Source organism: Seriola dumerili, unplaced genomic scaffold (genome assembly GCF_002260705.1).
Source record: "Seriola dumerili isolate Sdu_G_001 unplaced genomic scaffold, Sdu_1.0 BDQW01000068.1, whole genome shotgun sequence".
In the NCBI taxonomy this organism is placed as follows: Eukaryota; Metazoa; Chordata; class Actinopteri; order Carangiformes; family Carangidae; genus Seriola; species Seriola dumerili.
In genome coordinates, this window is record NW_019174323.1 from 14,325,100 (window position 1) to 14,387,248 (window position 62,149).

The 62,149-nt window shown below is 42.2% G+C and overlaps 1 protein-coding gene across 2 annotated transcripts; it reads left to right on the top strand.

The window, feature by feature from the left end:
* Positions 1-5,805: 5,805 nt before the first annotated feature.
* LOC111220430 (extracellular serine/threonine protein kinase FAM20C-like) lies at positions 5,806-54,568 on the top strand. Of its 2 annotated transcripts, XM_022743513.1 has the most exons (12): positions 5,806-5,953; positions 6,097-7,114; positions 7,418-7,593; positions 11,708-11,786; positions 45,731-45,823; positions 49,372-49,487; positions 50,164-50,344; positions 50,690-50,799; positions 50,954-51,035; positions 51,632-51,691; positions 51,938-52,088; positions 52,757-54,568. In XM_022743513.1, exons 2-12 carry the CDS (start codon positions 6,603-6,605, stop codon positions 52,871-52,873), a joined length of 1,677 nt encoding a protein of 558 aa, XP_022599234.1. In that variant the 5' UTR covers positions 5,806-5,953; positions 6,097-6,602; the 3' UTR covers positions 52,874-54,568. The 2 variants fall into 2 exon arrangements, with proteins under 2 accessions (XP_022599234.1, XP_022599233.1); XM_022743512.1 differs by lacking the exon at positions 5,806-5,953 and having other exon boundaries at positions 6,012-7,114.
* The last annotated feature ends 7,581 nt before the right edge of the window (positions 54,569-62,149 follow it).

The window sequence follows — 62,149 nt, forward strand, 5'->3', positions numbered from 1 at the left end:
ATCTCCCCCTCGACGGGACGCTGTACACACTTCTCAGGGCTTAAACAAACACAGTGACACACACACACACACACACACACACACACTCACACACACAAGCCAAACAAGACATATACCTGGGTAAGTATAGTGCAGACCGTGTGCCTCCCAAACAGACTTAAAAATAACTCCAAGGTGGAGCAGCAAGGAGAGTCAGTCCCACAGTCTGATAGCAGAAGGAGGCAGACAGGGTCAGGAGAACTTTTCTCAATAACATCTTATTATAGCTACAGACAGTCTGGGCTTTTAAGATGTTTTAAGAGATGACCCCGGGGAACCTGTATCACCACTTAAGAGTCCTGATACGAGGAGTAACATGTTTCCTTTCCTCCCTTTTCTTCTCTCTAGCTATCTGGTATACCGCAGGCAGCATCAGCGCACACAACCTCCTTCTCATTTAGTTCCTTCATTCTTTATAGTCCTTCATTCATTACCTCTGGGGTTAGATCAGTGGTTCACTAAAGGTCTGCAGAGCTGGAAGTCCAACTCTGAGGAACTGCTTCCTTCATTTGAATTGTGTGTGTTTTCAGCTGCACTAGCAGCAGAAATTTTCCACCAACTATTGAATGTCATTTTGTAGATATTTGTGGTCCCCAGAGGATAAATCCTACCCACTTTGGTGATCCCTGCACTTTTAACAAAATCCAATAGAAATGACTGTATCACACCTGTTATAGCCTGCGTGCGCTGGCTCCCTGTATGTTTTGGGTTCATTTTAAGATCTTACTGATACTCTTACTGACTTTTATGGGTTTTCATGATCTCTCTCAGTGATATACTGTATGTCTGACCTGTTATGTCGGTAACACTCTGCCTGCTTTCTGAGTGTGTGGTGGCTGCGTCGCTGAACTGCTGCATCTCGCACGCGAGACATCGGCTTCTTGTCTGCTGCGTCGTTGCTGGTCCGTCTGCTGCTCTTGGTCCCTGTGGGTTCTGCAACACTGGTACTTTGTTGGACCTTTCCTCTCCTTCGCAGCAGGGAAGAAGCTTGATGGCCTTCTTCAGCAGAGTGACGTCTTCCTTCTGCAGTTTTACACTGAAATCTATGATGCCCTTTTTCAAAGCCTGGACCTTCTCGTGCTGCTCTTGTTCACCGTCCTCATTGTTGTTCACGCTGGTCTGGAGTTTGGTCATTCATGAGTCCTCTGCAGCTGCAGAGTCAGTGCAGAGATATCCCTCTCTGTAGTCTGAGAAGTCTTTGTGTTGGCGTTTTTTGCTCTTTTGCCTTTCCCAATTGGGTCGTCAGTTCAGTGATGGTTCTCTGAGCAGCTGCCAGTCTGCAGTGAAACAGGCGCTGCTTTAACTGAGAGTCCATCATTTTCTTTCATCAACTCTCTTATTTTGTCCTCCTGCGTGGGCTCCACCTGACGACTGAAGTCTTCAGCGTTACTCATCGTGGCCTCCGGTCGTTTCTCCCGCTGGGCGTCCATATTTGTTCTCTTCCTCGGTTCGAGCGTCCTCTTCAGAATTCAGATCAAATTCGCTTTATTGGAAGTTTTTCAGCAAAGTCACAGTTTTACATCTTTGATATTAAATATTGATTTAAGATCAAAGTCAGTTCAAGATTTTTGGGTATTGATTTTCTGCAATCAAATAGCAAATTGTCTTCACCTTCAAAGTGGTGACCCAGAAGTTAATATTTTTCATGTGAAGAGTAGACTTGTGCTGCATGTTGAAATTTAAGTGTTAAATCCTCTGCATATGCTCCATCCAGAGAGAGGTCACTGTAACGATGGATGAATCTCTGCAGAGTTACCTGTCATATATAATATACATTATATGCCATTTACATTATCATAAAATTAGCATACTAGCATAAAATCTGGTTACAGGTAGCTGCAGTCATCAACCTACTGATTGCAGTTACACTAATGAGGACAAAACAACACACTTTAATTTTCAGTTTTGTCTTAATTATTCATGAAGGAATACATCGCATATTTTGTAGATACACTAATACTGGTGTAGAGCCACTAATCTGTAAAGAGCTGCCAAGATGTTGTTTAAGCCTTCAGGCATCCTCAAAGAAACAATGAATTCTCTATGAATATTGGATTTTGTCTAATCGAGTTGCCAGTTATTATTTTTTTATAAACAACTTGCATCCCTGTGTAAGTAAAAACAAAGTGATGATCACAAAGAGAACACACATCTCTCTTACACGTCCCCTAATATGCAATCAAGCAGAATGTCAACCTTGCTTTGTGCTGACATCCACAAGTGATAATTGTGTAAACAAAAGGCGCATCATTCATTCAAACATTATAAGGAAATAGATGAAAAGGGATGACAAAAGAATACAAACGGCACCGAGAACGATGGTGCATTCAAAAATAAAAGGAGAGCAGCTTTTTCAGAAACAAGTCTGATGATTTCAAAAATGTCACTGGGTCTCCTGTGACTGTGGGTGTTTTTACAGAAGTGATTTTTATGACAGTTTAAATGTGTTTGGCTCCTGAACTGAGCAACTGTAAACGGAGGTGAGGAGGAGAAGGAGGAGGAGGAGGAGGAGGAGGAGGAGGAGGAAGAGGAGGGGGAGGGTCAAGGAGATGGAGGAGCAGCGTGAGGCTTATTGGGGCCAACAGAGGGCATTGTTATCTGTAATATCCATTCAAATGCGCCGTATCAGATGCAGTGAGTGTGGCGCTGCTCAGGGATGGAAATTAGTGTTGTTCCGCACTCAGCCCTGGTCACACCAAGGGCAAATTCAGACAAATGAATTTACTCAGACGATGCACGTGGAGCGCTGGCCATGCAGGGGCATGTGTGAATGGCAGAAGGATGTGAAGCGGAGGCGTCCATGCCTCGGTTCGACTTCCAACCTGCTCTCGCTTCTATTTATTTATTTATTTATTTATTTATTCATTCATTCATTTCGTGGAATGTTAAACAACTGTCAGCATTTTATTTCCACGCAGCTTCAGGGTGACTTCCACATTTTATTTTAACATGGTAGATTTGTAAAGCCTTATGCGATTTACCCAGTGCTGCCATGGTTACACCTGCTGCTGAAATCGTACAATAAGTAATCCTTATACCAGCTGCATCTCGCATAAGAAATCAGATGAGCTGTGTATTGTTACTGTCACACAGTTACATGAAAAACAAAAAACAAAAAACAGAAAACATTTCCTTCTATATTTGATACACTCCTACCTGAGACAGGAAGTTAGTGAGAGATAAAACCCAACGAGGGGATTTTTTTTCAAAAGAATTTGCAACTTTTAAAATGCATCGCGCTGTCATAACTTCCTCATCCTTCATAATGAATAAACTAAGCCACTGGAATGCAACCAATCCTGTGTGTGTTCTTTGTGATTGTCTGGTGCGTCACAAAGCCATTCAGAGTAGAAATTCTTGGTGAAAATAATCGCTACGAGACAAAATAATGATATTGTGATGTAGGAATATGATTTTCTTTTATTTTTTTTTCCACATGGAATAGAGGTGTGTTTATGATGTGGAATATCAGCCAACAGAATGAAAATGTCATTTTTCATTTCAGCTTGGATCACCTCTGGCCTGAATGTGTTCGGAAGACTTTGTACAGTAGCGAACCTCACCCTTCACAGCGAGAGTGCAGATAGGAACACGGATAGTGCTATCTTGCCACCCCCCCACCCCCCCTGTGCTATCTCACTGAGAGACACTGTGAAGTGTAGAGGACATAAATCTTGTGTATTTACGACCTGTGCTGTAGTCAGCTATCTGTTAGGGTGCCCTGCCCTCCTCCTCCTCCTCCTCCTCCTCCTCTTCTTCTTCCTGATCCTGTCTGTGCAAGGTCTAGGTGTTTTAACACTGTTGTCATACAGGATATCGGAGGATGTGTTTCTCAATCAGTTGCTTATGTCACAGATTGTAATCAAAAGGAAATCTGTCAGAAAGGCTTGCAGGCAAAAGGGGGAAATGTCACACAGGAAGTGTCAGAGTTTGGATCTTTGCGTCTGTGGGTTTGTTGTTTTCTTGCGCCGCGCCTTTGTCATGATAGCTTGTATTTCTGCCCAGCAACAGAATGAGATTATTAATTTGGGGTTGCAAATTGTCATCTCACAACAGTCCGCTCCTATTACCACATCTAAAGTGCTAATGTCATTTGACAGCAGATAAAATGAGAGTAAAAAAAAAATAAAAAATGTGTTGACATAACAGCCCAACGGCAAGAACGAGCGCAGGGGAATCGAGCAGTCCTCTTGATTCTTCCTGAAACGCTCAGCTACAATTGCACAAGACAGGCCTTGTGAGGAACCATTGACCCATCGACTGCTGAGATCCATGTCTGACTGACATCAATACACATTCATCTCTGCTTGTTTCACCTCAGGCTAGCAGGCCACAGGCTACAGCGGGCTGGTGTGAGATCTGGGTAGGCAACAAGCATCACTTTGTCTTCCACACTTGCGTTATCACTGACATCAAACACTAGAGGAGGCAATCTGATGGACCTTTTTTTGCTTTGTTGGGAATCAGTCACTGTTAAAAGGCCCCTGAAATGTCAATGGTCAGTGTGTCTTATGTTTGTAAACCCTCCATTACGCCGTAATTTAGGGGAAAAGATGAGTACATCCCTAGCAGAACAACCTCTCCTGTATGTCTGACACAAGGGACACAAGTTTGACACCTGACACTGGCTGTATCACCACACACACACACACACACACACACACACACACACTTGAAAACGCACAATTTAGAACCTGAGATTAGCAAAGTTCTCTACGCTGCTGTTGTTTATATCAACTTCATTGAGACCATCTTAAACCATCTCCACTTCTCTCTTGTGGATGTGTTCTGTTTAACACAACAGCAACCGCCATCTCCCTCCCTCCCTCTCCCTCCCTCTCCCTCCCTCTCTCTCTCTCTCTCTCTCTCTCTCTCTCTCTCTGGGCTCTTTTTAATTATAAACTAATCTAGGGAGGTAATCACGGACAGAGTGATCAGTTACTCATGTATATATGCCATACTAAGAAATGCAAGCAGTTTATTACCCTGCCCCTCCTGCCTATTTACAGCCACTGGGAAGCATGGATGCAGCCACAACGCTGCTGCCAATTAGCCGTAAAAAAGAAACATTAGTCCACTGACTGCATATTGGAGAGAGCTGCTCTCCTGGTAATTTATCTGCTATATGTGCTTGATGTGGTTTATAGGTTAGAGGTCACAGAGCGGCAGAAAAGCATGGAGTCTGTTTAATTCCCTACAAGCATGAGTCCCCCCCCCCCCTTTAGTGCTGAAAGGTGCTGAAAGGTGCTGTGTGGTTTTCATTTCATGCAGCCTTTAAACATTATTGAAGATGTGATTGCTGCTGAGTGGCAGCAGTGCAGGATGGAACTGGATCCTCAGACTGATGAGCGGTCTAATAGGCCTGTCTAATGTATCATCGATGGATTGACTCGTCCCGGAGGAGACATTTCAGAGGGATTCCAGCAGATGAATCCCCCCCCCCACCCCCCACCCCAAAAAAAGGAGCTTTGCTGCTGCGTGTGAGCCACACTGAATATTGGCCAGTGGAAAGACGCCCTCTTCTTGCGCAGCCGGGATGTGCAGGGAGGATTTATTCCAAGAGGAATACAGACAAGCAGTTATATGCTTCACATGGTCGCAGTGACTCTCTCTCTCTCTCTCTCTCTCTCTCTCTCTCTCTCTCTCTCCTCTCAGCCAATCTGCGCACGGTGACGCTGCGCAAAGGCAGGATCTAGTCCTGGCTTCACCATCATATTTAACACACCCACCCAGATTCACACATGCTACAAGAGGTGCATTCTCTTATCCCGCTGCACTCCCAGAGGCTGCCCGGCCCTGCGGGAGGATTCCTGTCTCCTGTTACCTGTGCAATTTATTCCGTTGGCTCGCCTCGGGTGGTTTAGTCGGGACCAGATGTGACAGAATTACGCATCGCTGGATCGCTGAGGTGGATGTGAGCACACACGTCGACTACTTTTCGGGGACTTTCCCTTAAAAAAAAAAAAAAAAAACATTTAAATGTGAAGAGCTTTTTTTTCCGCTCCGACGTCCCAGCTGATCCCCGGCTGCTCTCTCTCTCTCTCCCCCCTCTCACAGGATCGAGGCTGGACGGTTAAGACCGATGCGCGCACTCGGACCTCTTTGGACACACTCGTTTAATGGATCAGTTTTCCCGCGTGTCACAGCCGCTTTTGGATCCTACTCACTTACCCGCTGTTCTGTAATCCTTCTGAAATATTTGGTGGTCGACGGGAGAGGGGGGGAAGCGGCAGCGTGAAGAGGATGTGGCTTGCGCAAATCGACCGCTGGTCTGAACCGACTCGACCTGTTTTACCTGGACACTTGCGGATGATTTTGCGCTTGTGAAATCTCGCCTGGACACCCCCGACACGAATAAAGCAGAACTCTGATGTTGAAAATACAAAGGCTGAACACTGAATCCTTTACTCAAGACGGCAAGTGAAGATGGGTCATACGTGTTTAATGTATATTTCATTAGATTGGCGTCCAGTCTAATAAACATCATCAGCGATGTAGTCAGCTTGTTTATCTGCGTGCTGATCATTTGCAGTAAATACTCACATCTGCTCAAAAGGGAGACCATGAAGATGATCCTCCTGCGCAAATTCCGGGTTTTGATCCTCATGGTGTTCCTCATTGCATGTTCTATGCACATAATGATAGACTTGTTACCAAAGCTGGAGAGGCACGGCAACAGCGGCTGCTCCTGCTCCCACACGCCGAGCGAGGAGCCTCAGAGCTGGGGGAAGCAGGGCTGGCCTAACAAGCACACCCTGCGGATCCTCCAGGACTTCAGCAACGAGCCCAGCTCTAATGTTTCCTCGCACTCCCTGGAGAGGATCCCGGCTGCAGGCGACAAAACGCAGGCTGTCAGGAGGCTGGAGCACCACGGGCTGCGCGGTGACAGGAAGAGACAGTTCCTCCAGGACGCCGCGGTGACCAAACACATGCCGGTGAAGGGTTCAAGGTTGTTGGCTCTCTATGACCACCCCTTATATAAAAGATCCCCGCCACCTCTGACAGACGAGGACACGCTGTTCAACGTCAACACGGACATCAGATTTGACCCCAAAGCTGCAGAGGATCAGGCATGGTAAAGTGTTTTTTGCTCATACAGTCAGTTTTGAAAGCAAGCCTGAAGCGTTTCACAGTCAGCTCTAATGCAACAAAAGCCATGATTAAACATTTTATAATTTCTCTAAAGATCAAAACATCACATGAAAGGGCTTACAGTTTAATTCTGTGCAATCACATTAGTCTAATTCTGCATCTGTGCTCATGGGCTGTTGCACAACACGTCGCTGTACACAAAACCCCTTAATCCTCTCTTTCTCTCTCTCTCTCTCTCTCTCTCACATTATCTCTCCCCTTTCTTCCTCTTCTTCCTCTCACCCAGGAATGCTGAAGGCAACATAGATGAGTTCAGCCCCACAGGGGAGCTGACGGCCGACTCCTACCCCAACTGGCTCCGCTTCCACATTGGGATTAATCGATACGAGCTGTACTCCAGACACAACCCGGTCATCGATGCTCTGCTGAAGGACCTGGTCACCCAGAGGATCACCAGTGTGGGTGAGTCATAAAAAGCAGCAGAGGGGGTGACTCAGTGGCAGCAGCAGCAGCAGCAGCAGCCAACAGGAGGGCTTCAGTGCACAGATGCAGGGTCAATATTACACTCTAACACACTTAGCACTTCTTTTCATCCTGCCACAAGTCAGGATGACAAATGTTTTTTGAGGTATGCGAAGGGTATAAAGTTGATCACATTTGTGGTTGTTTGACGTATGACACTCTCCGGACGTCAATGTTTATTACGGGTCACCAACATCATTGGTGACCCGTAATAAACAAGCCGCTAGGGAGTCCGGTGTCTTGATCAAGGGCACTTTGACGGGCCACTTGCCTGCAGATGGGTGCAGACTTTGGTCGCGCTCATGGATTGAACCTGCGCCAGTTTGGCTGTCTAATCGCTGTGTGTCTGTGTGTGCTGTGGAGAGGTCAAAGTTCAGATTAAAGGGACTCCTTGTATGAGAAACTGCAGCAGCAGGGTTTGCCAGTTTTGACAGATGCCAAAAAGACCAATCAGAGCTTCAAAAAACTCACCCAAACGTCATAAAAGTAGCTTGATTTTTTATGTCTATATGGAAAAACACTTTCAGTTTTATGTTTGTTTTAAGTCTGAAGTTGGTCGCAAACATCAGCCTTTAGACATCAGTAAACATTTTACCTTAATAACAATGTATCATACTGATAATAGACATGATTAGGTTTGTCCTGCAGTGCTGAGAAGGAGTTAGTTCTTCAGATCCTCCCTGATACAGTACGTTTTGTGGCTGAAAAGAGGACTGGACTTCTGTTTTTATAGTTTAATAAGGAAATCCCAAAACCCCTGTTAAGGAAATAAAAAAAAAAATCTTTTTTTAACGTAAGAAGTCATCACTTGTAAGAAGAGACATAAGCTTTTACAAGGTTTCTATCACAGACTTTGTAGTGTAATAACTATTTAAATTGGGGGAAAAAAAATAAAAAATCTGCCGTGTTGTAACCGAAAGGACATTTGGTTTTATTGGTTTTCAGTTACTGCGTATTGAGCTATTGAACTAGGTGCCAGTCTCACTCATAATAACTGGAGAGGAGGAGGTGCTGATTCTCTGGACTGGATCTGCAGGTTTTTGTTAGGCAGTCTAAACGGTTCAAAAGTTATCACAAGCTGCTCAATACTGATGTCACCTGCTCAAACGCACAAGAAGTTGCCCAGTTGGGTGGAAAACAGCCCAATCTGGCAACACTGAGTGTCAGTCTAACAGTCAGCCAGGAGGGAACGTGCTCCTCTAACATGCAGGGACTGGGTATAGCGGTGAAGAGTGAGGGGAGGGGAGGGGAGGGGAGGGGGCGGCTGCAAAGTGATAGACAAGTGTGCTCCTCGCCGCCACAGACACTGACGACATGAGCACACTCTCTGAAACACACACGCAAGTATGCATGAAGATGGAAGTCAGCTGCGGGCTGTAGGTACGACGGCGCTGAATCTGCACACAAGGAATAATCAAACACCGAAGTCTTCTCATCGTGCGTCCCCACAAAGCGTCACAGCAGAGTACGTCGAGCCTGAGAGAACACCTGGTCTCGATGTGGATCACACAGCTACTGTACGCTGCGGTTTGATTCAAATCAAACGCTGTGGCTTTTTTTATTTTTTTATTTTTTTTATTTTTTTTATTTGATTGACAAGCGCACGGTAAATCTAGCTTCCCACAGAAAGCCGCAAAGCCTTTGCTGCAAGTGCAGGTGGATGCCTGACAGAGGCGATAATCCATCCTGGGGCAGTTATATGGAATCTATTTCTGCTTCTTTTTTCCCCTTTTTTTTGGGGGGGGGGGTTGTTGTCTTCCTTTTTGGCTCAGTTCAGCTCCCACATTCCAAGAGTGCTTGTCGACTCAAGGTCTCCCATCTCGCACTCGCTGTAAAAAGTGATTGCAGATTTCAGGTTTATCTGCCAAATGACAAAACTGTAACTGGCCTGTAGCAAAGATTAAATACTTATCTGGCAGTGGGATTAACTGTTTATAAAACTCACTCCCGTGCTGCCTGGTCACTGGAGTAAAAACAAAATTGTTTCTTCCTTTTCTGTCTTTCTGCTCAAGATGTTCTCTAATTTTCCCAGATTTTCTCCCTCTTGCTTTCTTGTCTTTCAGCCTGGGTGGATAGAGGAAGCAGTTCTCAGCGTCTCTAGCCAGCTAAATACATGGTGGCTCAATAATTACAGAGCCTTAACACAGGCCCGGGGCAGAATACCAATAGAAGCCAACAGCAGTCGGTTATTATCTAAACTTAAGGGTAGGATTGCTTGGATGTATTATGCACTGCAACCTCTTTTGGGCAATGTTAATCAATCAGACACGGTGTACAAAAGCAGCAGATATGATAAGTGTTATTACAGATGATAGTAAAAGTCCTTAACGTTGATGGTTGATGGTTGCAGTGCAGGAGAGGCAAGAAAAGAGGTAAACATTTTTGCAGCATGTCTTGAGGAATACGGTTTGCTTACTGTGAGTGGAGCTTGAAATGAAACGTTATTTTCATGGTCCTTGTAGAGTCGCTCAGCATGCACGAGTTGCTAGCAATTACAGTGAGATTTGCCTTTATTTAAAGTGTCTCCAAACTTCCACATGAACACACACAACTTCACAGAGTAGCAGGTGAGGTCAGACAGGCATTGATCCTTCCACTTGTAATTTTTTTTTTTCTTCCTCTGTAAACATTTCGCTTGTCCGCATGATTCCCATATGTAGAAATAAATGAGAAAATTGATTGAGAAGGCTGTACTTTGGCAAAAGGCCACCAAAACACCATTTCCAATCGATCAGTGGAAGAAATAACAGACACAGTAGCAGCTCTGCTCTTTTCTTTTTTCTTTTTTCTTTTTTTTTTGTTGTTGTTGTGGATTTCGGATTGTTTTAGCTCTGTGTAGTCCTCACCCCAGCACTGAGCTCAGTCCCACGAGGGCCTTTAGACTGCATTACAATGTTCAAAAAGGGAGAAAACACGAAGGACAGAAGGATGAATAGAAACACAAAAAGACAGAGAGAGAAAGAGAGAGAGGGAGAGAGAGAGAGAGACACAGAGCCTCCAGAGAATACACAGAGAGAGTAAACAACGGAGGAACAGAGAGCGTCGGGCGAGCACTGGCTGTCCTTCACCCTCTCTGTCTCTCTTCCCATCAAACAAACACTGTGACATCAGCGACTCGGTCTTTTTAGAGCGCAGGCACAAATACATATAGACACACAAACACACATCCACGCACATGTGCAGGCTTACATATGCAACAGTGCACTGCACTAACATGGCAGAGGAAATCGACGTGTCAGGCTTCAGGTGTGTCATGTGTCTAAAATAAAAAAATCAAGTCAAAATTACAGTAACATGAATATTAGTATAATGGCATTTAAACCCATCGTCAGTCTCTTACATCTTACAGGCTACGACACTCAGATCAATCGATTTCAGTGTGAAATAATTAGACACTTAAATTGATTAGTTCCACACAAAATTAATTGACAACATTAATGTTCGATTAGTCCGATAGTTTAATTGCAGAATACTTGATAACTAACGTTAGGTTAATATGCAGAATAAGTTGTCTGTGTGTGACGTCGTTAGCGTGCTCATGTGTTTATTGTGTTTTGTCACCGTGTCTCAGTTTCGTATTTTTGTTGGGGAAAGTTTCGAGTGAACAGATGAGCGAAAAGAATTTGGATTACACTTTGATTCCAGCTGAAAAAGGGCGTCACAACAAATAGATGGAGCCACACTCACAATTAATCAATCGAGTCTTTAACCAGCGAGACGAAATGTCAAACGTGGTTTGTTCCAGTCAGATAAGATTTTGGAGGTTTTCTTTGTTTTAAATTATTGCACTGCTGGTTAGATAAAAATTATGAATTTCAAACGTCAGCTAAGCTAACTAGCTAATACCACTAGCTAATAACTAGCAAGTTAAACTGCCCAGATTTTTGTGAGACTAAAACTAAACTCCAGTGGGTGAATTTTTATCAGAGCACAGAAGACTGTAAGCCTACATTACCACGCCTCATTTCTTTGGTACAGCAGTGAAATATCTGAAGTTTTGTGCTAACAGTGAATGTATTGTTAATAACAGTGTTGTCTGTTTGACTCCCAACAGCAATGAAGTCTGGAGGCACTCAGCTGAAGCTCATCATGACCTTCCAGAACTACGGCCAGGCTCTGTTCAAACCTATGAAGTAAGTTATCTCGCTTTTCAGCAAAAACGCATTTTCATGCATCAAATGCGTTAAAGAATAGTTTCCTCCAGGCCTGCTGTTCCTCTGGTTAAACTGCCCTCTCATCTGGCCTGCTGTATCCGGCGGGGTGCTCTGTCTCGGGTCCACCCTCTCTTATGAAAAAGCAATCTCTTTCGTATCGTGTTAAACCTTGAGTGCCATTTCAGCATAAAACACCAACCATGCAGCTTTGTACCTCGACTGACTTCCTTTTCACATCCCACCACCTACTCATTCTCCTCACAGCATCAATCTCATTTCCTCATTCTCCTCTCTGGCTATATCAAATTGCTTTCATTTCAGCACAACCTTGATATTCGATTGAAGGCCGACATCATTCTGCTGTGTCAGAGCCAAATGTTGAATAGACATTTCACCTCACACGGCTTTCAGGTGACACATCACATCATTTAGCGGCCACGTTGGAGGTCCTCAGCCCTCGGGCAACATTGGCTGCGTCATTTTATGACTGATTCTTCTGATCAATTTTCGGTATTTTGATAACGTTAAACCTTCCAGTCGGCTAAATGTCACCATCTTCTTGTCACCGCTTGATTTGCGTGCTCGCTAAAAGAAGCAGACTCGTGGTGGTCATAACCCAATGTGAGCCGAAGAACATTTGGTAACTTTAACCTTTTCAGACTATAAACTTCTGCTTGTATTGTTGCTGATGATTGCTGATGAATTTTTAAAGTGAATTGGTTAATTGTTTGTCACTGTGAGGGTTGACGTTTGTGGCTCTGAGTTAAATGCCTCAACATTTATTGGCTGGATTAACATGAAGTTTGATATTACATTCATGTCCCTTTCAGGGTGACGCGGGGCTCATCCAGCTCTCTATCGGTGTCACATATCTACTTCTGAATCCTATAACTGTGAGTTGTGATATGAGAACATCCAACCGGTGAATTAAAGCATATCATTAATGTCCCTCATAAAAAGGCTAGGAGTCACGATAAGCAACACTTTCTGTTCCTTTTCTGCCTAAGTAAGCTTACCTCTGCAAACCCCGTAACACACCTTGGCTTAATTTGTAGAGGAGATAAGTCTACCCAGTGGAAAAAAAGGACCCCACTGGAAGATACTGTGAAATATTTGATTAACTCACATTTTCTTTATCCACACTGTCATATTTAGAAGATAACGCATCCCTAATCCCTTCTCGATTGGTGGATTTAAATGTCATCCATCCTTTGTTATGGTGATTGTAATTTAATTGTGGGTTAATGGTTTTCTACACAGGCTGTTGTCTGGCCCCTGCATGTCAGCATGGAGAGCGGGGTTAAGCCTGTGGATGATAGGTAGCGAGGTTTTTCCGTGGGAAGGAAAAGCTATTCAGAGACTGTTGTAATTACTGTTTCAATCCTACCATACTAAGTCAGGCCAGATGCAACAAGCCTGAAATCATCCTGACAGTCCGGGAAGAGGAGAGATGAGAGCGAGGTGAGAGGGATGGGATGGGATGGGAGAGAGGAGAGGTGTGGAGCGCGAGGGAGGAGGGAAGAGAGGTAAGGGGGCAAGGACTGGAGAAGATAGAGGGAGGAGGGGGGGGGGGCGGCGGGGGTAAGGAAGAGAGACAGACGAAGAGATGTGGGCAGAGAGTGTTGTCAATACACGCACAGAGTCAAAATCCACAGATTATCTCGGTGCACTGTCTCGAATTTGAACCCAGACGGAAATGTGAAATGACATTTTCCAAGAAAAGCATGGGGTGATGGGGTTGGATGTAAATCTGTTGCTTGACAGTTGTGGTTGTCAGAGCCGCCGTGATGTTTGATAATCCTGAAAAACGGCAAGTGCGAAAGGGGTGGGGGTTGGGTGGAGGGGGCTTTTTCATTCCCTCTTGCTTGAATGCACTTGACTTTAACAAAGTAGGGCAACCCATGCTGGCATGTGTGTGTGTGTGTGTGTGTGTGTGCTCATTTGGACTGCAATCAAGGTCTTGACAGATTTGCACAGTCATTCCTGCTATATAGATCATTTCCCGCGCAGAGATCACACATGCACACACACCAGCATCCACACACACACACATGCACGCACACATCCACTTAACACCCAACATCATCTCTCCGTTCCCAAATCTGCTGGTGTGTTTCCACATGGTGCATCAAAGAGACAGAGGCTGAGAGATCAAAGCTTTCTCCGGCTGTGCTCTTCTGCTCGGCTCCTCTCAACTCTAATGCAAATGTGTGCCAGGCAATCAGGCAGCGAAGGCAGGCAGGCATGCGGTGTCTGGGTAACGATCGACCCTCCAACCATCCATATCTGCGGAAACCTGCACTCTCGTTCATCTGCTCTATCTGGTTATTGGCCCCTCTGTCTCTTTCTCATTCTTAGTATTCTCCATCATTCAACCTCCCTCTCTGCAACTCTGTTCGCTGTTTGTTTTTCTCTCCCACACGTTTTTTACTGAACGGCACAAATGCAGAAATCCATTAACAGGCTTGCCATATCGATTCTTTAGGTATTTTCTCTTCTTTTTTCTTTTCTTTTTTCCTCAGAGAGAGAGAGAGAGAGAGAGAAGGCCAGTTGATACTGTGATCAGTGCCTGTGTTTTGTGGTGGCAGGGTTGCTCCTTATGTGTCTGTAAAGCAACACACAGCTTGGGATGATATCCCTGTTTATGTGACAGAGATTTAATCAGCCTCTGCTGTATTTAAACACCACAAAATGGCGTACAGTACCTGTCCACTATGGTGTAACACAGATGAATCAGCCCGTTGAACTGCCGTCTGCGGTACAGTTTTCCAGACATGGAATAAACCCAGTCTTAACTAGTCTAATCTAACTCAAGGATTGTTGTGCAATGTTTAAGACTACAGGCCTTGTGAGATCATGGGGTGCCGCTAAAAATCCCAGTTGAAGCCCAGCCCTGTGTTGCATAAGGAGACACATTGAAAACATTGTAACCTGAATAACAATAACATAGTTTGACACTCAATTTGGTGACTAAGCTCAATTATCATCTTTGTCATCCTCTGCATCCTGTTATGCCTGTTATCTTTTGTTCCCATAAACAAACGCTTTACGCCGTCAAGTTCGGAGTAAGTGGTTGGCTGAAATACTTTACTGAGCCCTGTTCAGTAGTATGGAGAGGGAACCTGCTTTTATTTGTCACAGAGTACCAAAAGTAAAAAGTTCTAACAATTTGAAAATGGCAAAATACAAAAACATTGGTAAGTGCATGTGCAGCATAAGTCTGAAATACAAGTGTGTAGCCCTGTAATCGTATCTGTGTGTGAGTGACTGACTGAGTGATCACATTTCCACCATTGGTCAGCACAATGCCACGTGACTGAGTCTGACAACAATAACAGATAAAGGGCTGAAACTGTCTGACACTTGGCAGAATTAAAGATGAGACATGATGAGGTCACTTGTTTACAGCAGGTTCCACGACTGTTTTCAACGATGTCCTCAATATTCCACATTGACCGTACGCGTTCCAGCCATAAAATAGGTTTTGACCTTGGCTTGCTTCTTCTTCTGCAAAACTTACTCACAGTTTTGTATGTCTTCAGCTTCCGCAAGTGAAGATGCAGCTTTCAGTTTAGAAACATAAGTGACCGTGTCATCTGCATACATTTGGATATTAACATCTGGACAGATATATGGTAGATTATTAGTATAGATACTAAAAAAAATAGAGGGCCTGAAATACAAACTTGAGGCACACCGATAGAGTCGTCACAAAACGCTTTTCCTTTTAATTTGTGCCAAGTGTGTGTCAAGTAGTGCTCCCAGCAGTTTCTGTCAGGTTGTGTGTGCCCCCAGCAACCTCCACCAATCACAGGGATGGGGAAACTACAATGTCGCCTGACAGGTGAAACTCTAGGGGGAAAAAAAGTCCCTCAAGGATTTGCTTGCTGCTAATGAAACTTAACATCGCTGTGAGTGCACAATGATTCCTTTTTTATCTTTAGTCATGACTGAATGATTGGTTAACCAATTATGACCATTGTGGCCATCATCACTTGAGTCTGGTGTGGTTGCCCGTAGCCACACTCTGTAGCCCTGTAGAAAACAAGCTGTTCTCTTTGAAAAGGCACAGTCCCTTTGGGAGGAACCCTCCAGTAACAAAGCATTTTGTACCTTCAAAAGCTTACTTTCAAGTTCAAATAATACATACACAATAATACAATACATGTAATGTGCCTTTTGCTGTCAGGGATGTCCATGTACCTTTTAGTGCAAATAAAAAGGTGTGCACGTAATACCTTAAGGACCACCAAGGACCTTCGTTACAAGTACCTTACAGAAAAAGACCTGCTGCTCGATATGTTTGAGTCCCGGCTGTAGCATTGTACAAGTGTCTTGGTAGTAAAAACAATTTTATTTTCTGTTTGTCTTTGTCTCTTCCTGCCTTTCCCTCCTTCTTTTTGTCTTTCTGCCACTGTGGCTTTGTACTGGTGTGAAGTGGGGAATCATGATTCTAATATTTGTAGTGAAATTAGTGTCAGAGCAAACAAAGCCCCCCCCAGTTGACGAGTGCATATGACTGACGAAGGAAGGCGGGGGAAGGACTGATGATTGATATAATGATGGTCTTCCGTTTCTTCTTGCTTCCACTTAATTGTATCGCTTGTCAATCAGACGACTGTTGGCTCAGTCACACGCAAGTCAATCTGCGTATTCCCAAAGGAGATATCCGCTCTTTCCGCTGCCCCTTCCCCACTGAGCGATCTATATCGGTGCTGCGTCGGGTCCATGAGTAATTTCTGATTGACAGATTGGGGAGACAAGAGACTGGAGCCACATAATGTCACCTCGTTTGTGTCAATAACATATTGACAGAAGCACAAATAACAGCCTGGAGGAAATGTCTGTATTAAATGTGAAATATTAGCGGGGAATTGGCTGCACATAAGAGCTGATGTTGTATCATTAAGCTGCATCAGCCGTGGGAGGCAAAAGAATAAGATTGAGGGAGCTTTGTCTGAAGACAGGGTGGGCATGTCTTAACAAAAACCCTTATTATCCATGCTTAAAGCTGCCCAGATTTGGCTTTGAATGAGGCAAACACTAAACACTGCGAGACTGATAAAAAACTGGACAATCCAGCAATTGTTCCTGTATGGAGCCGAACAAAAGGGATGTCAAACAAACTAACTCCTCTGTGGACTCGCCTCTGTTTCCCCCATCATTTCTTGTATATATATTATTCCGGTTTTGTTGGTTGTATGTCAGCGCGTGTGCATGTGCGCTTGTTTACTGTGCGATATTGTATTCACAAGGTCTTCTGTGCCTGTGCTTTGACTTTGAGTCAGGAAATAAAGGGATGAACCGCCTCAGGACAAGTCATTCAGAGCACAGATGATGAGTGCAGCACTGTTTGGAAATAGAGGAAATTCACCGCGGCACAGTGGCAGAGCTGGGGGGTAGAAAAGCACCATGTTAACCCTCAAACTGCCGGCCCCACATGTCTGGAAATGGTGTAACACACACTTTGGCAGCTGAAATTAACCGTGGCGTAAATGATTTAAACACTATCACAAGAACAACTGGATAACTATGTGGTACATATAGTAATTATACCTTATAGTGTAAACGCTTGTGGCATACAATAGGTAGCACATCACTGAAATCCACACAGAATGTATTTGCATGCATTACATGCTTTTAATTCAAGTGAAGGTTATATCTGATATAAGCAGTTTCGATACATGCTCTCATTACAATGACATGACATCCCTGTGTGCACAAATAAACATAATATTCGGGATGTAATAAAAAAAATAAATAAATAAAAAATTAGAACACATTAACTTCTATGTATGTCAGCGTTTGCAGACATCTCCCAACTATCGCATTCAAGTTTCTCATAATCAGAATACGCATCTACCTGGACTGTAAATGCAATACGTTGTGCACATGCTCCACACACAGGGATCGTGAATAATAGATTGAGAATATTATAATTGCTTCTAAAAGCACTGGCTGACCTCAGGAAATATCTCTGTTCTATTCACTTCTGCAGTAGCCCCAATAATTAATCTAAAATTACAACCGCTGTGAGATGTGCGATTTAGCAGCACTGCTGTCTGCTTAATGATTTGACTGTTTCCCCTGTGCTGTAATTGTTTCACCAGGGTATTATTGTCGGCCGTACAGTTTGTGCTGAAGCAGAAATTAAAGTGTTTACAGCAAAGGAAAATTTGTGCTCAAGTGCTCAGCTTAAGAGAAATACTCACACAAGCACACACACACACACTCACTTATATCGGTTATCATATATACTGTAGATGAAATTTTATACTAGCTGAACATACATTTCAGTGAGCAGCGGAGAGATACATATGGAGCCCTCAGGCTTAGTAATCTGACCCGCTTACTGTCTTCTCTGCAGAGCCCGTGACACACTGCAGGCCACTGGTGCACGTGGATCATGTAGAGCACAGCTGCACTGTTTTCCCTTGTATGTGTTAGCCTGCCTGTTCGTAGCACGTAGCGAGAGTTAAAGACAAAAAAAATTGGTGAAATCATCAGGTTTGGTATCACCCAAATGATACCAAACCTTTAATACTATTGGTGACGCCGGATACCAAGCTCATACACCTGTATTCATTCCTGGTGAATCGACGCCAAGAGGAAAAGAGTGCACTAGCAGAGTAATGATGCTGGAATGACTTCCTTGTCAGAAACATGTTACAAAAATAGATCTCAAAAAATAATCTACGAGGCGTGGTTGAGTTTTACAAAGCTTCACTTTAGCCAGATTCACCTTGTGTGAAATTGTTGTTATTAACACGGTTAAATCTGCTCATTTTTTTATTCTCTTCAGTTTAAGCAGAAAGTAGTGAAACTGAAATGATCGATTCTAGACAAGGTCGTCTGGCATCCAAAAAATGATTGCCTTTTAGTCAAACAGAGGGTCAAAGCCCAAAACAAGGCTGTTTATGTTTTCTATGGAGACAGAAAGGTGTTACATGAATAACTTGTATGATTTTATGCGCATTGGTTAAAAAATGGCCAACATGGAAAAGCTTTGTAGCTTACATCATTAGTTATTAAGACTTTTAAATTAAGACCTTGTGTGTACATGAGAAACAACAGAAAACGGCTGTAATCAAGAATAAAGGGTAAACTGGTTCACTCTGATAATAATCTCTTAATATGGGACAAAGGTTGTATGGACAATAAGCAGTGCAGACCAATAGCCCAACATACTATAGAAAAACATGCTATGAACAGAAGCTTATACAACTAATCTATAGTCTAGTGGGGATAGAAGGAAAAAGCTGCACATGAGCAAGAAGCTCTCTGTAATAATCTGTTAATGTACTGTTGGCATTCTGCCATCAACAGTAATCAGCCATCATGATTTATGTAGAATGTAGATATTAGTAAGCCAGTGATGTTTTCCCCACTAATATATTCTAACACACTGTGCCACTTTTAATCAATGTAGCTGATTAGCATAATCGGTAAGTTTGACATGTTTGTCTGCTGCTGCTTTTTCTCCAACACTTTTTTTCTGCACTTTATAAAAACTCAACATCAGCATCCATTCATCTCACTACGTCCTCACTCTGCACCGCTGTCGCTGCAATTGAGATCTCAGTGTGTGCGAGTGTGTGTGTGTGTGTGTGTGTCTCAGTCTTACTGCTACCTCTGACGACTTGCGACATGCGGCGCTCCAAACTGTCACAGTATTCATACTGTAGTTGCCTAGGAGACAGAAAGTGGTCATATTTCTTGTCTTTGTGAGCTGATCTGTGTGTATTCGTATGTGTGCGTGCCAGTGCATATGAGCGCCGCTCTGCAGTGATACTGTTACGGCAAATTCCGCGCAGCCCATGCCCAGTTCCTTCCAGGAGCAGGAATGTCTTGACGATGTTATCAGTCAACTGCCCCCTTCAGGTAAATATTATTAGCTCTAATGTTGTGCTGAAGGAACGATAACACCATGTCGCAGCCAGCAGAAATGACAAGCCAGCATCCAATCTGCATATCAAAGCCTCGGCTAAATTCTTCTGCCATCTGTGTGTGTGCGTGCGTGTGTGTGTGTGTGTGTGTGTGTGTGTGTGTGTGTGTGTGCACGTTTGTGTGTATGAGCCTGAGCAATTGCCAGAGCTGCACACACACACACACACACACAAAGACACACACTTGCACACACATGCATGCATTTTAAATGTGTGCTGTGCTGCCATTTCTCTGCAGTCTCAGAGGCAAGTTGTTCCTGGGCTGTCACAATCGCAGCTCATCCCAGATAAACTCATTCATTGTATCTTAGAAATGATAATAATAAAAAAAGAAGCTTAATTACTCGCCCATAAACATTTCAGAAAATCTGATCCAGCTCCATGTTTCTGTGGAAATGTGGGCTTTGATACCATCTGTCATCTTGTCTCTTTGCTTTGAAGGAGCTGTCACTCAGAGGCACGCTTCACTCTCTGTCTCGACACAGTCCACCTCAACAGCTGATGTGACAATCGCAGCAGACATTGATTCATCTGGGCTGGGCCTGGCCCGCTGCTCTGCCATTCTTATTGAGGACCAGATGCTGGAAGCGGAGGCACAGAGGGTGTTTCATGACTGGAAATGAGCCTTTTATGTCTTCCCAGAGTCGATGAAGAAAGGCAGAGTAGGACAGTGTCATGTGTCCTGTATTTGGTTTTACATACCGGAGCTAAGTGGAATCACCAGCACTTTTACACCCTCAGATTTCACTATGAATATTCATGGGGCTAAAAACGAGCGTCACAAAAAATATATGAAGCTTTTCGCGCTTGTAATTGTGTGATCACACCCTTCGCTGCCTTTTTTTGGGGCCAATCCATGTTAACACTTTTTTTATATGTGGTTCATTTACTCTCAGGATGCATAATACAAGCAAAGCAGGTCTTGTAAACAAAATTCACACTGACTCACAAGTTTAGTTTACTGGACAGAGTTTTGGAAACCTGTCATTTTATGAGGTTAGAGATTTTGGCAGCAGGGTGAGTCAGAGTAAATCTAACTGCAGTCCCTTTAACTTTAGCCAAGAATCGTGGACTCATTTACTTTTTGTGCTGTTTATACCACTTTTAGAGCATGTGAAGAAATAACCGAGTCTTGACTGCAGTTTGTTTTGCTCGGCTGCCAGCTAGCAGATGTCAACATCTGTCTTCGTGTACCATTCAAACCTTGTGTTTTTGGGTTGTTTCCTGTAGTTGGCCTAGATGCATTCTTTCTCCTCTAAGAGACAGCACCATAATCCTCTTGGAAGAAGCATTTTCACCTGTCTTGGTTCGGTTATTTGATCCTGAATGTTCTGTCCATACGAACTTGTGTTTGATGAAACTGCTCCAAACAGATTTGGGGTGATTATAGGAAGGGAGGAGGTGCTTTGATTCAGCAATGAAGGAGAGATGTACGGCATGGGGCTAACGCACCTACAAAAAAACGTGAACCTAACGCTCTGTGCTTCAACGTTTTTTGATGTGCGAGCTGCGATGGCCTGGAGAAACAGCCGTGCTCTGTGGCTCATATAAAACTCACAGTATCTGTTATCCTGCCACAAGGAGACGTAGCTTTAGTTTTACAGAGGCATCAAGTGTTTTATAGTGCGGTGGAGCTTCAGTCTGGTCTGCAGAGCTTAAGGTTTCTCCTGTGATCTTCCTCCTTTCTTTCTGTCTTCACCTTCACTCACCATTAAAGCTTCCCGTGTCTTCTTACTGTCCCGGCGGCAGAAACTGATCCCTTTTTATAAGCTGTAGTTAGTGTCAGGGAAAACACCTTAGGGGGATCATTAGCCTGTAATGAAGCAGGAGGTAAAACACCATGTTCACCCATCGCTCTCCAACATTCCTGATTGTCAGGTTTAATTATAGCACTGCAAGGTTATGGGCGTTTTTTTTTTTTTTTTACTGCATTTATCTCATTTCTTCAACTCGCCCTCCACCTCTCCCTTTCAGCAGATGGACACTTGGTCTAATTAGGCTTTCTCTTCCCCGCTGAAGAGTCGCCCTCTCAGGGAGGCATTCAGGAACGTGGCATTATGAGGGCATGTTGTGATACGTAATTAGCAAACAGCAGAGCGGCGACTAAGGTTACGATGGGAAAGCGGTTGTGTGAACCACAGCTGTCAGCACTCTGGTTATGGTATAGATGCAGATTAAACAACATCTGCTCCACACTGCTGCGTACTGTATGAGCTTGATTAAAGTAGCTCTTACAATTCAATGCTGGCGCTGTGCTATCCCTCAAGCCTCACCAGTGACGTCCTCTTCACAAATAAAGGAGGAGGTTGGATAGTCAAAACAAGTGATGCAACCAACCTCAGATGGGAAGATTTAAAAAGTGGCACAAGTCTCAACATGAATTACTGCCTCGCGTGAAAAACAGGACGGAAAAATGTTGGATGTGCTGTACCAGAGTCGGTCTTTCCACTCAAACAGTGGCGGTTGTCTTAGAAATTAACATAATTTAAAAGTAGCGTCGGCATGTAATTTGTTTCACCTGGGATGTGCTGCTTAAGTGGCACAATAATATACCCAGACTGAGTTACCTATATTTTATTGGCGTACTTTAATTTTAACTGTGCATAACAATTCGGTTTTCATTACAGTTTATAGTTGCTTTATTGGCACCAAATGCACATGTACACGCGGCTGAAACAAAAACATTACATAACAGATTATACATTGACTCAAATAGCACCATTATGGAATGTGACGAAAATGGCAATAAATGCAGTGATTATGGCCTATTGTTGGTGCCAGTTATTAAATAAATTGACTCCTGAGGAAGATAAAAATGTGCATATTTCTTCTTAATGAATGCCTTGTTTGTTCGACATAGTATCGGGTGCCAGGAAAGATTATTACTAAGATACTTTATATTTGCTCAGACAGTTATTAAAGTGGTTTAAACTGATGTTTGGCCAGCACAACAAGCTGTAAACACAACATACATGTACTGTATATATGTATACAGCGGGTAGGGCTTACATGTGGCTTATTTAAATATCTGATGAATCTAAGTCCCAACTCCTGAGAGAATTATCTGCCTCTTTAGCTGCTAAATGTTCCACTATGTTCACCAGCCAGTTGCTAATTTTGTGTTTCTACTTCTTAGTATACAGTGGCTTTTTAGAGCTTTTTGCTGAAATCAGCTGCTGCTGGAAATTAGGCTGATGAGAGCTATAAAAGAGAATCACAACAGTAAATCTGCCACAAAACCAAAACAATGAGCTCAGAGACACTAAAAAGCTCAGTGGAGTTAAAGAGGACCTGCACAGATAATTCTTGGTTTGTTAAAATAAGCGACATTATTATTCATTTATTTCACATTATTTAACCTATTGTTATTACAAAAAAAATGGATTAGTGCAGCTTTAAATGTTCCTCAATTAATCCTGCAGTGTAATTATAATTTCCTCATCATTTATACTAAAATATTGTCACATAAATGACATTTAAAATATTCCATTTCAACAGGAATGCCAGTCGCGTCTTTCAAAAAAAAAACAGCAACACAAAATGACAGTAAGATTATTTGAATGTTTTTTTTTAAGTGTTTTGGCCCTATACCATCTCCCCACTCCTACAGATTATTAATGTCAGTGGGGTGTGGATAAAGAAAGGATAAAGAAAAGACCATACGGTCGGGCTCACCAAGGGATTATGATTTTACGTTGTTTGCAAAAATAAAAAAAAGAGAGAGAGAGAGGGAGGAAAAGTGACTTCAGCATTGTTGGGCCCGGCGAGGAGAAAGCAGCTTGGCAAAATGGCACGGATTAGTGTGCAGGGAGGGAGAGCACTTTCCTACCAACTGTGATGCTGTGGTGTGTGTTCAGTTAACTCAGTGCAGGGTAGGAGAGGGAGAGGGAGAGGGAGGGAGAGAGGGAGAGGGAGGGGGAGAGGGAGCATTTATGGTGTTTGTCCAGGGCTTATTCAAATATGAGCTTTGGAGTCTCAGTTCTTGTCCAAGCACGAGCTAACTTCAGAGGGGGCGTGGCTGTCTCATCATTCAAAGTAATGATCCGGTAAAATCATAGCCTAGAGTCTAATACACCTCTAATTCCACATGTCCTCCCCTAATTCAGTGTTCATGAACAACTCAAGCAGGCAGACCGCTTAAACATGCAGCACTCACTACCCAAAACACTCCCTCTCCTAAATATAAGAGTACAACTCATAATTTATTAGACAGACTGAAGAGGGGCTTTCACATCTGTCATACCATGTAAGGAAACATTTGAAGCAGTTTGTTTGAGCTCTCAGCGAATATTCACTGTGTTATTCAGCAGCGCCGTAATGGAGGAGCTACAGCTAAGTGCAACAGACTTAAGAAAACGCTGCGTATTAAATATGCAAATTTACACAGATCACCCCCCCCCCCTCTCCCATGTTTTATTTTTACTTCTTGATTTAAATCTGTGTGCATCTGTTATGGCGTGTGCATCATTAGTAACTGTTGCTAGATGCATTTTAAGCCAGTTTTTCTCTCAAGGCAGAAGAGAAACTGGCATGTAGCAGTAGGATTTAATGCTTAGTTCTCTTGTTGGAAAACACATGACAACACACGAGCAACTAGGCGACAGTTTGTGCCTCGCTGGCCAGTTGGCCGCTGCACTTTTCTCCCTCTTTACTTGCACAGTGTCTTTGCTAATGTAGTAGATACATTTAACAGCATGCCACTGATACTTTCTGCTTGCAGACCTGACAGAAAAAAAGAAAGAAGAAAAAACGATGAGCAGGGATAGATTTTACAATCTGTGTTCCTCGAACACCGATTTCCCCTCCATTATGTTTAAAGGATAGCTTCGTATTTTTTCGATTCTGTCTTTGAAAGAAACAACACTCACATGCCCTCATGTACACTGAGACAGGTTTTTGGTCACTGTAATCATTCCTCCTGTCCATGCAGATCATGAAGAGATCTCTTGATATCTTTGGTGTGGTGTATCTGCGGGTAGGATCCTGTATATCCCACAGTCAAACGCCACCATCAGCTCATTCACTCAGCACCTTTTCCATCACCCTTTGCTTCTCACCCTTACTTTTTTTTTTATCTTGCTTTTTACTGTTTCATTTCCTCATTCACCTCTCAGCTTCTTTTCTGACCCTCTCTAGGCCATTTCCTGTTTTTCTCTGTCCCTTTTCTTCTCCCCCGTCACTCCTTTTCACCGTCACTCCTTTTTTCCTCCAGCCACACCTCTCAATCTCTGGTCTTGGGAGAATAGAAAGCGAGAGGAGAGCGCTGCTCTCGCTCGCTCCAACAACACCTTCATCCTCTCATTTTCTCTTGATATGATGTGAGGGATTCAGCTGGGAGAAACAGGGTCACGGTACAGGACACTCCCCCCTCTCTCCAGTGAGTTTCTCTCCTCCACTTACTCCCGCAGATCTCACATCTCTGGAAAATCTGAATCTGTCATTTATTGTTCCTCCTCTGGCAAAACTTGTTTTTCCCTGCTCATAAAGCCTCCCAGACAGTCCTTATAAATACTTAACAAGGTCAGTTTTGTATTGTTCTTTCCTGCAGCGTCCATCCATTCGGCTTCCGCCCGTATTTGAGAAGTTATAATGGTGGTGCAATAAAAAATAGGTTTGGTTCCTCTGAGGTCGGAGGAGTAAGATGCGCCCTTTCGCTTTATTTACTGGTCTTACATAACAGAAGAACTGACTCACGGTGTTAGTGAGACCTGATCAAGTATGCTGCTTGTATATTTTCTAGTTAGATTTCCTGGATACCTTCTGCATTCCATCTGATTTGTTTGTTTCTGTGTGTCATTCCTCTTTCTCTCTTTCCAGCTTATTTCTACCTCTCTCCATCTCGCTCTCTTGTTTTTCACGGAGTATTTTTGCAGCAGCTCCAGTGAGGAGCTTTGCCTTCCTCCCTCTGTGTCCTTGCACTACTAGTTCCATGGCTACAGGGTTTCCCTATGTGTATTTATAGTGTATTTATAGGCGCTGAGCCCTGTTTTCTATCTGCTTATCAACAGCCACTGTGTACCCCACCCACCAATTTACCAGACACAGCCCTGGGATTTCAGGACACCACAGGCCCCGGCTGCAGTCACTCACAGCTCACCAGACCTTGATGCCTGTCCGCCCCCTCTCTCATCTGCTGCTTTTTACAAAGGGTTTACCAAGTCCCTTGATTTGTGTCCTGCTGATTCATGTTTTTTTTTTTTTTTTTTTTTTCTCACCACCCAGTTTTTATTATTGCTCTTTCTTTTACCGTCACTCTTTGCTAACCCACTTTTTGGGGTTTCTCTCTCTCGTTCAGTCGGCGCTCTCACATAGGGTTCGTAGCTGCGAGACTCGAGAGTCCCTCGCTGCCGCTCAGTGGTTTTCTCCAGTAACAACAGAAGAATACCTGCTTAAACACTCCTCGCCTCTGCTCCTGTCATGTGTGTATTACTTTAGCTGTGAGGTGTGAACTGTAATCCGCAGAGATCTGTGTGTCAGACATGCTAGTTGGTTGCTATGTTGCCAAATCACATCTGTGCACAACGTCTGTGTTCCTGCTTTTGTAATAGCATTGAGTCTAGACTGGAGACACACAGACATGCACAAGTTGGATCCTGTTACAGTAGCATGCCACCGCCTTCTTAGCCATGCGGCAAACAGTATAATTAGACTAATTGTCTCAGCAATAAATTTCACTCCAGACATGAAAGAATTTTTTTTTGGGGGGGGGGGTTACATTACTAATTGCTCACATAGTTTGCAACCAATGCTCAGAGCGCCGGGACAAGACATAGGTTTAATGCCATAGACTGGCACAGTGGTAATTTAAAGCTAGAATTGATCAAAGCAACTCACAAGTTGAGGCAAAGTTAAATGAAATTAAGCACTGCAGCCACAGGATTAAAAAAAAAACAAAAAAAAAACCCACCTTGATTTGTTTGTAGTGTGCTGTATGACTCAGAGATGGAGAGACAGAGAGAGACAGAGAGAGAGAGAGAGAGAGAGAGAGAGTGAGTGGGAGGCAGACAGGATGAAGCGCTGCCTGGCAGAATGGGCCACTTCAACTGGATTTAATGGAACGTTGCTAACGGATATATGAATGGTTTATCTTCTCATGTCTAATTCAGTCTTCTTTGTCAGACATTATGAATGAGGCGAGGCACTACAGGTGAATACGGAGGAAAAAAAAAACCCTTTCATCCCATACTAATGACATTTTATAAGTTAAATATAGTTACATACTTGACATATTATTATAATCCCATAATCAGGTTAGTGAATATTTCATTAAAAATGCATGAATTTGTACTTGTGAGTGCATTTTTCTATTTCATTTTGATAGCAAAACAAGTATAGCGCAATACAAGGGTATTTGTGATAATATCAATGATGTCTATAATGATGCAGCAGGTGTTACACCAAACAAAGCAAAGGAATTGGCTTTCTTGCTGAGAGTTAGACGAGAAGATCAATACCACTTTCATAACTGTTTACTAAACTTCAAGCTACAGCCAGGACACAGTTAGCTTAGCCTAGCATAAAGAGGCAGGGGGAAACAGCTAGCCTGGCCATAACAGTAAACTGTGATTACAGGGGAGCTACTCGGTGTAACTGGTAGTTAGTAAGCTGCAGAAGTGTTGATAGGGGTATTTTCTTTCACCTTTTTATCCTACTTTGAGCCAATGCTAGCTGTTTCCCCCTGCTGCTTGTCTTTATGCTAAGCTAAACTGACCGTCTCGTGGCTAGCTTGTAGCGTCTCCTGGCTTCATCATTAGCATGCAGATGCGAGAGTGGTATCAATCCCCTCATCCAACTCTATATCAAACTATTGCTAACTAACCAAGTTTTTGATGAATTTTTATACCTTTTTTCATTTTTTTAATTTTATTTTACATGTGGTGTTTTACATTTATCATCCATGATCCAGCGTTAAAAAGCAGTCAGCTGTGGTCTAAGATGGCCTGATGCACTGCATTAAACATTTCCAACTTTACTTTTTACTGATTAAAAGATAGCAACCTTTGTCTCTAAATTATCTCAATTAACAAATCACTACTCTTACCATCCCCAGCATCTTAGTGATTTTTTTTTTTTCTCCCTTTCTTTCAAGTCCAAAGCCACAGGAAATGAGGAAAATCCATTAGCTGGGTGGTTTTAGCCGCTTTTTCCCCCCACTCTGTACTTTAGTCCAGTGGAAACGTAGTCCTGCCCCGTGGGCTTGCATGACAGAGGGCAGAGGAAATGGCCAGGCATTAACGGCAGCTTTGATTACTCTCCTGTCACTAATGTAGCCAACATGAAAGACAAGAAGAGGAGAGGGATGACTTCAGCCTCAATCAGAGGCAATCTGATGGCATCTACATGTAGCCAGGCCATACTTACTGTGCCATTTGGAGAACACACAAAGGCCCTGGGGGGCTATATTATTCAGTCTCCACATACCTCCAAGAACACAACTCTCATTCATGTATCTGTTAATGATGATAAGTTACTAGATTGGATACAGCATCTTCGCTCTCATCTCTGTCCTTCCTCTGCCCTTTAAAGTCGAAGCGGGTTGCTTTTAAGAGTGAAGCTGGTACTTTTTGGGAGCAATTTAGTCACATTAAAATTGGTTCCTCAAGGCTGGACTATTAGCCTGGGTAAACCCAAACTAGCAACGCTATCTTATAACTCAACCTTCTCAAATTTCACCATCCGCTTCTTTTTTCTTGGTCTCACAATTGTAGTAGATTGAATATTTTGTACAGTTAGTTGGACAAAAAAAAAAGGACGTTTTATGACACCACCTTGTTAGTTTCAGCCCTACACGAACACCATGTCATGAATGGATAAGAATTGCCATTTCTTTGTTTCAGTTTGAGATGTAATTGATCAACTCGACAACATTGGTGCTTTAGCTCTGCCCACTGATGCTAATCTCAGCCACTGAGATTAGATTTGCCTTCATAGAGGCTCTGGCCCCTTTGAAACGTCTGGATAACTACGTTTCCAATATGCACGTTCCCAAGGGCAATGGTGTGTCATATAAAACCTGATCATGTGCTCAAAGTGCAGACATGTCGTTATCCATCCAGTTCAGAGCTGGAGTCTGTGGCCAACAGAGCTATTTGTTTGTCAACCTGAGTAATGTAAGAGCGGTATAGCAGTCTGTACGTGGACTGTAGTGCGAAATGATTCAACTTAAAGGAAAATGACTAATCATTTCAGTCAATCCAATTCAGAGAGAGAAAAATAAATAAATTTGCGTGTGAAAATGTACCCGTCGTATCAGTTGCAAACCCCCCCCCCCCTTTAATTGAGATGCTGTAATTTGCCTTATTTGCCTAAATTATTGATGCTTGCGGGGAATCTTCTCAGCACACAGGCCTGATGAATGAAAACTCCAGAGCAAAAAACAAAATAATGTCTAATAAATCGCAGCAAGCAGGCACTTTGCAGGGAGGAAGCCGGTCTCAGCAAAGATGTCCGGACCTGCTGTGAAGAGAATTTTTCCCATATGAGATTGACTCTAATTTCTGTGCCAGCAGTCATTTTGTGACGAGCAGTATTCGTGAGCTCCCATTTTATACTCAAATGATAATAACATGTAAGTGATTTTTTTTTTTTTCACCTGCAATCGCTTCTTAATTAGATTTTTTTAATAATGAGACTTCTTTCTCAGTCTTCTGAATCAAAACACATTTAAGAAACAGATGTTCTTTTAGCCGTGCACGCTCGGTGAATGCATTTTAAATGACCTCAAGAAGTCCATGACAAAGTTAATAACGTGAGACAGGACACCAGTGCATTATAAACTATTAAACAACCCCAGTGTGAGGTTCTCTGCCGTGTGCCGGTGCTGATCAGCCATGTCCAGCTGTTTCTAGATAGTCAGCCTGCTCTGGCCTCAGCCTTCCCTCCCGGGGGGAACACACACACACACACACACACACACACACACACTCTTCACTCGAATCACTCTACACTTAACAGCATTAAGATGTGTGTGTGTGTGTGTGGAAGACAGCTGGTAGTCAGTGAATGTGTGTTTGAAATTCTACTTTTCCACCTGCTCACTCAGCATCAAACCTCACTGGAGAGAGAATTGCCTGCAGTTCACATCTCCCTCGCTCTCTTTCTCTCTCTCTTTCTGTCTCTTGCCTGCTCTCCAATCACAGATGCGGATGTGACTCCCTTGGGTGCTCTTACCCCGTGCCTGGGAGTTCATTTAGTGTCAACCATGGCCTTATTGACTGGAGTCTGCACAATGGCTACAACATATGTCCACAAGACTGTCGCCTCGTCTTGGAAATGAAACGGCTCTCAACAGAAACATCGCAGCCATTCTCTTCTCCTTTCATTCGCTCCTCATAATTCTATTAGCGAGTCCTATTCAGGAACGGCCTGATAAGTCCGCGGCACAATGAGCGGCGCGATGGAGAGGTTCTTCTGGGGTTTGGATGGCGCTGGCCTGTATGGTGTTCCATAGAGCCTCGGCTTTGTTCTGGGTAGTGTAGCTTCTCGCAGTGACTGCTGCTGGTACAGTAAGCTGCGGCCTATCAGCTCTGATAGGAGCTCGCTGAGCTTAGGAAAAGGCCTGTGTCTTTCATGCTCCGTTTCTGATGCTACAAATGGCCAGATAAAGCATCTTGTGTGTGTGTGTGTGTGTGTGTTTGTGTGTGTGTCACTAAAATGCACTTGCGTACACTTAAGTGAGCAAACCTAGAGACATATATGCAAATGCAACAGCATGCTCATACATTTGCGCACATGTACATTTGGTGACACACTTAGCCACACGACTCGTCTCTGCTGCCTCAGGGAATACGTGCGTGTGTGTGTGTGTGTGTGTGTGTGTGTGTGTGTGTGTGTGTGTGTGACTGGGCCACTCTCTCAAAGGAAGATTAATAATGCCCAGGCCTGTCTGCACTGTGTGTTTGTGCCGTTAAGCTGTGTCAAACAGAGAGATAATCTGGAATGAACAGTCTCTGGCATAAAGATATTCTATTACTGCCCAACTTTTCACTCTTGTGATGCAATGCGGTGACAAACGCAGCCAATAGGTGACTGCTCTCCTGAGGCTCCGGTGAGGAGAGCCAGGCCTGTTCACGAACAGTAAAGAAACTAAAACGAAGAGAGACTGATGCATTGAAGGTTTGATTGATGGATTTAATGTCAAAGAAAAAGAGAAGGCAGAACAGGTTCAGTGAAAGTTCAGTGAAGCTACACTGCGTCATTAAAACATAACTGCGTCTTGTTCCTGGCACAGAATATAAAGAAAATGTATTTTTAAGGAAACGTCCTCCTCCTCTTCTTTCCTGTCTTCTGTCTTGAGTGCTGCTTGTGTTTATTCCCCTCTTTGTCTGTCCGTCTCCTCGTCTCTCACCTCTGTCCTTCCTGCATTGTGTCCATCAGGATGTAAGCACATTAACACCAGGCCTTCTTGGTAATACCTTCTAATAAATCCATTGCACGCTGCGAGAGCAAAAGGGCGGGTGAGGGGATTGAGGGAAGAAAGAAAGAGGGAGACTGCGACGAGGAGGGCGGGCATGAATAATGAACAGCGCCAGAACTCACGCTGTCCCATCAGGCCCCCACGACACCCTGGCATCCTCCTGTGCTGTTTTGGTTACAGGCAGATGAAGGCTGCGTGCGCAGAGGGAGAGGGAGATAGAAGCGGAGAAGAATGGCCTGAGAAGTGAGCGGATGGATATGTGCTACGTGCTCAGAGTGCTAAGGGCAGAATCTGAGGAGAGCAGAGCAGCTGATAATTAGCAGTAATTGTTGTTCAGTGAGGGGAGAAAAAAAAAAAAAAGGCACTTTGGGTTTGGGTTTCATCTCAGGCACTTATGTGTTTATGTTGGAGGGTTTCTCCTGTTCTCTGCCGCTTGCTTTAAACGGTTTTTATATTACATTTCATGTGGTCATGGCAAATATTTATTTTTGTGAGGCTGCAACTAATGATTACTTTCATTATCGAAACTGGTTTAAAATGTCCCTCACAGTTTTCTAGAGCCCAAGGTGAGATCTTCAGATTGTCTTGTTTTGTTTCGTCCGACCAACGATTCCAAAGTCCATTTTTATTTATATAGCGCCAATTCACAACAAAAGTTATTTCAAAGCACTTTCCAAATAGAGCAGGTCTAGACTTTCTCTTTATAATATTATTTACAGAGACCCAACAATTCCCACCAAGAGCAGCGCTAGGCGACAGTGGCGAGGAAAAACTTCCTTTTAAGAGGCAGAAACTTCGAGCAGAACCAGACTCGGGGTGGGCGGCCATCTGCCTTGACCGGCTACAGTTTATTTTAATGAACTAAGAAAAGTAACAAATTCTGACATTAAAGCAGCTGAACCATCAAACGTTTGTTCCTTTTGCTCGGAAAATGACTCGTTTTCCAAATTGTTGCCAATTGATTTTCTGTCCACCTCCTTTATATTTTATTAGGTAGATAAGGAAGTATGAGTTGTGGCCGTAATGTCAAAGACATGAGAATGTGTTGTATTGATGCCAGTACTGTAGGTGCATCCATCAAATAGAGGAACTTAATGTCAGATTTCACCCATGCTGGAGCTGCACAGGACTGAATTAGACCTCAGTAGTAATAAGGACATCAAGTTTTTCCAGACTGAGATCCAAATACGCACCTCCGACCCATGACATTGGGTATATCTGGACAGAAGTGATCAGCTTGTCAGCGAAAATCACATTTGATTAGGTAAAATGATGTATGTGATGAGTCATCAAAAATATTTAAAGCAAAAAAAAAAAAAAGAGGGATTTTTATATAAAAATACTCAAACTTATTTTTTGACATATTTTGCATAAAACAAGAGGCCGATGGGGCTCTCCAGTGGCTCACCTGGTAGAGCGCATACCAATAAGGCTTAGTCATAAGTGCAGTGGCCAGGGTTCGAGTCTGGCCCAAGGCCCTTCCTGTTTCACTGCGACTATCAGAATGAAAGAAAGAAATAACTTTTAAAAAAAACAAGAGACGAGCAATTAATGCAGTGACATGGCATTAAAATTTGGGCAGTTTTGGAAAAGAAATTGTCATGTTGGAGGCAGTTAAACTGTCAGACTGCAGCCAGTCTTCCTGCAATGCACAATAACCAGCTAACGAAGGATTATGATCTCATGAAGTTTTGAATATTCATTTACATTTTAATTGCAGGCTAGATGGACATAATCAAAGCAGCCTTACAAAAAAAAACACACAGATATCATGTCATGTGAGGAAATAATGTTACCCGAGCAACAAAGCATCCAGTGAGGACCTGACACATCCGCACTGTCAATACCCAGCTATAAAAGCAGGCTTCCCTCTGCACACTTGACTGCCTGAGGGGATGAGAGGGACAGAGGGAGAGAGAAAAGCAAGAAGAGAAGGTGAAACACGGAAATAAAGCGAGAGAAAGAGCGGCCATGACAGAGCTGTAAAGGAGCAGCTCTGTATGTAGTTACATTGAGGCCAGGGCCATAAGCTTTTGTTGCTGCACACTGGAGAGGAAAGCTCAGTGTAGGTGTGTGAGCTTACAGATGACAGAGAAAATTGTGGTGGAGTGTTTATTTTGGAGGAAGCACAGTCAGGTCGGATGGAAGATGAAGAGACTGACTTCTCTCTTTTTAGGATCACACTTTTTTTTCCAGTAATGAGAATCCCAATTCAATTATTCATCTTAAAAAATGTCATAATAAATATATTTAAAAGGGAAGAAATACATTTTCATAAAAAATATTTATCAAGCATCAAATAGCATAAGCATCTTGATAGAATTTTTTTTCTTCTCTTTGTTGGTTGACCTGACAGTGGCGTGCAAGGATTTTTTTTTTTTTTCATGAATATGGTGATGCTTTCCGTAGCTGACCTTTAACCCCGAGGCATCAGCCTGCATCTCATTATAGCAGACGATAGCAATCGCTTTCCTAACCCCACCCACCAAGCTGCGCACTTACATGGATGAGCTGCTCAATTCCAATTACACTGCGGTGATTGCAGTGCTGTCACAAAGGCCTACAAACACACACACACACACACACACACACACACACACACACACACACACAATATCACACACCGGAGGGAAAGAATGGCCGGCTATTGTTGACGCAAGGAGAATTCACAGAGGCTACATCAATCTTGTCATCAAAAATCAACATGCTTGTTAGTCTGTGTCTGTGTGTTTGTGTGTGTGTGTGTGTGTGTGTGTGTATGCACGGGCTTTCGGCTGTGGCTGTGTGTGCAGCTGGATTGTTGTTTGCGTGTGTTTAGAAATGAGATTCACCTTTTGGTCTGAGCGAGGTTTTACTGGACCGTGGGTCGATAGATCAATGTTGAGTGGAAGGCACACACTCAGCAGAGCCAGAATAGCTCTGGAAAGGCCACAGCAATCAGTCTTAGCCAAGCCTGTCCCCTAATCATCCAGTGGAGATTCTCATTCTGAATAGAGGCTATTTATAAACGGCACTTGAAGCACTTCCAATGAAGTCAAATATGCAGCAATTACAGATATGGATAATTGAATGTGATGATGCATTCACCGTCTCTCTTAAACTGTGATTGTTTATTGTGTGTCGCTGTTGTTAGATACTAGAGTATGAATGTTATAGCAGCAGGTCAGACTTTAAGTCACTCTCACAATACTCAGAGGCAGAGGGCAGCAGATATAATCTCAGTGCTTGAGTTAAACCTAAATGGGCAGAGCCAAAACCACAGATTGCTAGCTGGCGAGGCTGAATAGCAAATAAATAACCCTGATCGGAAATGGCTAGCATTCATCAAGCCAGTGGGGCTTCATAATGATATTGTAGCTACTTTCTCTCCACCATTTTGGTTTGACTAAACCAATTAAAGTGTTTCTGCCTCAGAGCAAAGCTTGTTTAACAAAAAAGTCTTCTTTACTGTATTTCCTTTTCAACTGCTATAAAAATCAGTCATCTGTAATTGTTATTATTGCAGCTGTAAATGTAATAGAATTTCATTTTAGAACATTGAGGAAATTTTGGTCGGTGGTTAGTGTTACAAATTGCAGAAAAAACAACAAATCCCATTAACTTTGCTCCATTTCAGCCTCATCTACTAGTTCTGTAGCCAAGCTAGCGGTGAGGCTCTGTGGTTGGGCAATGTTGTTCTGTGTGTTGGTCCACCACTTTGGTCCAGACTGAAATAAATATATGCTAATTAGTGCAAATTAAGACAGTGAACATATTAAACACTGTACCTCCTTAACATCAGCATGTTGGCTTTGTTGTTGTGAGCATGTTAGCATTTAGCTCTAAGCAGTGCTCTGCTTGCAGAGGTGCTTGCATGGTTTTCACAGATGGCAGGGCTCAGAACATTTTTGTTCAATACAGTCGCTAAATTACTTTTTAAGAATATCTTTAAAGTCTAAATGAAAGGTAAGTACAGTAGTAACTGTTTTCCTTAATAGAAATTGGTGGCTAAATTTGTCTTCAGTGCTAGCTATCAAGCTAGCTCTCACAAATACAGTATCTAGGATTTATTCAAACTGTATTATCTAATCCTCAACATCCCTCAACACATTTTTAAGCCCTGACAAAAAAAGATTGTGTTGAAAATGTATGTATCACAATACTCATTACACATTTCAAAGGCACAATTTAGTTCTATACATTTATAGTGCGCACATTTGTGCAGCATAATGTGATTATTTGGTCAATATGCGGCCCTGCGTGCTGCAATCCTGAGAAGCTTCGTGTGAGCCGACTGACGGTGGCACCGCTTCATTGATGTCGTTCGTTTGAAAGCTGAATGAATGGTGCAGATTAAGGATCATCTTTTATGCCGTATGGGGGAAATTCATCATCTCTCCTTCCCACTCACCGAGACACACACATGTGTAATCCACCTCTTCTTTAGAAATGGAGATTAGAAAACAGTTCAGTTGTCCTGTTTATATGGGAATTCAACGATGCGTGTTTACATTTCCGTTACGAGATTGAGTTCAAATCTTCCGCACGTTTTTATCATGTCTTCATGTTTTATTTCTTGGTTTGGTGCATGGAGAATGTGATTCTCCTTGTTGGAAACTTGAAATGAAAAAACTTGAAATATTTGAATTGCTAAGCAGAGACTTTTTCATCTCGCTATCCATTATCTATCAGAATGGACGACATTTACGAGCTTCTCTCATCTTAAACCTATCCTCCGTCCATCTGCGCCGCATCGTACTTGACTCTGAGGCATCATCCATCCATCCATCCATCCATCCATGTTTCATTCTGTCCATCCCTTTCACTTCACCTTCAAGGTGGAATGAATGGCGTTAGGCATTTCGCAATACTTAATTGTGTCCCCAAACTCAATTTTTAATCAAAGGCAGTTTAATTAACTTGGAGCCCTTCCTGATTTCCTGCTGGCTTTGATGCATTTGAAACAAAATAAGAAGTTATTGCATATTTCCTGTGAATATTTTCCAGCACTTGAAAGACGACTCGCTGGTCGTCTTCTGGTCCAGTCAAACCGCAAAAAACATCTCCCCCCCAAAAAAAGCATCAGGCCTGCAATGACTCAATTTTTTCTGAGTGGGAGATCCAAATAGAGAGGGAGATGGCGCTGGGCGGGAGGGGGGGAATGGACAGAAGGGAGTGGGCGTTCTTTTTTTTTTTTTTTTTTTTTCTAATAAAGAAAGACTTACGGAGACAGTAAGGAAGATAGAGGTGCGGAGATGAGAGGCAGTGCTGTATTAGGACATGTACTGTTGGGAAGAGGCATCCTGTACAGATAAGGAGATCGAGCTGGCTGTCAGAGGCAGCGGTATATCTGTCTCAGATTATGTTGAGATGATGGCTTCATCTTTATGGCCTGTTTATCTGCCCGGGATATTTACAGGATGACATGACAACAGCTCAGGCGGGAGGAGAGGAAGAGCAGGCTGCATGGAGCATTGTAGCTGCTGGGGATATTACTGTGTACTCTGCCTCTGTGTGTGTGTGTGTGTGCGTGTGTTTGTGTCTGTGTGTGTGTGTATGTTAACATGCTCGTGCCACTCCATGTTTAATGCAAAGAAAATAACAATGCAAATCCCTGCAGACTTAAACTAATCGTGCACACATTTCACCTCTCTGTCCCTCGTCTCTTGGCCGTCATCTGAAATGCCTCTCAATAACAATCTCGCTGAACATCTGTCTTCCAGCATCTCCCTCCTCCTCCTCCTCCTCCTCCTCCACTAGCTAACACTCTTCATGGTGTCTTGCCACACGCTAAACCTCTAATAGCTGTGTTTTGCTCAGTGATTTTCATTTAGGACTATTCTTTGCTAAAGCGCAGGCCTCTTTGAAGTGGCTCCAGTCTGTTGTGTTCTGAAGGCATTGGCTATTTATTCAGGATGGCTGCATTTACATGGTGCTGGCCCCGAGGACACTGAGGCTAAACTTAAAACAGGATGTAGTTTCTTTTTTTTTTTTTTTTTTTTTAAATCATCTCTATTGCATAATTCAGTATATTGACATTGTTTTTATTCATCCACATTGTGATGCATGTGAATCATGGTTATGTATGAATTGGTCTCAGGAGGAGGTTGTTTATAACATGAATACATAGCTGCTCCTCGTGGAGAATAGCTCATTTCTAGATAAGAGTCAGGCTGTAACGCTGGTTTTTGCAGTGTTGGGGTGTGTGTGTGTGTGTAGTATGTGTGTGTGTGTGTGTGTGTGTGTGTGTGTGTGTGTGTGTGTGTGTTTATACTTTCATCACTTGCCAGTATGTGTGTGTCTCTTCTTTTCTGTGTTGCCTACATATGCATATTTGTGGCTCTCTCCTCTTCACTCCATGTGTCTATCCTCATCTGTCTCTCCCAAAAATGTGTGTGTGCATGCACTTACCTATATGTGTGTGTGTGTGTGTGTGTGTGTGAGTGTGTGTGAGTGTATCAGTGTTGTCAAAGACAGAGAGAGTGAGGCAGGGAGAGAGAGCTTTGCTGGAAGGAAACAGCTGTCTCTCTGTATGTCAGGCCTGCGATCTGAAGAGGTAAGGGAGTAAAGGAGGAGGAGGAGGAGGAGGAGGAAGAGTGGCGCACTGCCTGGGGAGCTATGACAGCCATCACACTTAAAAATAAAAAATAAATAAAAATTTGCAACAACATACATAACCCAAGCCACACACAAAGTGACGACACACACACACACACACAGGCACACACACACACAGCTGGATCACGGTGTGAAGGTTATTTAGAGAGCCCTTGGGTGTTTGTGGTTCGCTAGTTAAAAACTTTTACTACCTGACGCATTATGTCTGCACACAACACACACTCTGACCTAATGGGGACCTGAGAGCTGAAGCTGATGTTTTCAGCAGTTGTGTCTTTGACTCTTTTCTTTTTGTCTTCTAACTGTCATTCAGTCGTCACTTAAAGCCTTTCAGAGAACCGAGCGTCTGAAGTCAAAGAAAGGAAGGAATATCCACCTTTTAAAGAAGAGACCACTTGATATGAAGCTTTCTTTCTTTTCTTTATTCTTTTTATTCTTTCTTTCTTTCCCTAAAGAGGAAAATTCATATGATATGAAATGTAAGGCTACTACATTTTCTTTCTTTCTTTTTCCCTCCTTCCTTCCTTCTGTCCTTTTTTTCTTTGGGTCTTTTTTTCTTTCCTTTCTTTCTTTCTTTCTTTCTTTCTTTCTTTCTTTCTTCATTTTTTCCTCAATCCCACCTTCTTTCCTTTCTTCTGACCTTCTTTCCATCTCTCCTTCTTTCTCTCCTTCTTTATTTTTCCTTCCTTGTCCTTTCTTCTTTCCTTCGGTCTGTTTTTCTGTCATGTTCTTGTCCTCTCATTCTTTGTTTTCTTACATCATTCTTTCCTTCCTCCTTTCATCCCTTCTTCCTTTACTTATTTGCTTCTTTCTTTTGTTCCTTCCTTCCTGTATTCTTTCTTTCTTTCTTTCTTGTCTCCCTTCTTCATTTCCATCCTCCTTTCTTTTGTTCTTTTATTCTTTTTTTTGTCTTGTCTTCTTTACTGTTTTGTCTGGTCTTTGTCTTTCCTTCCTTCTCTCCTCTTTCTCTCTTCCTGTCGTCATCTGTACGTCACCTCACTCACACTTACAAAATGTCATCCCCGTGTACGCCCACTGACACTCTCTCAAACAAAATAACCTGTCACACTTTCCCATTCGGGCGTCAGATCGCGGTGGCAGACATCAGATTAGAGCAGAGGGTCGTAGCGGCAAACACCAGTAAACACGGTCACGTATCGTGAGAGGAGAAACGCGCAGGTACGCCCGTCTCGTATGCTTGCAAAAGGCTTTTCTTTTCTTTCTTTTTTTCTCTCAATTTATCAAATGTCATTGCTCTAAAGGTCAGCCTTCACCCGCGTTATGCTTGAGATAAAACAGTGTACTGCTTCCTCTCATCTCCAGTTCCCCTATGGTGGAGATGGTGGGGGTGTTTTTGACCCATAGGTGGTATTCACTACTTACCCTCTCACGCATTTAAAGCTTACCTGCCTCCTCACAGCTCAACACCTCCCTCTTGAGGTTTAAAAAAAACTCTTTCAAGCTGTTACATCTCCTCTCTCTATGTGTGTGTGTGTGTGTGTGTGTGTGTGTGTGTGTGTGTGTGTGTGTGTGTGTGTGTGTGTGTGTGTGCGTGCACGGTACACTTTGATACTATGGGATTGTGTATGGGTGTATAGATATGTGTGTACATAGGTTGTGTTTGAGCGTGCACACACTTTGCCATGCCCGTGGGTTTGACAGATGATGTGTGACAAGTGTGTGGAGTCAGCCCTTTGGTGGGCACCCGCTGGGGATGGAAGATGCCCTTGTCCTTTTATATTTTACAGCATATCTTTTTACTCCTCCGCTCCGCTTCCTCTCTACTCTGCGGCCTACGACCATAGCTAAAGGCTTATGGTGATCGATTGGCAGTTTGACTTTGAAACTAGATAAAACATCCTCTCCGTACTACGCCCAAACGCACAGTGACACAGGGACACTTGGGGTTATTAAACATCACCTTGGATAAGATATTCACGCTTATTGTGAAGTCGAGGGAAACAGCATTTTAATGATGTTTCATTTCCGTAATTCAGCTCGGTTCCGGATGAAACAGAAGATACGAGAGCGCGAGCGAGCAGCGTTCAGAAGTGGGAGAAAATAAAGCCCACACCCACAGTATGTTCATCTGTGTGGAAGGAATTCACAGTGAAATGCTTTGTGCATAATGTTGAGCTGTCACAACTTCTGGGTTCTTCGTGATGAATGACTTGGAGCCACTGGGATGCAACTTTGATGTCTTAAAAAAGGGAAACAAGGATTTGGGCTGCAAGCACCCAGAAATGCTCAAGTGAAATTTTATATCCAGGATAAGTCAGTGGAGGAGATACTAAAAAAGAGACAAAGGTTTTATGTGTCACAGCTGGCCAGTTAAACAAGACACCTCAATGTTCACGTAGAATTTAGTTTACACATCATGAGGAGTGCTTCTCATTCTGTGAAAAGAATTAAATCATTTCTCCCGTGACTTGGAAGGGAGCCATTAAAATCTGTCAAAGTCACAGTTTTAGACTGGAGACTACACATTTATAAGAGAAAGTTTGCCTCTCCAGCTGGGGCGTGGAGTTCAAAAGAAGAGGGTATTTACCAGGCGGTGGAAGCGTAATAAAAACATGCTATCAAATTGCATTATGTGAGATGTAGGACCCGGGAAGGTTGAGCTTTGTAAGCGACTAAAAAGTTGTCATATCTCGGCCTCTGCTGCTTCGAGCTCTTTGAGCCTCCCAGCTTTGTGAAAGAGCAGCGCTCCTCGTCTGCAGCGGTGCGGCCGCTCCGTGATGGTTTCAGTGCCATCGCAGGGACGTGACATCTAATGTGCAGCTTTTACTGTACTGAACTCCTGCTGCTGTGTAGGAGTGTGCATGGCAGTTTCCACCGATCACCCGAAAGCAAAGAGAAGCGAGCGGATTCTGCTTGAACAAACACAGTAAATCTGATCAGTGTGTTTTATTTTGCAGCTTCAGGTAAAATATCTTTTTTCCCCACTTGATGTCAATACCAGGGCGAAAGGAAATGCCTCAAACTTATTTTCCCCTCCTTCCTCTCTCTCTCTCTCCCGCTGGCGTTGCAGAGGTCGGCTGTGTGCTGTATGTGCACAGGTAGATTTTCCAGATGCAGTGCTCTCATTCACCTATATATTCTCACACTGCTGTGTGTTTGCCGCTGTAGACCTCCGCTGCCCCGGTGGTTGCCGGGGGCCCCTCGGAGCGGGAAGCGGAGCCAAGAAACTGTCTGGCCACCCCAGTGTAAACTATGTGTTTACAGCGGGGGCCAGGGTCACTGTGGGCACGCTCGGCTCAGTACATCTCACCTGCTGCCGATGATAAAGGATCTGATGTCGGTGCAGACAGACGGCTGTAGTGGCGCCACCGAATCTCCTTAAAAAAAAATATATATATATATTTATATATACTGCTTCTTCTGTACTTACAGGACAGCGTTTGGCAGTTCCACTGTGTCTCACCGAGGAGGGAAAGAAATGTATGCTTCTTCTGGCAGCTTGCTCTACTTATCATTCAGCATAAATCCGCTGTGGATTTGTAAATATTTTAAAGGTTAAGCTCAACCAGGCAGTCCAAAGTGAAAGGGACGAGAAGCTGTTGAGCAACCAGCATCTCTGCCCTCCTGTCTGTTTTCTCTGAGCTTAGTGCGTACTGTGTACTCAAACATTTATAGACTTTATTATGTGGTCATGCATTTATGTATGCTCCCTCTGCCTTACATTGACAGCGCAGCTTCCTCGTAACAACATGCCCCTAATGGTTTGCTTGATCACAACATGCTCAGATTTGCCTGAACACAGGTGCTGCTGTTGGAGGATTCAAACATAATGTAGTGTAATGCCTAACAGCTGCATGATCGTTTAGTTCAAAGAACACAAAGAGACATCTACTGTGGTTTGTCCCCGGTCCTTCCCTCGGTTTCACTGCAGTGCAGTGCCTTTGTCACATTGATCTCCTCTCCTTACCTTGTTTCTTCCTCTCTTCCCTCCTTTTACTTGTTCTCTCTCTCGGTCAGCGTTGGGGTGAGGGAGGCAGGAGGAGGGGTGGGGGTGGTGTGGGGGGCGCGTCATGCCATGCTCTAAATAACTTTATTGACATTTCAATTGGATGTGGATCACGGTAATTATCCAGCCTTCCTGCTTCCTGGCTGGCATTCAGCGAGAGGAGAGCCACATCTCAAGTCGGGCCACGGGCGCAGAAATTTCCCTCGGATGCAAACACGAGCTTTTTATTCACATCGTCACGTCATCATTCACCTTCTTATGGAGGAGCGGTGACTCGTGCACATGTAACACTTTTCACTGATGTGTTTCGGTGTGTGTCGAAGCTCAGGAAAAGGCTCATGAATAGAAGCAGCTTATTGTGGTATTTTCCCCTATAGAGACAGCGATGTAGTAGGGCTATGCGAGGTATGCTTGTGGATTTCTTTAAGGCTGAATGACCATGAATCATTGCACCAGAATGTTTGCTCATGCTTATCCCTCGAGAAGCCTCCATGACTCCTGTACGGTCCGCACGGTCAGGGAATACCGGCAAGTAGAGACCTCACTATCAGACATTTTGTCTGCACAGTTTTTTCTCCCGTGAACTTAATTAGATTGTCTTTCTTTACGATATTAGATCATCTCAGGAATGTTGGAAATCTACTTTCTTGCTCAGATGTTGAGGGATGGGTTTCACAAGAACGTACTAAATCGTTTGTTGACGCTGAAACGTCTCCTAAATGTGTTTTTCTGCTCGATGGCAGCTCATCTGTTACATCATCCTCTGGGTTTGAGCTGTTTTTTTTCTCCCATGCAATCCTATTGTCAAACGAATAATCTGACATTTTGAGGAATATCCTCATGCACTTTCTTGCTGAGAGTTAGATGAGAGGGTTGATACCACTCTTGTTGTCTGTCTGTTAAATCTGAAGCTGGAGCCAGTAACAGGCAGTTATGGCTCCGTCTGATGGTGACGAAATACCAGCACCCCTAAAGACACCACCACCTAACACGACATTACATTCATTCAAAGTTCATCAATTAGCTTGAGAACGTCAGATCAACGTTAGTCACCAGTTTTTCTGATTGAAGTATCACTGCATCAGTGTCGGTGTTTTCATGCTGTAAATATGCAGAAAAGATCTCAGACTAAAAGTTCATCAATTTAGAAAAACTTTCTGTTTTTATTTAAACAAAAACAACCCACAGGTGTTTTTACTCTTCAGAGTTTGTATGTTTTAAACAGACAGGATAAAAGGTATTCATCAGTGAGCTTCAGGGTTGCCGGTGAACAGATTTCAGATTTTGTTACCTTTGGCCAGAGCTAGGCTAGCTGTTTCCCGCTGTTTCCTATCCTGATGCTAAGCTAAGCTAACCAGCTGCAAGCATTTACTTTCTATTTATCCTGGAGACATGAGAGTGGTATCGATCTTCTCCTCTCATTCTTGGCAAATAAGTGCATCTCTGTACTTGCCGTCACCCAGCCATTGTTGGACAGAAAAACACAAACGTTTTTTTAGTCTTTCACACTGTTCCACCATCATTGAATTTCAGCTTTAATCCTTCCACCTCACACTCACTTCACTTCCCCGAAGTTCACCCCAAACTTTTATATATCACGGTCTCTAAAAGACATCACTGATTTATTCATCCGAGACTAATTTTCCTGACATTTGGCGGGAAATAAATTCAGGGCCTGACTTTGCACAACTGTCCCCATCAATAAGACAGTCGTAGTCACTTCGTACGCCGGACTGAATGATATTGTCTTGTTGTGGTGCTGAGCAGCGCCGGTGTAAATAGACACCGCTCTCCGCTTTCAAAGTCAGTATCATTTTTCCTTGATGTAGAGCGAGAGCTGTGTCCCTGAAGCGAGGCTATCCAGGAGAAGAGAGCGATACAATCAACAGACAGCGCGAGGCCTTTACTGGCAGAGCCTCGACAGCCGCTCGGGAGTGAGGGATGAGCAGGAGAGAGGAGAGGAAAGAGGCTGAGAGACATAAAAAGAAGGAATAGTTTATGTCCCAAGTTTAAGTCTGTGACATCCTGGATATGTTAATTTTTGATGCTGATCATTGCAGCCTGCAGCAGAAACGGGTACTAAATACCTTTTTGATGAGCTCTTAACCGTTTTCAAAGCTGTTTTTAATACAGAATTGATCACCCTTATCATACTTTTCCGCGTACTTTGGTCAAACTTGGCCGCCCATTTGTACGTGGCTGTCTGTCAAGAGCTTGCAGCGAGATGGAGGATAGAGAAAAAGATTTGGGGAAAGAGAGAGAGAACTGGAGTGATAAAGAGAGGAGGAAATAGAGGAATTTTTAGTGGATGAGTGTGTTTCTGGGCTCCGTGTTGGGTTAGTTAATGACTGGTGCAAATGTCAGCCACACAGCTGTGGAGTTACAATCAGCCAGCCAGCTGAGGAAGGGAGTGAAGGATGGAAAGGAGAGAGAGAGAGAGAGAAAGAGAGAGTGAGGCAGACAGATATAAAGTATTAAGCTGTGGACGCACAGAGAGAGAGAGAGAGAAGAAAAGAATAAAAGCAGAGAAAACAGTTCTGCGCGAGGGAAGAGGGAGAAGCAGAGGAGGTGAGATAGAGGATTTGAGCGAAATAAACAGTGAGAGGCATCCGGAGGGAATAGAGAGAGAAGTAGAGACAGAGAAGTTGCCAAGATAGTTTCCATTCTTCTCATCCTCCCTCAACTAGCTGAAACAGAAATGGCAGAGGCTGCAGTCCAAATCATTACACGCCGCCTTCCTGGAAAGTATTTGCTGTTGTCAATAAAAAAATTTTTTTAAAAAAAGCAAGAAAGGCAGCGAGGATAAAAGGAAAAATGACTAAAATATGCAGCTCTTCTGTAGAAAAGATTGCAAGTTGATGATGGACTGCTCGTATTTCTCAGAGACATTTACATATTTTGAAATACGCAGCACCTTCTGAGGGAGTCTTTTCACCTCCCGCTTCCTTTGACTTTGCCTTATTTTTTTATTTTTTATTTTTTACCCCAGCCGTCCTGTCTGTGCTGCCCCGTCCTGGCCCATGTTCCATCAGCTCTGGGATTTAAGCCTTTAAGAGCCTCTTTTCCCTCCAGTAAGAGCTTTAAGGCAGAATGTGTGTGAAAAGCAGTTTTTTTTTTTTTGGGGGAAGGATCAGAGCCGGACAGAAATAGGTGCAGATCGGGGAACAGGAGTGGATGCTTGAGGAGGAGGAAGTCTCCGACCTTGAATTGTCCCTCGCTCTCTCCATGTTTGCCCCACAAAAACACCCACAGTAACTCTGACCAAGGCCTTTTTTTTTTTTTTTTTGCGAGGCAAGGACACAAGTTTATTGTGTCTTGGCTATTGCTCACAACTGCTGTTCACAGTATTAGGTACACAGGCGTAAAGCTGCAGTGTTTTATCACTGCCTGGGCTGCTGTGGTTTGGAGACTTCCTTGGAAATGTGTTGAAAAGTTGCGCTGATTTGAGTCACAGTGCAGCAAATATCAGTGTGTGTTTACAGGATTAATGAACTCCTGTTAGTACGAACGTCGCTGCTCTATTTATTACATTAAATCAGTTTTTAAGTAACTATAGATGAAATGACAAATGCTCGCTCGTGTCAGGTGAAATGTTTCTGGTTTACTTCGTCTTTTTTATGAAAGTAATTTGAATATTTCTGCTCATCTTGTAATTCATTGTAATTCACAGTGTAATTTATTGTACCCTACATATGCACATCTCCACTTTACTTATGCACACCCTCACTTTACATACCTGTACAGCACACACTTGCACTTTAACTGCTCTTTTGCACTTCTGGTTAGATACTAACTGCATTTCGTTGTCTTAGTACGTGTACTCTGTGCAATGACAATAAAGTTGAATCTAATCTAATCTAATCTAATCTACTTTTTCATGTTCTATAGCCCAAATAATCAATAATGAAAACAATCATTTTAATGTGTGGTGTTGTGAGGTTAACACTGAGCCTTTGCGCTGTAGTTATACGTGACCTTTGTCCTTGTGTCCACGCAGGCAGACGCGGGAGCAGGAGACGCCTCCGGACTTCTTCTATTTCTCTGACTTTGAGAGACACAACGCTGAGATCGCTGCCTTCCACCTGGACAGGTAGGTGTTCAGGCGATGCGTGTGAGAGAGCGTGTAGTGCAGCGCCGAGGGTCTAATGACGAGGATTTGACACAAGCCGGAAGCTGAATAATAGTTGAACCAAAATAAAGTAGTAATTTTAGTTCAACTAAAGTATTATTAAATTACAGGTTATGAAAAGATTAATACCCTCAGGCAGCAAGTGGAGGTCACAAACATTTTCAATTCAATGAGAAAAAAAAAGAAAAGAAAAAGCTGATGAATCAACTCTATGACTCCTTCATGTCCAAATACTTCTCTCCCTCCTCGGGGGGTGGCAGCATCCTGCAGGTTTTCGTTCCTCCCTGATTGCTAATTTGCCTTCCTAGTGTCAGCTCATTAACCACCCAGGCGGACCAAACAACCCCGGAGAACAGCAGACCTGAGGGGCCTCTGTTTTCACAATAAAGCTTGTCTGTGACTGTAAGGTCCCCTCAAGTCCAGCATTACTGATCCAGTGTACGTGTGCAGGCACACCCACTTCTCTTCAATGCCCAGACGCCTTCCGTGTGCTCTGCGTGTTTACTTGTACGTTTGCTTCTCCTTTTCACCGCTGCCGTCCTTCAGAAGCTCATCTTTCTTTCGAGCACAGTGAGTGGTGTGAGCCGGGGCCCCGTACAGTAGAGGCTGCGAGCTCTGAGAGGCCATGAGTCATAGAGAATGAATGCTTCCCTCCCGCAGCCAGCATCTGACTGAACAATGACTGCAGCCTCCTTGCTTAGCTAACCAGCGTGCTCTCTGACTTCACTGCCTTTACAAGGCTAACACTTCATGGCCAGCCTGCCGGGCCTGCCTGCTGGAGAGACTTTAATGAAAAGAGAAAACCTCGTGAGGCTCTCTGATCGACGAGAGAGAGAGAGAGAGAGAGAGAGAGAGAGAGAGAGAGAGAGAGAGAGAGAGAGAGAGTTTCAGCGGCGGTGTTGCTTTGAAGTCAAGCTGATGTCACTGTGGCTGTACGTAATTATGAGCATGGGGATCGTGTTGTGCTGTGAATGCTGGTGACACAAGATGATACTGAGGTCAAACACACACACTCATGTCCACTCACATTCAGTATACACACACACATACACACACACACACACACATATGGGCCCACAGAGGTTAGTGATGTTGAATCTGCTTTGCCTTCAGGCACAATGACACAGTTCAGCAGCAATTGCATTAGCAGCAGCTTTCTACACCAGTCTGCTACACATCTGGGCCTCCTCTACACACACACACACACACACACACACACACACACACACACACATATGAAAATACGCTCACACACTCCCGGCATATGTGTGGGTTAAGGGGAAGAGGAGGAAACCAAAGGCATGAAAGGCCCTGTGCCCATTCTAAATATAAGCCAGGCAGGGTTTGCCAAAAGCAGCGCTTTATTTTTTTCCCTTATTTTGTCTGTTCTAAATTAGAGCCTGGCTACAGAGCTGCTGCCGCTGCTGCTGCCGCTGCTGCTGCTGCTGGTCCACAGGCTACACTGCCTCCCAGGGGGCCCACAGACACACTCAGGCTCTTTTTAAAGCAGCACTTGCACAGGCGTGTGCACACGTACCCACACAGAGACACTGTATTTTATTATATAGGCTACACCGCTTTAAGCTTCATTAATTATATGATTAGATTTAAATGGGAAGTGCACTTGGCATCGCTGCATTAGGTAGTCAGCAGATATAAAGACAATACAAGGCACAATATGACCTTAAAATATTAAACCATATAGCTCCATATTCATGAGAGCCACTGGGATCTTTTGCATTTTTCAGCTGGGAATATGTGAATGTGATGATTCCCACTTTTGTTTGATGCACAGGCATTTCAATCCCACCCTGAATATAACCCAAGCGTAACATGGGCATCATGGGAATAAGGTTTATCAAGGGGGTAAAACTAGAAGAAGAAAAAAAAAAGCATGAGTGCTGAAGGAAACTGAAGCCAGCTCTAGCTGTTCCCTTTAGCATGGCACCGGGCCCAGGCCCAGCAGGCCCAACATTGCTGTACAGCGCTTCTTCCTGTGTCCTTCTGTCTGTTTGACAGCTAGGAGGACTCAGACATGACTGTGTGCGTCTGTCTCACTCCACCCACCAGCACGCTACTTGATGGCATCATTTGTACAAGAGGCTCTCGATTAATGGCTGTCTCTCTCTCTCTCTCTCTCTCTCTCTCTCTCTCTCTCTCTATTTTTTTTCTTTTCTCTTTCTACTTGTTTCCACCTGGTTTTCCCACGTCTCGCTACCTCTTTTCCTGCCCCCATCTTTAATCTCAGCCTCTCTTCCTGTGTCTCTCTGCCCTCAGGCCTTGGCCATTAGATGCTGTCAGGGGCATCAATTTTTAAAGAGCCTGTGCTGATGTTGTAGCTGGATGGTATTGACGGCGGTGGGCTACACATGCATAAAATAGGCGTGTGGCACGCACACAGGGAGACAGACACACCATCTTTCAGTAAAAAAAAAAAAGAGACAGCTTTCCTTAACCTTTTTTTTAATCTGTCAACACTCACATACATGAACACATTAAACATTAAAATAATGCAATGACACAAAATGACAGAGGAGGTGGAGCGTTGATATGAATTTCCAGGTTGAGTGGGAATTTACATGGTGAAGGGGCATTAAACCAGTGAGGAAGTTAAAATGTGTCACAGCCACATACAAACCGCTGCAAGGTTTACCACCATGTGGTGTGACTGTCAGGTCATTATTTATGTCACAGTGCCCCCTGTTGTCAGTGACATTCAATTACATGAGTACATTATTTCTGCTTCGACGTAGGTACTTTGCCCCGGTGGCCTGATGGATGAGGCGGGATTGTGGGATTGAGTCTGATTTCAGGTCACATCTTGTTTTCCTACTAAACAAAAAGCTCGTTGACAGTTGTTCAGGACGTGTGACGCTCTTAAAAACTTTCTAACGTTCTCCTGAAGTGTAAAACAAAGAAACCTTCATAGTTATTATGAGCCAATAATTATAAAACCACATTTGGCATTATGGCCTGTTTTCACTACGACTTTTAAAGCTACCATGGTTTTGTTACAAATGTGGACAAACACTTAAAACAAACCTTTTTTTATATTCATGACTTTTTTTCACCCGTATTTCTCTGTGTTGTGGAATATTGTCCCCATTAAAAATTTGCCAAATTAGCTATGAGCAGTTCCTGTTTGCAATGCACGCCAAGGTTCTTGGTCGTCTGTTTTGTTTAGTTCAGACTTGACCAAGATATGACTCCCAAGAAAAGAGTGTGTATTTTGATTGGGTTAAAGTCGCTTCATTTCCCCCGTGAGCTGTGTGTCGCAGATACTCCTGCAACAGCTGGCGTTGCTGGCGAGCGGCCCAAATCAGCAGGCCATACTACTATAACTAACTTCCCGTGGTTTAGAGTATCTTTGCCTCACGTCTCTCTCTCCGAGCTCCCCCTTCACTTCAAACTGTGAGACACGCCTCCCCAAAGGAGCCTCGCAGTGTGAAAACATCTGCTCTGTTGTGAAGGCAGAGCTTAACCCCTGAGTATTTGTCTCTGTCCTGCAGGATCCTGGACTTCCGTCGCGTACCTCCCGTGGCCGGCAGGCTGGTCAACATGACAAAGGAGATCAGAGACGTAACACGAGACAAAAAGCTCTGGAGGACCTTCTTCATTTCGCCAGGTACACCACGGGCAGGGTTTCCAGGTTTTCAGAGAAAACTTTCACCAAGACGCCCTGACACTGGTTTTGCTGACACCCACAGAAAAAACAACATGCTGCACAAATTTATACCAGATCTTTGTGCAGCACAACGCAGGGGGAAACACACTGTTCTACAGCCATCAACTGAATGTGACAATCTCAGAAGGAAAACAATAATAAAACGACCTCGGCACAATTTCTTCAACACGCAGAAAGTTACAGCCCCGCGAAACTGAAGGGTTTCCTCCATAATGTGGAGCAAAGCGAGTTCTGTGCCCTGAATTACTGGGTTATTCATTTGCATGGGATTAGTATTATCAGGGGACTTTAGCTCGCACCAAAGCACGACAGTTAATTAGCGATGCAACTTTTTACTTTATATATTATACACATGGAGAATTCTCTTAGGATTAAAATTACTGACAATCTCAGCAATTAATACGAGTCCCCTGAACGTCCCCAGGTAATTTTAATCTTGTACAAAGTGGGCATTAAATATATGTGGTGTGCATCCCTAAAGGGCAGAGAGAGTGTAGTCACATTTGAAATATTTAACACTGAGTAGCATAATAGAATATATACATATATATACTGTATATTCCCAATGGTTCAACAAAACAGAAACAACAGTGTGTGTTCTTTCTTTGCTTCTCAGCCAACAACGTGTGTTTCTACGGAGAGTGTTCATACTACTGCTCCACTGAGCACGCTCTGTGTGGTAAACCAGACCAGATAGAAGGATCCCTGGCCGCTTTCCTCCCGGACCTGGCCCTCGCCAAGCGCAAGACCTGGAGGAACCCGTGGCGACGCTCCTACCACAAACGCAAGAAGGCAGAGTAAGAGATCTTTCCCGCACAGCGATCTGAGGGTATTTATGACACTCACTGTCAGTTCGCAGTGGCAATAACTCATGAGAGCTGAGCAAGAGATCTGTGATGTGTAAGGTTTTCTGTACACCATGTGTCGCAGCTGACCTACATTCAAATACAGAACAACAGGCTGTGCACATCCTTCCACGCAAGGAAGCACTTCATTGCAAACTTGTCACGATTTTAAAAAACTTGTTTCCCCAAATTCATCACAGCACAAAAATAATTAGGGAGAAACAAGGGGAAACAGATTGTCTTTGCAGAGCAGATGCATAAATTCCAGCAGATTTAAAAAATATAATAAATCTTCAGATGGGAGGTGGACCCGGACTACTGCGAGGAGGTCAAACAGACTCCACCGTATGACAGTGGGACGCGACTGCTGGACATCATGGACATGACCATCTTTGACTTCCTCATGGGTGAGTCCGCTTTTCTCACACTGTTGAACTACAGATGGATGCATGCTGGGAATTTCCTCTGTTACTGAGCAGCTGGTGTATCCAGGATGTAGTCGTATAAGTATCCACACTACTTTTACACTCTCCTGAATTGTTTACATCTATTCCAACACAGGGAACATGGATCGTCACCATTATGAGACGTTTGAAAAGTTTGGAAATGAGACCTTCATCATCCATCTGGACAACGGCAGAGGGTGAGCCGCAGCTCGTCGTACCGTTTGTCGTTCAGGATTCTGCAGCTTTCGTGCTTTTACTTTACGGTTTAGCTTCAGTGTATTTGCACATCTATATTAATAACAAGATAGAAGTGCATTACAAAAACAAGCAGGTGTCATGAACATAATGAGCTAATTAAATGAGTATCTCCTGAAGAGTGATGCTGACTGGCATAAAAACTCAATAACCTTAATGTGTTGGGTTGAGTTATAGATGCAGTGGGAATGAATGGAGGCTTTAAAACACTTCAGCATTGACCTTTAATGCATTACAGATATAACTCATAAACTGTAAACGTAATGAGCTTAACAGTTGATCAGTGTGTAATACAATAATGCAATTTTTTATGATTATACAAGCATAAGATTATGCATGTATTAATACATGAACAATATATGTAGTACACAGGTGAGCATCAAGACAACAGACGTGTGTAAGCTGCTGCAGAACGTTCACACTAATCAAAAACCTGACGCCATAAAAGCTGCAGACAAACAGAAGCTTGTACGACAGCGCAGGGAAAATGAAACACTCGTCTGTGAATCACAATCGATGTTTCTGTTTTTCATTCTAGCTTTGGAAAGCACTCCCACGACGAGATGTCCATCCTGGTGCCACTGACTCAGTGCTGCAGGTGAGGCTTTCATGCAGCTCGATTAGAACGGTGTGATGGCATTTTTGATCCCAAGGGACAAAAAAGAGATAAAGATAATCTTTGTTAAGCTACTAAATTTTCTAATTGCCCAAAACATTATCTTGCTACAGTTACACAAGCAGGATTCTGATGAGATTTGCTGCATTCACACGATCAGTTTTGGATACAGCTGCGTGTGAGGCAGCGCTGACGCTCCTCTCGCCCCCGCTGCTTTTCTTTCTGCAGGGTCAGGAAGTCGACCCACTTGCGTCTGCAGCTGCTGGCTAAGGAAGAATACAAGCTGTCCATGCTCATGGCAGAATCGCTGGTGAGGGACCGCCTCAGTCCCATCCTCATCCAGCCACACCTGGACGCCATGGACCGACGACTACGCCAGGTCACTACTTCATTTTATCATGGTGCTTGTGCAATGTGCAATGTTTTGCTTTTCTATCTTTTTTACTTAAATCGTTAGATTAGAGATGAAACAATAAGTCAGTCAACCGATTAATCAATCTGCAGAAGATCAATTGGCCGGTATCTGATCTTCTTAGTCCTCTCTGACAGTAAACTGAACATCTTCGGGCTCTGTGTGAATTGACATTTTTAAGATTAAACAATCAATCAATTTATCAGGAATCATGAACATAATTGGCAGATAAATTGATAGTGAAAATCATTGTCTGTTGAGCCATACTGCGCTTAGCCTGTTAGCTTAGCTTAGCATAAAGACAGGAACCAGGGGGAAACAGTTAGCTCTGTCCAGAAGTGACAAAATTCACCTACCAGCACCTCTGAACACAAACTGACCTTTTTACACTCCAGTTTTTATACAAACTAAACACACAAGATCTAATGTGTTAGTGAGGTGGTTTTTGTTGGACAGAGCTAAGCTAGCCATTTCCCCAGTTTCCAGTCTAAGCTAAGCTAACTGTCTGCTCTGAGAGTAATATCAGTCTTCTCAATGAAACTGCCACTCAGTGTGTCTCTTTAAGAGGCCGTTAAAGGCTTGGACTCGACCTCTGATGTTGACAAACAGTTAAATCTCTGGTCTTGTGACACCAGGTGCTGAATGTGCTGTCAGAATGCGTTGAAAAGGAGGGCTACAGTTATGTGGTGGAGGACGACCTCCAGGCGGACCGAGGGACAGACCACGTTCACACCGGCCCACGACGGAGGTAGCTGTCTGGGGGCGCTGGCAGCTGGATAGGACTGAATCCCTGGAGATAAGAGGCTGGACTGAGCAGATCCAGTCTTTCTTTTAAAACTGAACTGGCACAGATGAGCTCCATCTGTAGCGAATTCCCCAGAGGGCTTGATTTTCGCTGAACTTACAGGGAAGCCCACCTGCCTGAGGTAAATATAAGCTGTCTGGAAGTGGAAGCCTGCTGGATAGGGCTGGACTTTGACAAACAGTGCAGTGACTTTAACTGCGCTGACGCTCCAGATGCAGGTGATGTCGAAGACTTCTGGCCCAGACAGAACTGAACCACCCCCGCATCACCTAGACTCCTTAAAATATCCAACCCTGACTCTAGTGTAGGATAGTATCACCACAGCTGACCCAAACACCCACCGACCCACCGCAGCATTACCAAACCATGAAAGTCTCGCAAGAGACGCCTTCTCTCTGTCTCGTTCAGGACCCTTTTTTGAATTCAGTGAATTCTGAGGGACTTGTAAAGAATCTCCCGACCCTCCCCCTCCGCTCTCTTCACAAGCTGAATTATGTGTTTCTACGTATTGTTGGTATTCCAAGTGTTTCGGTTGAACATTCACAGTGGAGGAGGAGGTGGAGGCTGACTTCCTGTTGTCTTAATTATCGAAATAATGTTCTGAGTTTTGCTGCAAAATGTTTTATTGCATTGTGTCTTTTTTTTTTTTTTTAAATAAATTTTATTTCTGCTGAGCTGTTTCAGCTTCTACCATCGGTATTCAGAATGGAAATATGTGATTGGAGTGCAGGTTTACTCCTGGATTTGTCCATTAATTTTGCCCATAAATGTCCTTGAGAGAGTATTTATTAAAATTCATATTTATTGTTTGAGATGAATACTAACACAGCACCATTTTTTTTTTCTGTTAAAAACAACTATGGAAATTCACATCACAGAGGTGTACTTCTTCATTTGTCCAAAAGAGGGCAAACTGAGCATGTGCAAAAGTAGCTGCCAGGTCCGTGCCTCTCAGTAAAACGAACCATCTCCATATTTCACCCCTTTTTAAGCTTTTAATTGGTTTACAGCCAACACAAGTATTGGTAAGATTCAGATGAGCAACTCTGTGCCTCTGTTTACAACATTTAACCAACTACTGTTTTTATTTCAGTCTTTCAATGCAACGGATATGAGGTTTAAGTTTATGGTACCAAGAGCCAAATGTGACACTAATAGTTTTATATTATTGTTTCTTTGTAATATATTTGATGTCCAGATGTTGCTGTTGTGGAAAGATTATTTTTCAGGATGTATATTTCATTCATCACCAACAGCTGTTAGCTTAAACTGTTGGTGTCAGCGATTCAGTCACTGGCTGAAAGTTAATATATACAGTAGGAAAAATCTAGTGCCTGTGCAATGATAGAAATACTTGAATGTCTGGTTTCATAGCAGAAAGGTTTGAACTTCTCCCAGGTACGAGCTATAAATAAGATGCGGAGGTCTACATATATATGTGTGTGCTGACTCCATCTGTTTCCATAAGGGTTTTATTATGCAGTCTAAGTTTCCATAGTCCTGTATCAGGTCAGTACAGTGTGTATGGACGTATGGGTGGATCCATGGAGAAACATTAGATGATGTGTTCTTGAGGTGAAAATGCTTCTTTTTTTTATATCAACTCATTGTTTCTGTGGATTTTATTGTTCATTTCTTTGCATCATGGTTAAAAGTGCAATAAAACAAAATGAGCAGAATATTATAGAGCCTCTGTGTTTTCTTTAGGAGGTGAAGAACTCATAATGTAAGTACTGATAATGTATATCCATATAGTTCAACAACATCCTAGAGTTTTATAAAGCCCGTCCTGTTTGTTTGGGTGCTGTTTTAATGTGGAACCTGCAATTTTCTAGAAACCACTGCAGTAACTACTTTGACCTTATTCGACCTTTGTCTGTAGACCAGAAAGAATTACAAGAGCTTCCTCCTTCATTCAACAGTTCGACTACTACCCCAGTCTAATTGAGTCCAGTCTATTTCAAGCTTTAATACAGCGCACACTTCCAGGGCTGTAGTAAAATATATAGTACTACTGCACAGACCTGCAGTTCTGGATTTAATTAGCAACCCTGGGACAGTGGGTGTGGACATGCTAGTGGTGGTAAAGAGTAACATGGAGCAACTTTCTGATTCCTTATGAGTTTGTGAAAAGTGTTTTTTTTTATAGCATTGTACGGAGCATTTTCTGAAAGCTTAGAATAAATACACAAAATCATCCTGTTGTGAAAAATGCAGCACAGCTACTGCGGGCTATTAGCTCCAATCAAGATAAACACAACAGACCCAATAAGGCAGAATTGTTGGTACTGGTGCAGGAAAAATACGCAGGTGAACACAGGCGTGTTCAGGAGCTCTTATCTGTGGCACTGCACATAACCAGGTGTAATTTGACAGTGAATGTTTGCAGTGAGGATGGCTGCACAGTACAGTGCAAAGGAAAATGGCCCTCAGCCTCAACTCTGTGCACATGCATGTTTACAGTTCCCACTGCACTGTTGTGTTTTGATAACCTTTCCTCACAGAACAGCCCCCGGAAAAGCTACTTGGTTGGTTTACATAAATGCATGTACACACACACACACGGGCAGACAGAGCTATGAATGGAGGAAGCGGCGTCTGAGACAACCATCTAAGGGACAGAGAGTGACCAGAGGAGAACTAAGGGCTGTAATCACTGCGGCCGGCCGCAGACAGGACGCCAGAGGAAGCCTCGTCATGGGAGTGAGCCATGAGGTGCTTATCAGATCTCAGTTCAAACCAACCTGATACGATGACCTCCTCTTCTCCTCTACACTGCTTCTCTCTGTATTTACAGTTTTGTGTGAATCTGTTTTTCTTGTCTGGAGCGAACAGGCCCAGACAGCTCCTGACAGCTGAATGAGCTCAGGTCATTTCAGCATTTTGGTCGATTCTTGTTTGATGAAGTCAGTTTAGATTTGTTGATTTGCAGTTGATTGTAGTGTTTGAAGCAAAAAGTTGAATACGCCAATCCAGTAATGTAGTGCTCGGCGGTGGTGGAAGAATTCAGGCCCTTTAACTTAATTAAGAATTCTATGATGTAAACTTGTTAAGCAAAAACCAGCATGAGGAAATATGAGATTATTCTAAAGAAAATCATGACTCTAACATGAGGGTTTGTTTAATATAGAGCTTATTACAAAACTGTACCAAATGAAAACCCTGCTAACTGCTGGTACATGGTTGTGTAGTTTAACTGATACTTTAATCAAACAAAAAAAAAAAACAAATGTGCTAGATACGCTGACCCTGAAGTGCAAAATTCTGTTTTCAGAAAACAGCTCAAGAAAACGTAACTCGTTTGGACGTTGGCTCCATTAGGTCACCAATTGTTTCGAGCAGCAGAAGCTTGGATATCTTAACTTTAAGTCCAATCTGGTTGAAGCTCCAAAAAACACTGGATCCTACACTTCCCATAGTGCAACATGATAGCATCTTTCAGTAGACCCTTCCTGTCCTCTAAGTAGTCTTGTCTTACAAATTTTACAAGTCCTGTTTGTAATTCAGGCTTTCTGTTAACTGAACTTGATGTGTAAACCCTGTGGAGTGCTCCTTCTGCTGTTGAGTTATATTGGCAGCATAATTTATTTCCCAACAGCTTTCTACTTGTATTTAGACGTGTTTATGCATTTATTCATAATCCTAAAAGCAGGAGAAAAAAAATACATGTCCCCAACCACGACATGACCTCAGTGGCCTCAAAACAGCCCTGGCACCCTGCATGGTTACAACCACCTTCATGGCATTTATTTGACCTGCACTTCAAAACCTGAGTTTCATGTATAAAGACTAAGAGGAAAAATTAAACAGATTCAAGGACACAAAGACCAATGAGTCCTTTTCACGCTTCAATATGCACTACAGCTTTTAATTAAGCCACTTTAAAAACCTGAAACTGAGTACAGCATTGACCTTTTAGCTGCTTCATTACCCTATCAGAAATAAACAGCACTGCTTTAATGTCTCTGTGTCGCACTCATGTAGAGTCTATAGGTTTCTCCGGCACCAGTGAGGCCACACACAGAGGCCTGCCAGACCTCAGGCTGTTTTCCCGGCCTCTGTCGCCTCACGGGAGACCTCCAATTGCCCTGTTAAGAGCCCTTCAAAATACACATCCCCCTGTTTTATAGACACGGAAACAATTTATGGCGATTATAGAGCATTATAGATAGCATCTACAAAACTTCCCGTTGTTGACTAAATGTCTGACAGAGTGGACACACACACACACCCCAAAGAGTTAACGGAGAGAAAAAGAAAACAAAGATGCAAAGGATCTTGTTTGTTGGTTTGGGGTTAGCTGTTTTAAGTACAGTTGAAGAGATTAGGCTATAAAAAGAAGCAAAATAAAACATGACCTACGAACACAGCGGACCACCCAGAATCCTGTTGGAGGAGGAGAGGAGCAATGTGTCCAGCACACTCACTCCAGGTTCAGACGACCAGACTGCTACAGTCAGACAGTCCGGACGAGACCAGAAAGGCATGAAAATTTCATAGTATATTAAGGCGCAAAAAGTCATAGTATAGTATGGGCATAAAAGATTCATAGTATATTAAGGCATAAAAACATCAAAAAACGTCAAAAAATGTCATAGTATAGTAAGGCATAAAAATGTGAAAAAACATCATAGTATAGTAAGGCATAAAAAGACAAAAACATCATTGTATAGTAACACATGAAACGTCATAATGTTATAAGGCAAAAAAAGTGAAAAAACAACAGTGTATTAAGGTATGAAAGCGTCAAAAAACATCATATTATAGTAAGGTATTCAGATGTCATAGTATATTAAGGCCTAAAAAGTGAGAAAAATTACATAGTATAGTATGGCAAAAAAGTGAAAAAACGGCCTGGTATATTAAGGCATAAAAACATCAAAAGACGTCATAATATAGTAAGGTATATAGACATCATAGTATAATAAGGCCTAAAAAGTGAGAAAAATTACATAGGATAGTATGCCAAAAAAAGTGAAAAAACGTCAGAGTATATAGTATGGCAAAAAAGTGAAAAAATGGCTTAGTATATTAAGGTATAAAAACATCAAAAAACGTCATAATATTGTAAGGTATATAGACATCATAGTATATTAACGCCTAAAAAGTGAGAAAAACAATATAGGATAGTATGCCAAAAAAAGTGAAAAAACGACATAGTATAGTATGGCAAAAAAGTGAAAAAATGGCTTAGTATATTAAGGTATAAAAACATCAAAAAACGTCATAATATTGTAAGGTATATAGACATCATAGTATATTAACGCCTAAAAAGTGAGAAAAACAATATAGGATAGTATGCCAAAAAAAGTGAAAAAACGACATAGTATAGTATGGCAAAAAAGTGAAAAAATGGCTTAGTATATTAAGGTATAAAAACATCAAAAAACGTCATAATATTGTAAGGTATATAGACATCATAGTATATTAACGCCTAAAAAGTGAGAAAAACAATATAGGATAGTATGCCAAAAAAAGTGAAAAAACGACATAGTATAGTATGGCAAAAAAGTGAAAAAATGGCTTAGTATATTAAGGTATAAAAACATCAAAAAACGTCATAATATTGTAAGGTATATAGACATCATAGTATATTAACGCCTAAAAAGTGAGAAAAACAACATAGGATAGTATGGCAAAAAAGTGAAAAAATGGCTTAGTATATTAAGGTATAAAAACATCAAAAAACGTCATAGTATTGTAAGGTATATAGACATCATAGTATATTAACGCCTAAAAAGTGAGAAAAACAACATAGGATAGTATGGCAAAAAAGTGAAAAAATGGCTTAGTATATTAAGGTATAAAAACATCAAAAAACGTCATAGTATTGTAAGGTATATAGACATCATAGTATATTAACGCCTAAAAAGTGAGAAAAACAACATAGGATAGTATGGCAAAAAAGTGAAAAAATGGCTTAGTATATTAAGGTATAAAAACATCAAAAAACGTCATAGTATTGTAAGGTATATAGACATCATAGTATATTAACGCCTAAAAAGTGAGAAAAACAACATAGGATAGTATGGCAAAAAAGTGAAAAAATGGCTTAGTATATTAAGGTATAAAAACATCAAAAAACGTCATAGTATTGTAAGGTATATAGACATCATAGTATATTAACGCCTAAAAAGTGAGAAAAACAACATAGGATAGTATGGCAAAAAAGTGAAAAAATGGCATAGAGTATTAAGGCATAAAAACATCAAAAGATGTCATAATATAGTGAGGTATAAAGACATCATAGTATATTAAGACCTAAAAAGTGAGAAAAACAACATAGGATAGTATGGCAAAAAAAGTGAAAAAACGACATAGTATAGTATGGCAAAAAAATGAAAAAATGGCCTAGTATATTAAGGTATAAAAACATCAAAAAACATCATAATATTGTAAGGTATACACATGTCATAGCATAATAAGGCCTAAAAAGTGAGAAAAACAACATGGGATAGTATGCCAAAAAAAGTGAAAAAACGACATAGTATAGTATGGCAAAAAAATGAAAAAATGGCCTAGTATATTAAGGTATAAAAACATCAAAAAACGTCATAATATTGTAAGGTATACACATGTCATAGCATAATAAGGCCTAAAAAGTGAGAAAAACAATATAGGATAGTATGGCAAAAAAGTGAAAAAATGGCATAGTGTATTAAGGCATAAAAACATCAAAAGATGTCATAATATGGTGAGGTATAAAGACGTCATAGTATATTAAGGCCTAAAAAGTGAGAAAAACAATATAGGATAGTATGGCAAAAAAAATGAAAAAATGACACAGTATAGTATGGCAAAAAAGTGAAAAAATGGCCTGGTATATTAAGGCATAAAAACGTCAAAAGACGTCATAATATAGTGAGGTATATAAACGTCATAGTATAATAAGGCCTAAAAAGTGAGAAAACGATATAGGATAGTATGCCAAAAAAAAAAAAAAAACATAGAACAAAAAACAACATAGTCATAATATCATAATATAATCAGGTATTAAGATGTAATAGTATATAAGGCATAAAAATCTGTTACTATAGTAAGGAACAAAAATGATGTGATGACCCCTCCTCTAGGGCACTAGATATCCGTGTTTGTTTTTGCTACTTTTCTTTCAGGTGGTGGATGCAGGGATCAGCCTGATGTCCTACACCTGAACCTGGTGTGCTGCATAACGTCTTCCCCCTTGAAGTTTTGGTCCTCTGACCTCCCTGGCTATCTCTCTGGCTGTCTTCAGTGTCGCTCCTACACACCTTGCAGACCTGATGGCAGTTGTGGCCTTTCTTTTGTTTATTGTATTTCAGTTATTTGTCGACCTACATCTCATTTTCCTTTTCTTAAATAAATCATTTGAAAGTTGTGTCTCCCATTTCTTATTGCCCAACCATTGAGCCAGGCTGTGAACCATACATATAGTAAGGCATAAAAATGTCCAGAAATGACATAGTATAGTAAGGTGTAGAAAATCATAAATAAGCTAGTATAATAATACAATATGGCAAAAAAAAATTAAAAAATGGTATAGTGTATTAAGGCATAAAAACATCAGAAAATGTCATAATATTGTAAGGTAAACAGATGTCATAGTATATTAAGGCCTAAAAAGTGAAAAAAAAAACGTAGGATAGTATGGCAAAAAAGTGAAAAAATTGCATAGTGTATTAAGGCATAAAAACATCAAAAGACGTCATAATATAGTAAGCTATATAGAAGTCATAGTATATTAAGGCCTAAAAAGTGAGAAAATGATATCGGATAGTATGACAAAAAAGTGAAAAAATGGCATAGTGTAAAAGGCATGAAAACGTTAAAAAAAGTCATATTATAGTAAGGTATACAGATGTCATAGTATATTAACGCCTAAAAAGTGAGAAAAACAATATAGGAAAGTATGGTAAAAAAGTGAGAAAATGGCATAGTATATTAAGGCATAAAAACATCAAAAGACGTCATAATATAGTGAGGTATAAAAACCTCATAGTATATTAACAACTAAAAAGTGAGAAAAACAATATAGGATAGTATGCCAAAAAAAGTGAAAAAACGACATAGTGTATTAAGGCATAAAAACATAAAAAGATGTCATAATATGGTGAGGTATAAAGACGTCATTGTATATTAAGGACTAAAAAGTGAGAAAAATTACATAGGATAGTATGCCAAAAAAAGTGAAAAAACGTCATTGTATAGTATGGCAAAAAAGTAAAAAAATGGCATACTGTATTAAGGCATAAAAACATAAAAAAAACGTCATAACATAGTGAGGTATAAAAACCTCATAGTATATTAAGGCCTAAGAAGTGAGAAAAACAATATAGGATAGTATGCCAAAAAAAGTGAAAAAACGTCATTGTATAGTATGGCAAAAAAGTAAAAAAATGGCATACTGTATTAAGGCATAAAAACATAAAAATATGTCATAATATGGTGAGGTATAAAGACGTCATGGTATATTAAGGACTAAAAAGTGAGAAAAACAATATAAGATAATATGGCAAAAAAAAATGAAAAAATGGCATAGTGTATTAAGGCATAAAAACATAAAAATATGTCATAATATGGTGAGGTATAAAGACGTCATAGTATATTAAGGACTAAAAAGTGAGAAAAACAACATAGGATAGTATGGCAAAAAAATTGAAAAATGGCATAGTATATTAAGGCATAAAAACATCAAAAGGCGTCATAATATAGTGAGGTATAAAAACCTCATAGTATATTAACAACCAAAAAGTGAGAAAAACAATATAGGATAGTATGCCAAAAAAAGTGAAAAAACGACATAGTATAGTATGGCAAAAAGTGAAAAAATGGCATAGTGTATTAAGGCATAAAAACATAAAAAGATGTCATAATATGGTGAGGTATAAAGACGTCATAGTATATTAAGGACTAAAAAGAGAGAAAAATTACATAGGATAGTATGCCAAAAAAAGTGAAAAAACGTCATAGTATAGTATGGCAAAAAAGTGAAAAAATGGCATAGTATATTAAGGTATAAAAACATCAAAAAACGTCATAATATAGTAAGGTATACACATGTCATAGCATAATAAGGCCTAAAAAGTGAGAAAAACAATATAGGATAATATGGCAAAAAAAATGAAAAAATGGCAAAGTGTATTAAGGCATAAAAACATAAAAATATGTCATAATATGGTGAGGTATAAAGACATCATAGTATATTAAGGACTAAAAAGTGAGAAAAACAACATAGGATAGTATG

Excerpts from the sequence above, each read along its gene's own strand:
- LOC111220430 (XM_022743513.1), top strand. The coding sequence starts at position 6,603 with ATGAAGATGATCCTCCTGCGCAAATTCCGGGTTTTGATCCTCATGGTG. Across the intron at positions 7,594-11,707 it reads CCAGAGGATCACCAGTGTGG|CAATGAAGTCTGGAGGCACT; the intron begins GTGAGTCATAAA and ends GACTCCCAACAG. Across the intron at positions 11,787-45,730 it reads GCTCTGTTCAAACCTATGAA|GCAGACGCGGGAGCAGGAGA; the intron begins GTAAGTTATCTC and ends GTGTCCACGCAG.